Below are 72,089 nucleotides of genomic sequence, written 5' to 3'. Positions count from 1 at the left end.
CCTTTTCCGTTAAGGAGTCTGAAAAGGAACGAAAGGGATTGCTCTGGAGATCTAGGTAGAGGGAGTACCAAACCAATCGTAAAACTACAGAATACTTTTTACGGTACGGTAGTCAATCTTCCCGAATGCTGTGTTCGGTGCATTACGATCAGTAGGGCGGCCGACACGGCTTCCTATGGATAAAAGGTTTTAAGCCTATAGGGGTCTCCCAATATATACTCGACGCTATGTGGGAGCACAAGTCCGTACTAGCACTTATCATCTCACAGTGGAGGAATCACCCAACCATCAGTGAGGACAACAGTTACCAGGCTTTACGACGCCAGAATATGTCTCTAGCCTAGACCTCTATGTTGTGCGTTAAGTTCCAATGCGTTGTTAGATTCATTCAATTTATTTTAAGTTGATCTTTCTTATGAAGTTTGCCTTTTGGGTTCACCACGAGATGTAGATGTAATTCCTAAATGCAATCTAAAGATGATAAGCAAATCTTTTATCTCTTTTCAACAATGAAAATCCTAGCTACAAGGGGAAAAGAAAGACACAATCTTTTCGCAAAGAGCAAAGAGCACACTGTAAATGCACTTTTCCTAAATCAAGCCAAATAGACTGTCAATATGAAAATGCACATGTGCATGTATTTGTTTTTCACTTTCTTAATATTGATGCCTAAAAAGAAAGTTGATGTACAAATATGAATTTTCTTTCAAATGACAAACACAAACAAGCTTCTTTTCGAAATCAAAAGGTAGAGACGATTACGACACTTTATGATTTTGAAATAAACACTCGTTTCGACACTAGAAAGTCACAAATTCAAACCAAAGGCAAAAGTAGAAGCATAATCGACTGCCAACAGCAAATAAACTTTCTCCTGTGACCAAAATCGACAGTTACGACAGATCGAAATCAAAGGACGACAGTATGACTATTCTACTTTTGCAATGGAAAACTGTAAATGATGCCACAAACACAAAAAAATACCTACAGTCTTTTTGTACAAAGGAGGCAGAATTAAGGCAAAGAAAAGGGGTTTTTAAACAGGCACATACACTGATCACAGGCTACAAAAATCAGAGACAAAACTGGAAAGAATGAAGCAAAGAACCTCAGCTGCACAGGGCTAGGCTGATCAGCGCACCTGTTACACAGAGAAACTGGATTGCAGCGCAGGCAGCCCTCTCGGGACCTGCGTTGAAATGCAGAACCTCTTCACAGAGCCTGCGCTGGGGCAGAAACGAGAATTCTATCCGGGTTCTGGGTCACGGTTTGCAGTTTAATCTATGGCTTTTGGCCGAGTAAAAGCAATCAATAATGCACAATCAGAGGGTTGATTTAAAGGAGGTCTAAGAGCTATCACAAAGGGCAATCAGATCATTTGTGAATCAGCTGTTCAAATCATAAACAGATCCATTGAATGGATTGAAGTATTAGATGTCTACTTTGCATTTGTAAATGGCAAATGCAGTTCGGTTGCTACTTCTAAGTTTATGAAACAAACAACAAGAGAAACACAAATAAACCAATTAGACACGATCCCCAGCGGAGTCGCCATTTTTTTGTGAAGAAAAGTGTCTATTCAGAACGACCCTATCCCACTAAGGTGTGACAGTGCCGTAGCAACAAACAGAGAAAACTACTTTTGTATTCTTCTTTATGAACTATAAACGAAGAGGAATACGATGAACCAACCTGTGTCTTGCGCTAGTCCTTTGATCCAATCTCTCTCCTCTTTGATAGCTTCCAACGCTCCCTTACTTGCCCAGCTTCACCAAGTTCTTGTAAGATCACAGAAGAAGAAAACTACACAAAGACATGGATTTATATTCATAAATAGCTTAGGATCAGATTTAAGCTAAACATACAAATGTAACAAACATCAATGATACACAAGCATGTAGGAGAAACTCAAATAGTTTTATTGATATAACAAGAAGATCCAGGAGGAGTTACAACCGATGATTCCTGATCCAGCATCAACCTCCCAGCAAAGGAATCCCCTCTTCACCTCCAACAAAGCATAAATCACCCAATACTCTGATATCAATCTCAAAACCAACAACGATTCTCTGCAATGTACAAAATTCCAGCCTCCTGGATCTCTGGGATGAGGGATCCATATATAGATGTATGCAAAGAAGATGAGTCAGCTTGTCATTTGACTAGTGTCTTCTCTCTGTCAGTTCTTATTTCCACTTGAAGACTGAGAGCCTCTTACTCATCCTTGGTCGAACTCAGTGAGGCAAGTGTCATTGGAGAAGATTCTGGAAGCTTCCATTGTCTTTCCACCTCGCGGAATGGCACTGCCATTTGTCATTTCCCGCTCAACGCACCCTGGTAGTGCATTTAGGTCCGTTGCAACGCACCTAGCTAGTGTACTTGGGTGCTATGCAATGCAGGTAGCTAGTGGAGCAGCTGAAATGATCCCGATTTGACTGATTCTGAGCAGTTTCTGGTGGAGAACTTCTGGGAGAAGCTGTAATTTGTTGACCTTCTTCCTCTAGGGGTCGGAACAACACTTTTAGGGACTTAGGATCCCTTGGTTTATGGACATTTCATGCTCAGAGCTGTAAGGCACAAAAATGTCTATAACACTTGTGCCCTCAATATATACCGTTACACCATATAAGTACCCCATCAGAATAATATTCTGTTGATTTTCCATGCGCAGTTGAATAGGAGACCACTGGAGTGTAGGCCTCCCCATTCTCTCCCATGACTACCTAGGCAAGACATTTTCATCAAATCCTAGATCCAAGATTACTTGGTCCAGTTCATATTCTCCTATTTGCACGCTCAGCCTCATCTAGTGCCCCGTTCGCTTCTTATGCTTACCAATTTTTCTCATGGTGCATTGTTTAGCAGAGGTTTTTTCTTTATTCACACATTTTTTTATTAGCTCTTGTAGCCCTTCTAGTTCTTTCTTATTGCATAGCAACTTCATATAAGTCTTTAGAAAAGTAGCTAACACCGAAGGATCTACCTCTTGTGTTGTACTAGTTTCTGGCATTTTCTCTTGGCTTCCTGAGGTGGAGGCCTCAACGAAGTTCTTCTTTTCTTCCATGAAGGTCTCTTTAGCTCAGTTAAGAGCAAAGTCTATTTATTTCTCGGCAGTCTTGCGCACCCACCCATCAGTCTTAGGTTGCTTGCCCTTATTTGCACCAGTGGCCATACCACTTCTTGTTACTCTATTTATGCTCTAATCTCCTTCGCGGGGCTCCACCCTCATCATATGGATGTTCTGGGTAGGTTCCTGGGGTTGCATCTTCTTTTCTTGTGTCTTTTCCATAAGGATCAGACATTCCTATCACATGGTCGAATTGTCTACAGTACTAACATGACAGATGTGTGGGGTTTGGGAAATCTCATGTGAAGTGTCCTGCTTTGCCACAGTTATAGCAAATTATCTGCCCACGTCCTCTCCTAGCTCCACCCCCTCTTCCTCGTCCTCGGCCTTGGAATCCTTTGTGTGCTGCTCCTGCGCCCTGATCCCGAGGCTGATTTTCTGCCTGCATTCGGTAGGTAGGGGTTATATCCATCATTAGCTCATAACTCCTACAATGACGTTTGTCATGACCTAAATATTTACAAAAATTTAAAAACAACTGCTGGGGGGTCTATACAAACTTCTGTAGTAAATGGCACTTATCAATTGCATATTGTCTTGTAAGCTGATAGATAGTGCACCATGGCGCAGCTCCCACGCTCAGCCCAACAATATTCTCTAGTTTTAGGGGAACAAGCCCTCCCCCAATAAGATAGTTCTTATAAATCGTGAAATGGTCCTTATTGTGCCCATGGCCCTTGCATTTCAAGAACTAGACTTCAGCGCCCACCTCCGGTCGGGCTTCCTTTCCTTTCTTCAATCTTTGCAAATCCAGGTGCAGACTTTCCAGCTGTGAATGGATCTCTTACACTCCAAGGTTTGTATCTTGTATGGGTGAGGCTTCCAGCCTCATCACGATTTCTAAGGCTTCTTCTTGCGTTGCTATCTTTTGTTGTGACAACGGAAACCTTAAGTGTAGCAAGAGCGAGCGATATACCAATCTCGATGCTAGGAATTTGTAATCACCATATTTCCCTGCTTGATCAAGAATTTTAACATTTGATCGAAATCTATCTTTTGTCCAAGTTCTTTAAACTTAGTCACCGACTGTGCCTCTGACTTAGGCTTTCTAAACTCCTTGTTCAGAGTTTGTCGGGTCTCTGCCAACATCACATTGGGGTTACTAGTGCAGTACTTGATGTACCATGTCAATGCTCAATCTTGTAAAGATGTGACCAGATGTGCTTTTTTGATGTTATCATCTATGACCTGTTGTGTTGTCCATACAACTCCTACAACTAACTAGAACTGTTCGGGGTCTTCGCTCCTGATCCCTCTAAAAACCAACATTTTCATTGCATTTTCCATGTTGAATGGTGGAAGTGGAGGTGGAGGTGGAGGTGAAGGTGTAGGCATATGGCATGGAGGTGGAGGTGCAGGTGAAGGTGTAGGAATATGGTGTGGAGGTGGAGATGGAGTGGACAGATGAGGTATCCTCGGGATACCTTGCTTAATCAACTGTAATGCACTTCGCGGTGTAGTCAGCATCATCTCTTCGTATTCACTTGAAGGGGCTTCAATGAGAGTACTGTACTCTGAGCTTGACCCTTCGTTTCTTCTACATAATTTCTCGCTTTGCATAGCCCCAAACATTTCAATTCTTTTCTTCTACATAATTTCCCGCTTTGCATAGCCCCAAACATTTCAATTCTTTTCTTCTACATAATTTCCCGCTTTCCTGCTTTTCAATGATTTCAAATACTTATATTGCGGTCCCTTGAAGAGCCTATGTTCTGCTTCGCTATAGTTGATATTTCTATTGATTGCAAACTCAATCACCAAAATTCCAAGTGTGTGATCAATCCAATGATCTACGACCCACGTGATCACATCAGTTTCAGAGTCCACACTATAGGGTCGTTAAGCCTCCATGTCCCTTGACTATCGGCCAATTTAGACAACCATTCGTGTAGTTCGTCAAGGAAGAAACAGAAGAAAGCATCGGTCTCGTCTGTGTATAAATATCTCTGTAACTACTAGTCTTTGGACAATTTAGGGCTTCTGTTCGCTTGAGCCACAAACGCGTGCACGTTTCAATCAATCCACTTCTCAATCTCTTTCTTCGTAGGGAACCACTTATTCGACATCACACATCTCTTAGATAGATCCCGGTCTTGGCAAAAGAACCATTTGTGGGCTTGAGGGGGCCTGACCCAGGTTCAAAGTTATTCGTGCCAACCAACAAAACCCTAACTGTTGGCCCTTTTGGAAACAACCTACATAGTGTAGGCTACAGTCTCACCTGAAGCAGTATTGGGGGATGCTAGAACCAGGTTTCTACATCCAGAGACCATGTGATGTGTATTATGAAGCCCTTATTGCTCAAATCTGCCTTTATGCAGATCTATACCTTCCTTCTGTCTGCTACTGCAACTCTATCCCATTGATCTCTAGGTCTTCGCGAAGGGACGCGATCGTACTTATCAGACATAAAGGAGGTAGATTCACAACTTTCACCCAATAAAGAGTAACCCTAGATCTGCCTTCACACAGATCTACCCAATTCGAATAGTTACAACAATAGATCTACTTAATATCTTTGCAGAAACAGTTCATTATACTTTTCATGCATAGATATTAATGTTTTAATAGATTCGCGTAGAGAATACACTTTATTTCATAGGAAATTGATCATTAAGTAATGATGCATAAACTTAAACAGAAATAAGAACAAGGCACAAGGAAATAGATTCGGTCCTAAACAGTCTTTATTAGATTCAACATTCAACTTACAAACTCTTCTGCCCTGCGCACCTAGCTGCAGGGGCCTGCGCACTCAGCTGCAGACTTGCCAATGTCTCCGCACACTCAGCTACAAGAGCCTTCCCCTTTCACCTAAGTACAAGAAAACAAAGCTTTCCTACCTTAGCACTTTCCCTTACCCTTGTTCTTCTTCAAAAGTTCTCTCCTAGACTCGCTATGACTCAAATATTTATAGCCTTTCTATTACAATACCATGGCGCGCGACCTATGGGTGGATCTCAAAACTATCCTATCACTTACCCATACAAGGAGCTAAATCCCCTTTGACTCTTACTTCGCTGCGCACTCCGCTTCCACATTTCGCAGAGACTTTACATTCTTTACAAAATTCTACTCAAAAATTGATTAAACTAACCCAAAATTGACCCTAGGGACCCTATCACAACACTTACAACCCTTAGTATGACAATGATTGTAAAATGATTAGAGAACTTTGGAAAAATAATTTTTTACAAAGCTCTTATCAAAAGGATGAAAAGGTCTAATAATAAATAAGGGGTATGAGCATCTTCTTCACCTTTCTAAAGTTGAGCCTAGAAAGTTTTGGAGGAAGAAAAGAATTTGATCCCCTTAAAGAACCGAGATATTTATCTTAAGGATATTTATGACTCCCTAGACACGATGGGAAACATCTTAAATACTCATTTAGAGGAGAATATCTTTTCTTTGGAAGATGTGGAGTTGGAAATTAAGAAACTGGCTAATGTGTAATATTGTTTTTTCTAGATATGGTGAAATGGACGGAATATACCCATGGTATTTACTGTGGTATTTTCCCATGGTATCTTCCCATCATATTTCCCTTCATTTTTTGAGGGAAAATATTAAAATAAGGTTTCTAGAGAGTCCATCATGCCTATAAAAGGAGACAAGAGCTAGGCATTAGGATCATATTGAGTCTATCTATCTTATTGTGTTTTTCTTGAGAACTTGGCGTGGCCAGTTCTATTTTGATCCTAGGGATGAAAAACTTGTGAATGTGACTTTTCCAGTAGATCCATCTAGGGTCCACAATTGTGTTTCAGTGTCTTTGTTTTCTCTTTGATGAGTAGTCATGCATGTCATTACACGAGCTTCGATATTATTGTATGGGAATGTATTATTTTCTTCAATTAAAAATATAAATAAGGGCTGCATTTCTTTTAGATCCTTTGTGTTATGTGTTTAGCTTGTTAATATTCCAATTAGAACACTAAAATATCACATATATGTTGATTATTTATCCATTTGGGATCTTACAGTGGTATCAAAGCTGGTTTTCCTTCCATCCTGAGGGTTTCTAAATTGCAGCAAAAGAGAACTAATTTTGATTATTCTCCTGGGTCACCCTAACTAACTATCTTTCAATTTCAGTGGTTCTCCATAACCGCCATAGTTGACCATCGTGGAATCTGTTATTCAGTTCAATTTGACGAATCAAATCTTTAGATTTTCCTCATCCAATTTAATTTTCATATTATTAAGGATTAACCTTACCTGCCGAGGGCATCGAATTAAAAATTCAAGCTTCTCTTCAAATATTGGTTATAGCTTCATTGTTACGGGACCATTGTTTGTAGCTGAGAAGCATCACACCAGTATTTGAGGGGGTGTGCAGAGGCTGAGTGATCAATCAAACTCTGTCACAGTTATTTGAGGGACACGTAGGCAGAACGAGTGGGAGTCTCAAGGCCATATGCAAACATTTCTGCATTGTTATTCCATTACTGAATATTTGCAAACCTAAAGAGGTCCTAGTTCTAACCAATACCGTTGAGATCTATTGGTAGGGAATACGTACCAAGTTTACCAGTTATTGTGCCACACAAGAACAATGTAGGGGTCACCAAGGCTTTGCGACCATCTAACTGAAACTGTATTAGTTCAGTAGTTCGAAGATCTTAGTTGAAGTCAACAAGAAAACATCGCAGAACTGGACATTGTTAGCATGTGGGCATCAATTGCATATCAACTACCAGGGAATGAAGGCGCATCAACAATCTGTGCGCATGCAGGATCGCTATCATGGATCAATTGGAAGCAATTACTGGGGGCCACTAAGCTCGATTGGATGAAAAGATCAGCGTGGAAGCTTTGTGAAGGGTCAGTCATCGAAGGCAAGTGCCGAGAGGAGGTAAACGACAAAATTCAACCAGACTTCTGTATCCTCAACCAAAGTCAATACCTATATTTGGTGAAATCAGATTGGAAGCATCATTGAGCCCTTGGATCTAGTGGGGCCAATAATTATATTAACTATTCATTCATTGGCTGGTGCAGTCATAAGTCAAGAATGGTAGAGATAATTATTTCACCGTTCTTTATGTGCCATCCCAGAGTCGGCACCGCCTTAGCCTCTTCAGAGTTGAAGTATCAACATTGCCTCCCACCGAACATTGCCTTAACTTATCTAGAATTGAAAGGGGAACACCGTCTGGAAAATTCAATAATCAAATGAATGTAACTGACTCAAATTTTAATATAAATAAGGATGGTCAACAAGAGTCGGACATACCACTACCACTCTCTGTTTGAGATTTCTTTGTTTAATTTAGCAGTCTCAGTTACATTTTGGTCTGTGTTGTTTCCTTTCAAGTGCTATTGGAGCATTGTGCTCGGTCCAACCCTTCATTCGATGGCGTGCTAAGCTAGTGGTTTGGAGCGGAGGTAGTTTGGACTGATTGCATTGATCCCAGGTGGAGTTTTTGTGTGCGGAATTTCGGAAGATGATCTAGATCAAAACCACAAGGAGCGCAATAAAAAGGAGAGTTGGATCGTTGATGAGAGGGAGTTATCACCATCGCAACACCAGGAGGCCAAGAGGTCGTATTCGAGCATTTCCAAGGAGTGTGGTCATGTCAGGAGATTAGAGGCTGATAGTCCATATATTGCCAAGGAGCATGGAGTAGTTGTGGAAGCGAGATGACCAAGATCCATGCCCAACACCACATCGGTCGAGGGCTTTTAAATTTTCTGGTAGTTGGTTGGAAGTCGTAAACCTCACCAGATGGAGCGACAATTTTGGAGCTAACAACACCCTTATTTCGCAGGTCAGTCGCTTAGTGCACATGGAGGGGTCAAAGACGAGGAGCCATTGGGTCGAAACCAACAAACATTACAGAGAGGCCACAAATACATTCAAGCATCCAATACATTCCAAAGAGGCCCAAATACCATCGAGAGGAAGTATATCAAGGCCTCAAGAGGGAAAGTCATGTGCAACCATAACTTCCCATCACTGAAGTCAGGGTGTGAATGCTGCCACATAGTCACCAAGGAATAGTGGCATATTAACCACAGGAGGATGTGAATGGTAAAGCCAGTTTCTCAAGTCTCATAATAAGGGAGGAATTATTATTTTTCATATAATAGTGACAACGATATTCAAACGGGTAAGAGTAATGACATGTTAAAGGATGCAAGAGCCCAGATTATTTGTGAATACTCCATTATGTGTAGAAAGTGAAAGGTGTTTGGAATAAAGGTAAGCCATAATCATTAAAAAAAAATTGGGCACATGGTTCATTGAATTCTTAGGCATTAGAGTATTAGTATTATGTGAGCACATGATGGAGATATTAGCATCATTAATAAAGGTTAACCATATTTCAAGGGGAGAATACCAAGTTTTGACTTGGCAATCATATTTGTATGGTGGAGTGAACTACCATTAGAGGGTGAACATCTTTTAGGTGGGGTATACATAGGAACTAAATTGAAGGAGTTTAATATAAAGGACATAAAAAACATATAAAATGGGTTATAAGTAATATTAAACCAAAAAAAAGGAGAAGGGAAGGAAGTCGAGGAGAGAGAAGGAAGGCTAAGCCATAATGTCATCACTTTACTTTTGGAAACACCTCAGGAATCAAGATGGTAATACATCAGTTAGTTCTCTGGGCTACAATACTTCTATGGATAAAAAAATGGCAATAACTTATAGATCAGAACCAAGAATAGAATAATAGGCCTTTCTCTGGGAAGGTCCATGTTATCTTCCAACTATCAAAGGATATATGGAAGGAAGATATAAAAATCAAGTGCCTCTTCGCACTTGGATATGAATTACAATGGAAAAATTTATTCATAGACCTTCATGAATTGGAGGAACTTGACACATGTCTATCCAAGGTGGGACAACTAGAATGGAAGAAACTCAGTTGGGCTCTCAAGCCATCCTTGCTTACATTGATGCAACCCAAACTCTTGGATCATCCTTGTGAAGAGTTTAGGTTCACAGATGCCTCTTGTCTCAACGGGATCCTAGCTTTAACATCACCTCTACCACCTTACAATAATGGCACCATGAGGGAGATATTGCAGCTGATAGTTGAATCCCTTCAAGGGTTGAACAAAATAATGCTTCCTACCTTTCAAAAGCGATGCAAAATATTAGAACTCATGGAAGAGTTCAAGTTTGGCACATTCATGCTGAATCTGGAATGTGAAGACTTAATATTTCAGGTGTTCTAGAACTTTTACATGAACATTACATCAGCTCATCCAGATTGTGTTAAAAAAAACATGCAAAATATTATGTCCTTGTTTTTAGAAGGAGATGCCAACATCTGTAAGATACTAAGATCCAAATTTTTGACCATTTGGAGAAAGGAACTAATTATATCACCAACATCCTATGATCTAGTCGAGATGTTGGTCATGCAAAACATAAACTTGCCCATAAGGTTGCTGACTAAGAAGGAGCTTAAAAGGATTGGTGGAGGAAGCAAGAACAAAGGTAGTAAAACTTGTAACAAGAATGAACTAAGAAGGAGAGGACTATGCTTTATCTACAAGGGACCTTGGGCACTTGACCATTCATGTCCATGTGATAGGAAGGAGGCAACAAGGAAAGAACAAGAGGAGATTGCTTCAGATCAATGGAGTATTCTATAGTTGTGTCTATTTTATGATGGTGAGCAACAACACAACGTTTTTCAAAGAGAATTGGAGGACATGTCGATGATAATCATCCAACTTGACAAAGTACATGTGTAAAGGAAGGAGGTAATTCTTCCTAATGTTGTGGTAGACTCTTCTAGAACAGAGTCCATATATCTCGAGGAGTACATCCATGAATAGTAAGATAAACCAAGTGTAAATAGGAGTCCACTAGTGCATCCATGTTTTACAACCAGAGAGGATGGACAACAAGTTTTCCCCATGGGTGGAGAAGGCCAATAAAAAGACATTCAAGGAGACTTAAGTGAGGAGCTAGTAGTGGTAAAATGACATGATGAGAATTATCATAAGGAGGAGCATGAAAAATGTAGTCTGCAGGATAAGCCATTTCTAGAGAGTCGGTCAAAGTCTCAAGTTGAGCCTGTGGTCATGGGGAATCTAGTGCAAATAGGTACAAATACATTCAGCACAACACTAGAATCGCCAGTAGAGGACTTTCGAGGAAATATCACTCATTTAAAGGCATCTTATAATGTTGAAGCAGAGAGTTCAAACATATTGATACATTATCTTACAGGAGAACAAAAAAATTGAGGAGCTCGTAGGGGTATTTGTTGAGTCAACGACCAAACTATCTAGTGTAGAGGAACATCTCAAGTTCCTCGCAAGGCAACAAGAGGAATACAATTGTGAGTTCCAGAGCATCCCTCTACAAGATTACATAGATATGAATTGTGACATTACCAAACCATCTTTATACATTAGGGAGAGCAGTGCAGAGTTCTACAAATGGATCATGTTGGGTGATCACATGGAGTGATGAGCCCCAAAAATGGATAATTATTTGGGCTCATTCAACCTCTTAATTTGACTTAATCCACCATTCTCATTAGTTTATTGCATGTTTTTTATTATATTTATGCTAATAGAGTGAATTTGGTTAGCCATTATGCCAACAAGTCTAATGGGTGCTTTGTGTAGCCTTTTTGGTCAACTTGGAGACAAAATTGAAGGTCTTAATGAGCACTTGGCAGCCAAATTCGTGGGAGAACAAGGGAGAGGATTTGTAGGAAGGTGTCCCCTTCATTTATGGGCCCTTACCTCGAATTCTCCACCATCAGCTCGGAGTTCAAAGGCCACCAAATCAATTAGCACAAGGGCAGCCAAGCAAGTCAAGTAGGACTGCTGTTGACTACAAGTTTTGGGCAGCCAAGTCCCTAAATTTTAGGAGGACTGTTGGGGTCCTCAATTTGTATAAATAAGAAGGCTTAGGGCCTCATTTGGGTTAGCTGGTAGCTAGTCATTTCATAGTCTTGTTGTAGTCATTTTTTAGTTCGGCTTTTAGGCAATAGATTAGTTTTGTTGTCAGCTCATTTTCGAGTTCTCCTTGTGGACAGTTTTGATGTAGCTCTTCTTTTCTTGCTGAATAAAGATGAATCCAGCTTTGCACCAGCTCTAAATCTCTCTTAGGAGGCTGTAGCTCTTGGGGTTGGGCCCATCTCAAGCGCCCAGTACCTCCTTTGTTTAGTTTTATGTGTCTTTGCTGCATTCTTAGAGTAAAATCTGCTATTTAGATTTAAAACTTGTTGTGTTATTTAGGTTGTTTTTTTATGATTAAAGTAGATTTTCATGTTCAGATTGATTTGGATAGATTAATAACATAAAGGATCCTTGGAAAAAGGGGCTCAAGCACCTCTGATCTTACCTCTCCCTCAGTGGGATCGTGAGCTGGGACAAAGGTGACCTTGCTGCCCACAAAAACATTGTTTTGCTTCACCATGCAAGTATTAGTGTTGGATTCTTAGTTGACAAACTTGATATCAGTTTTGACTGAATGCTTAGGGTTATGGTTGCTTAGCTGCATAGTTAGTTCATCTGATTTTGTGCAAATAAACTTATGTGCCAATTCTTTTGCTATTTTCTAGGTCAGATTAGGTCAAGGTAATTAGGCTCTTGATTTTCCAAGTCGTCATTTGTTAAACTCGAAAAATAACTTTTAGAGCACCTGTTATCCTTCTCTATCTACCCATAATCCATCAGATGATCTGCTCCAACCCTTAGTCCATGATTCGTACCCTTCATTTGCCATACTTTCCCCACCTTGCCCTAATTCCTACATTCTTGTGCATCATCGCTTCCTCCATCCTTGAACAAATCCAATCGCTCCTTAGCCTCATCCACCAAGTCCTAGACCTCTTCACACCCCTATTTCACCTCCATACTCATTCCTCCATCTTTATCCCTCCATCCATGCTCCAAAATCCCATTTCGAAACATCCTGTAGAAGAATTACAGAACATCCTGTAGAAATCCTGAACATCCTGTAGAACCCCTGTAGACTTCCTGTAGAATCTCATAAACACGGTTTCTTGGCAGCCAAACTTTGTGAGACTCTCTGGAAAGGTGTTAGGGACCCCTTAGACCCTCTCTGAACCTTCCCAACATTTCCCAAACATTTCTCCTCCTTGATCCACCTCTGCACAGTCAAAAATAGTTAAAAGCACATGCAAGATAATTCCAACAACTTAATCAAAAAATACAAAAAGATGTTTTCTTCAGGTAGAGGTAGTCTAGACACATGTATTTTACCTTCATAGAAGTAATGGCATCTCTTTTAGTAGTTTGCATGCTCTCCTTTACGTCAGTAGGACTAGCTGGTAGAATTAGGGTTTGCTAGGGTTTTCGTTTCTTTTTGGCTCTCAGTTTCTTTTTGCAATTAGATTAAATTCCTTCGAGTTAGCTTTCATCCATCAATTAAAAAGCTTCTTCTAAGAGCTCATAGAAGTTGGCTTAATCTCCTAGTGGACTTGTGCCAGCTGACCAAGTGACAGCTGCGGCAAGAGCTAGTACTTGTGCATACAGCACCGTCGCTTCCAAGGTTGTTACGAACTACCGGGTTGATAAAATTAAAGAAGGGAGTTCCAGGAGTGGTAGCATTATTGCTACAATACTGGGGCTCACCATATTTTTGGCATCGTTGCCGGGGAAGCGTCAGAGTATTGGTGATTGTCGCTTTTCTTCTATTTTCCACTACAATCTTCTGCTAAGTAGTTTATTTCATTTCCATTATGCAATTTCGTTTATGCAAAAGTAGATTAGCATTTCCCGCTTTCATAGATTAGCATTTCAATTCCGCAATTTCATTTCTGCAAGCGTAGATTAGCATTTCAATTCTGCAAGCGTAGACTAGCATTTCATTCTTGTAATTTCATTTGAGAAAAATAGATTAGTCCTTTCCTGCTTTCATTTCAATTCCGCATTTTCATTTCAGCAAGATAGTTAGTTGCAGTTCAATCTATTCTAGTTTTGCAGGTACAAGAGGAAAAAAGAAAAAAATCAACCAAAAAGATTTCATTTCATGCCTTGTAGGAGTAGAGATAAGTTAGAAAAATGATTGCACAACCCCCCCACTTCTTCACACAGCCAACATTCTCTCTTCTTCGATGGTTGTGATTAAAGAACCCTTAGGTGGACAACAAGATATATTTGAAGAACCTCTAGGGGAGAAGAAGAAGAAACCATTCCTCTGGAGCAAATGGCTACAAGCAGAAATGTTGGGAGTAGCACCTTGTCCAAAGACGAATTTGAAAATCAGATCGAAGGTTTCAAGAGTGATATGAGGCAGTTTCTTGCCATGCAACTGGATACCTTGTGGATCCAAAAGAAGCAAGAAGAAGCCAAGAGGGCTTTGGCCATTTTTTGTCCTAGGTGCACTAGAAAGCATCCTAGGAACAAATGTCCATTGCACTCCATAGAAGTGTGCTTTGTATGTGAAGAATACCATCCTACAGATCAGTGCCCTTCCTTGCGCAGAATCAAAGCTGCATATCAAAGAGCCAAGGGAGCCACTGAATCACTCTATTATATGAACCAAAGGAGGCCACATGGACCTAGATCTTACCATCAGGAACTGCAAGGGACATCCGAGACCTATTATGACCCCTATCAAGCCAATTTCATGCCTTCTTGGGGTCCCCCTGCTCATCCTTCCTGGTTCACACCTCCTCCTTGTTCCTTCATAGATCCATATTATGCCCAACCAGTTGCTCATTCGTTTCACTCTTATGCTCAGCCACAACCTCAGTGGAATGCACCTCATCAGGGGTGGAGGCCCCAGTACAACACTCCTCCCACTTCGTTTCCTCCACCACCTGCTCATCCACAACCATCACCTCCTCCTCCACCAAGGCAACCCCAAATGTCTACCCAACCACAACCCCATCCACATCCATCTCAAATATACACCCCCACTGAGCTACCCATACCACCATTTCCAAACTTATCCATTGGAGTAGCTCAACAAAATTGCAATGCTGAGACACAACATGTCCAAATGACTCCTCTTGAGCTCGATGATCTTCACCATAGCTCAGGAAGAGTGTTGCAAAGTAGAGATTATCTTGAAAGCATTGAAGGACCACATCCGGCAAAAGAAGATTCAAAAGAGGAGATCAAAGAACCATGGGCTGCACTTGATGAAGAGAAGACATCAGAAGCAGAGATAAAGAAAGATCCCTCATGGTTACCATCAAATATTCCATGGATTCAAGAGAAAGATCAGCAAAAAGAGGAAGATGAGAAAGTCATGTTAGAAGATGACATGAAACATGATCCAGATCAGCAAAAGAACCAGGGATATCAAAGCTATATTGAGATATGGTTTCAGACGGTCACTAAGTTGCAGTGATACTCTCTTCCTCAGCTATGTTTGATCCCTTCAAAGTCAGATCATTTGGTCTCTAAAATCCAGATAGCTGTCCAAGCATGCATTTCGAGCCTCCACATCATCTTGTCTCTAATCTCGATGTGCACATGGCTCCAGTGGAAGTATTCTTATACTTGAAAGGAATTTTGTTTTTCAAGTAGGGTAGGGTAGGAAAAAAAAATGAAAATAAGAAGAAAAAAAATAAAAATCTAAGGTGAAAACCTCCTCGGATGCGCCTTAGATTGGCTCATTGATTGAAAACCTCCATGAGGCGGTCAATGGGTTGGGAAAAAAAGAGAAAAGAGAATAAGATCTCTGGGTGAAAACCTCCCTTGGAGGCGCCCAGGGCAGGGAATTAGGGTGAAAACCTCCCTGAGGCGCCCTAGTTGTTTTTCAAAAAAAAAAAAGAGAAAAAGAAAAAGAAAAATAAAGCTAATTTCCATTGAATAATTTCATGTTGCAGCAATGACATTGCAGGTCAGGAGGATCACTCAAAACAAAGACAAAGGAGTTTTTGTGCCTTCTAGAGGAGGTTCTATATTTCTACAGGAAACATCCTGTAGAACCTTCAAGCGAGCCCGATTCAATTTTGGAAGGGGATCTAAAGCTTGGAATCCATTTGTTATGCCTGCAAGCATCCATGTTCCCATTCCTCACCCTTTTCCATCATCTTTTCCACCTCATTGTGCTTCTTCATTGTGCTTCTACAGGAAGTTCCTGTAGAAATTGTAGGGAGCTAGAAATGGATTTCAAAAAGGTGGTTTGGCGAACATGGTAGCTTCCTCAAGGGTTCAGAAGTCCTCCTGCAATCTTCAAACTCCTCCTCCATCATCTCCATACTTGCATCACAGCCCAATCTCAGTTTTTCTTTCCATGCAAAAACTTGCAAAATGCTTTGAAGAGAAAACACATAGAACAGAATTTGTTTCTTCCATAACTTGAAAACCATGCATCCATTTGAAAAACCGTTTTATGGGGAATTGTACAGGTGTGATGGCAACATTCCTGAGCAGTTTCAGCCAATTCTGGTGCACGGTTTCCAAGAAACTAGCCTCCATCACCATCAGCCATTTTTGCATTTTCTCCCTATCCGTGCATCTATTTCAAAACTTTTTTCATGGGGAGATGCACATAGGTGATAGTAGCCTACCCAAGCAGTTTCAGCCAATTCCGATGCACGGTTTCCGAGAAATTGATCTCTGAAATCTTCAGCCATTTTCCATTTTTCTCGAAATATGTGCATCCATTGACCGCAATTTTGCTATGGGAGATGCATAATGATGATAGGAACGTGCTCAACAAGTTTCAGATCGATCCGGTTTACCGTTTGGGAGCAATGGCGAAAATAAGTTCTGGTCTTGTGAAAATTCAGCAGTAGCAGCTTGAATGTGCAGATTTGAACGTGGAAACAAATGCCTGGAGCTTAGATCTGGCCAGAGGACACCTGCACAAGAAAAAACAACCAAAAAATCAGCAGCCAAGCCACATGCAATCACAAAAACAAATGCATGCAGCAAATGAAAGATCTCAGCACTTCACAGCAACCACACACGACTTGCAGGTACGTGACTAAACTAGTTCCTCTATTTGCATGAATGTAATTCGTAAACAGCATGAGAAATGAGATGGTTGGGATTAAAAAAAAATCTGTGGCCAGCTAACTGGCCACCCTCGTCCAGTTTGAACAACGCTCGGTGGGTGAAATCAACACGTGTGCTCATCCATCTCAAGAAGAAAATTGAAAACAGGTAGTGGTGGTTGTTTAAAATCCAACGTAATTGATGGAAGTGAATACAGGAAGAGAACTACAGTTCATAATTACACTACAGTCAGGACCAATGGTTTGCATGGGGCCAATGTGCACTTAGCCAGCTCACCCTCCATTAGTGGAAGCCTCCATAAACAACCAATTGAACTCATCCTTGAAATGCTCTCACCATTCGCTGATTAATTTGCATTTGCAACATTCTTAGCTGAGATTGCAGTTCAAGTCTTCCTGTCCGGCATGAATATCATTACCAGAGTTGCTCTGGACGAAGGAATGAGTCATTTTGTTTTCGTAGCTTACACCCTGGCTGTTGCTACAGTAGTTATTTCTCCTTTTGTTTTTTTCTTGAAAGAAACCAACGCCCTGCAAAGACCTGTGCCATCTTCTGGCAGATCTTTGTGCTTGCACTGGCTGGGTAAGACCACTCTATTTCAGAATTTCTACTTTGCTGGCCTAGATTACACCTCCGCTACATTTGCTTCTGCAATGTCAAACCTGGTTCTTGTTGTCACATTTGGGATGGCCACAGCTTTTAGACTGGAGAAAGTTGATATCAGGAGTAAATATGGCCAAGCCAAAGTTGTAGGAACCATTATATGTGTGGGTGGTGCAATGATTATGGCCTTCTACAAGGGCCCTGTTCTCATTAGGCTCAATAGGGTTCTTCATAACACATGGCTGCTTGGAGCACTAATGCTGTTTGCCGGCTGTTTATTTTGATCTGGATGGCTTACCTTTCAGGCTCCAGTTGTTAAGAAATATCCAGCAGAAATTTCATTAACTCTCACGATGCTGCAAGGAACTCTACAGTGCACTGTGGTGGCTTTAATTTTTGAGCCAAAGGCCTCTGCTTGAAGGCTAAAGTGGGACATTTAGCTTCTCAACATCATATACTCTGTGAGCACCGCATCTTCGTTTTAATAATGTGCAGAAATTCTTAACATCGTCATTGATCATATTGTGTCACACGGAATCAGTCAAGGGTGCGGACACAGCTGACCTTCCTAGAAGTCTAAGACATTCTAATGACAAACAAAACAAACTGGAGCTATCCTTCTCTAAACATACGTTATGATATGAGAAATCAAGTGTTTCGTTCTTACCTTTGTCCAAACGCTGTTGTAGAAGTCCAAGCTTTGTTGATCTGGATGAGCTCCTCCGTTTCTCCAAAACCTGTAATCACCAACAGTCAAACAATTAAATAGCACCTGATTATAACATAAAACAAAGCATATTCAACACATAGACCAAGGAGTACATGAAATAACCCATTAACAACAAGCTATTGAGAAGAATGGACCAATTTGCATTAAAGGTAATCAAAAGGAACCATTACAACCTGAGCCTTGGTGTTGTGCAAGCTCCTTCCAGGGTCCACAAGAGTCTTCCTCTACTTTGACAAAGCTCACCCACTTCCAAATAGAACAAGTAAAGATGACAATCTCTCCTCACAAGCTTCTAAATGGGAGTCCTAATTCCTGCAGCATTTACCCTTAGAAATCTATAGCTTTCAACCTTCCTCCTTCTGGCCCAATGCCTGTATTTATAATGTTCAAGAGGAAGTTAATCAGGTCCACCATCAATGGGATAGTCCCCTCTTTGGATGGGATCACTCCCTTATTGATGGGATAAGTTCCTCTTTGATAGGAGTGCATGAACCATCTGGAGGCGCTCAATACACATCAAACAACCTTCTAGAATGCTCTAGAAATGACCACAAGTAAGTTTTTGAAGATAAAACTTGCGCACTTTAACCTTTTCAGAGGGACACACCTGCCCCTTTAGATACAGAGTGTCCTTGGACGCAGACCTTATGAACAAAAGGTGCGTACCCACAGGCAAGGCTTGAGAGAACCTGCGTACCCAGAGATAAACATGTTTTATAAGGACTTTCTCTCTTTCTTGGAGTTTGACATGAATAGCTGAGGCATAAGACTTGCTCAAGAGGGTAGTATGACTGTTGATAGAGCCATACTGACTGTAAATAGCCATGGTGACATTTTTTAGTGTAACAGATTGCCCCCTAAAGTGCGAAGCCTGGAATAGATTAGGGTTTTGTATTATCTAGGAAGGGTGAAGCGCTTTATCATTTCGAGGATTATCTCGTGGAGAACCTGGTTGGAATCTGCAATTTTCAACACAAAATACATGGATAAGATTATGTCATCACTGAGGTAGGCATTCTCATACTCAAATAAAAATTTTAACTAACAGACTAACTACTCTGATACAGAAATGATTTTGTAGTACATCATAATCATAGACTTTTGTAGACACAGTATGGGCGCAGCCATCTGTTTATGATTAGTCTACTTAGATAATGAATACAAAACTCCTCGCAACCTGGACGGTAAAGATTTGATCCAGGGTCTTCATTCCTACTTCTCGAATTGGTACGATTCTAGCCATGCGAATAAATGAGTCGATGTCGAACATGGTAGAAACCACTTGATTACCAGTCGATAATGTGAACTGTTAACAAGCGTGAGAGAGACCACCAGTAATGTCAATGGTTCTCAAAGTACCCAGTACAATCCATGAGATGTGAATGAATGAGTTGATGTCGAACATTTCACGGAATCCTTCGATCGAAAGTCAATGATGTAAACTGACGTCAAAGGCGAGAAACCTGCCATTGATGCATGCGGACTTCAAGGTACTGACGATTTCTAAGTCATCTCTCTAGATAATGTGCTGATGTCGATAGAAAGAGACCCGTTGTGGGCAAGCCCACAACACGAAATCATTGTTCAAGTTGAAGAAATGTTGCTGTAAGGACTGACTCAGGGATGGTCAAATGGATGACAAGTATTTTGCAGATGAAAGTTTTGTTTGCAGACCTCTTGGACACATAACGACATGACAGATGGTTTGGTGCTAAATAACTCAAAGTTAATCCCCGGAACCCGGTTGAAGACTTTCAAAAGTGGTTTGATCAACTGTGAGGTAAAGGATTTCCCAACCCAGGTGAATGAAAAGTGTCGTGTCCAAGAGTGGTAATAAAGTTTCTTCTGAGACAAAAGGTAACAAATAGGCTCATTCTTCTCTCTTTTCCCCCACCATTTCTGGCAAGTACCTCTTTATTTTTAACAAGCTTGAGGAGGATAACATATGCTTGATTATAAGCTCATCCTTCGGATGAGTCCAACCCAGTTTTGATTCGAACCCTAGGAAGGAGTGGTTCGTTCCTGTTTGTAATTGAACAGGTCCTTTACTGTGAAATGTTTAACGAGCCCAGTATAGGAGAAACTCGGCGTTTTTCAATTTTAGAGAGTTTGAAAAACTTAAGGAGACTCCAAGTTGAACTTTTTCGTAAATTTGTGTCCCTCAAGCCCGAAAAAGTATAAAATAGTACCTGGGGGAACCGCTTGATCTTGCGACCAAGGAGTACTTTCATAATTAGTGTCACTGACCTGAAAAGTAAAAAGCGATCAAGGACACGTCGTTTTATTTCCGTATCGAGTTTGAAACGACAAAAACCCGGCGATCTTTTCCTGATTTTACGGTCAGAAAAGAGCTATAAGGGGACCGTCTTTTAGATCCGTTTTAATGAGTGTAAAAGAAACGCTCGGCAATCTTTTCATGTTTTAGGAGTCAGAAAAGGGCTTAAAAGATGACTCTAAGGTTTCACTTTTTCGTAAGTTTTAACGAGTTCGAAAAAGGGATAAAAATGTACTCATGGTTTTCACTTTTTCGTAAGTTTTAATGAGTTCGAAAAAGGGATAAAAATATACTCATATGGCCGACTTTCAATTGAATTTACGAGTAGGAAAAGACGGAAAGAACTCGGCATTTTCATTTGTTTTACGAGAATGAAAGATAGCAAAATAATCTCGGTATTTTCATGAGTTTGACGAGTCTTGAAAATAACTGAAATTGACTCGAGATAGGTTTCATTTTTACAAAAGCTTGAAACAGACAAAAACTATGCTTCAAAGTAGTTTCATTTTTTCACAAGCTTGAAACAGAGAGAAAACTGTGCTTGATGCCCCCTAAGCGTAACTGCTAGAGCGCATGCCCCCCAGCTTCATTTCATTCAACTAAGTCCCATCTGGATGGAATGAAGGTTCATGAACGAGATCGTTTGAAAGACTCGACCTAAAACTGTAAGAAAATTACGCAAAAACTTAAATAACTAACCTAAATATACAACCTAACATCTATGAGGTCTAGTCAATCTCTCGACTCAAGTAGAGGAGGATTTGTTTCATTTTTTAACGAGCTTGACACAGGAAAAGAACTATGCTTGGATTCGGGTTTCATGTTTACGCAAGCTTGAAACGAAAAACTATGCTTGTTATACATTCTCATGCCCCCAGCATAATGACGCAAAACGAGATACATGCCCCCCAAGCTTCATTGCATTCAATAAGGTGGATGGAATGAAGCTTTACTTTCAAGATCTTAGAAAGACTTGTGGGAGTTGTTTCATTTTTTAGTGAGCTTGACACAAGACAAGGAACTATGCTCATAACTACTCTCTACAATCTACCTAACAAAAAACTTTACTCTAAAAATCTTGATTCATTTTTTAACGAGCTTGACACAAGACAAGGAACTATGCTCTAAAATCCTTGATTCATTTTTTAGTGAGCTTGACACAAGACAAGGAACTATGCTCATGACTACTCTCTATAATCTATCTACTTAACCTACCCTTGTTTCATTTTTTAACGAGCTTGACACAAGACAAGGAACTATGCTCAAAAAGTTCGCATGCCCCCAGTATAATGATGCAAAGCGAGGTACATGCCCCCCAGGCTTCATTGCATTCAACCGGCTGGATGAAATGAAGGTTTACTTTCAATATTTAACTTGAAAAGGGAGTTGTTTCATTTTTAAGGAGGTTGACACAAGAAAAGAACTATCCTCATACCTAATTCATTTTTTAACGAGGTTGACTCAGTAACAGGAACTATCCTCTGACCTGATTCATTTTTTTAACGAGGTTGACTCAGTAACAGGAACTATCCTCAAACCCTACTTGCTACAATCTACCTACATATCCTAAAATCTACCTGATTCATTTTTTAATGAGGTTGACTCAGTAAAAGAACTATCCTCATGCTAGCCTGTTTCATTTTTTAATGAGGTTGATACAGGAAAAAAACTATCCTCGCACACACTGATTCATTTTTTAACGAGGTTGACACAGTAAAATGAACTTTCCTCATACTCACTGATTCATTTTTTAACGAGGTTGACACAGTAAAAGGAACTTTCCTCATCATCCAATTTCATTTTTTAACGAGGTTGAGAGAGGAACAAACTATCCTCGTACTCCTTGTTTCATTTTTTAACGAGGTTGATACAAGAAAAAACTATCCTCGCACTCCTTGTTTCATTTTTTAACGAGGTTGATACAAGAAAAAACTATCCTCGCAACATTGATCATGGCTCCCAACTGGAAGAAAGACATGTCAATGGACACACCTTGATCATGGCTTCCAAGAGGTCTTCATCAGAAGGAAGAATAGTTCTTTGGAAGGGACACATGTCAAGGGACTCAAAAGGGATAAGAACATCGTGTTCAAGTAATCCCATAGAGTTTTCCATGTCAATTACCGGATCTAAATCAAAAGAGGATGAGCAAACAGTGAGAGGCTCACTTACATCGGTAACTGAAAACATGGGACCAGTTGCCACATAATTAACCCGTGGCAGGGTAGATACCACCTTAGAATCAGGAACATTTAGGGGTGACATATTATTGGTAGTCGAAACAAGACTAGGGAATGAAAGCTGGTCTACAGTCACAATACTGCCATTGTGAGGGAAAGACATCACGCGAAAGAGTGTCGATACGACAGCTTTCATTGCATAAACATAGTCTCGCCCAAGGAGTAAATTGAAATCCAAGGGACCTCGAACTACCATAAGATCAATACAGACAGTTTTACCTTCCAAGGTGATAGAAAACTTAGGAAGGATCCCTAAAGTTTCACTAATGGTTCTGTTAAAAGCTTTCAGATTTTGCGTAATAGGCGCAAGCTGAGGGGAACCCAAAGCTTTCCAAACAGTTGAGGATAAAATACTAACAGAAGCACCCTCATCTACCTGAGTACGATGTATGTCCCTACCACCAGCCTTGACAATGATTTGGAAAGGGATGGAGGAAGGAAGACGAGGTTCTGTCAGTCTATTCCAATCAAAGGAAAAGACCTCAGTGCTTGGAGGGGGTTTTATAGAAACAGGTGAAATGCCCCCCGGCATAGAAGAATCTGATGTAACAAGAAGAACCTGAGCGGTATGAAATTCACTCTCTAGATGGAAAGTGGGATCGACCGGATGTGAAATTGAATCGACCACTTGATCAACTAATTGATCATCAACCTGAGTGACATGAGTTTCATTCTCCAAAGGGAGAGTGTGATCGACTGTACTTGAATTTAGATCAATCACTCCGTCAGTTGACGGCAGGTTGGGAGAAAGTTTACGGTAACCAGTTGGAAATTCTTGCTGTGGAATAGTAAGTTTTTCCAACAATGTTGAGGCTTCATCCATGTGAGGGCAAATGTGAGTTTGATGACTCCCTTTGCATAACCTACAAGGAAACCTAACTTTACCCTTTTTCCCAGGAACCTGACTATCACTGGTTGATAGATCAACGGAAAGTTGATGAGATTTTTCTGACCATACTTCCAAGACCTTTGGAATTCCAGGACAATTGACAAGGAAGTGGTCACCCTTACAAAGCCTGCAAGGGTGTTTGGGTTTACGGTGCATGTTGGAATTTTCCTCAACACAACGAACACTTACAGCCATGGTTGGTTGGTTGACTTCTTTCTTATCTTGCTTCTTCTTCTTCTTCTTCTTCTTCCCTTTCTTCTTCTTCTTAGCCTCCTGGTTACTAGCATCAAGGCTTTTACCAGGCGAAGAGGAAGAAATGGAGGAAGAAAAATTAGGCGAAGAAGGTAAAGGGTCAACAGAAGGTTGTTGATGTTGAGATGGTGAACTCTGTTGAGGTGAAGCATCCGGTTGAGATGGAACAATTGGAGTACTTTGGGCCAATGAAGTTGAAAATAACCATATCGGTAATCCTATTGTAAATCCAGGTAATGACAAAGTAGCCATATAAGGAGGACCAACATTTCCAAAGTAAGGAAAAGTACTAGGATTCTCATTAGGAGGGGTTCCTAGGTTGATAAATTCTGGAACATTTGCCATTATATTCAACTTCAGTGAATTTTATTAACAATTTAAAACTAAAATTAACAATTCACAATTCACACTTAACAACTAAAATTCACAATTCACACCTATGGTCTCTAAAAGTAAAAACAAACAAATTAACACGCACTATCAAATCTAGGAGTCAAACCACACACAAACAGTAAGCTCTCCGGACCGAAAACACTAGTTGGTGATGAAGCCCAACCTCGCAGAATCCAGTACAGAAATAGTGGGTGGAACAGTTACCCCGGCAACCTGCTTAATGAATAGACCGGCACAAGTTCCTCCACTTTAACCATCTCGAAGTGAAGTGAACCCCCCGGAAAATCCAAGTGAGTATAACCGACGTCTGCTCCATGTACAGTGGAATCTTCCCTCCACTGTCACCTTGGGTAGAATCCTAAAGATTATGGTCACTAAGGTTACCAACGGCAACAAGTACACCTGGGGGAACAGTCTAAACTCCGACAGCACGCAAGGGCAGAGTAGCAAGCTCAATCCCCTTACCGGCTCCTTGACAGTAATCCAAGGTTTACCGATAAGTGACCCCTGGCTCCTCGACAATGGTTAATCCGAGGTTTACCGTTTGTAATACGTACTGTCTGGCATCGTTCCCAACGAGGGAGGATGGATCCCCTCACTGGTTCGGACACGAGCTCGTGCTTCTCCTTTAAGAGGAGCTTTCCCAGAGTGTAATTGTAATAATTGGATTTGATTCTATCACAAGATCAGCTACTTGTTTGGTTTTACTGTCTTGGAGAGTTAAGTACTCACCTACTCCAAGACACTAGCCTAAGCTATGTTGGTGTTTCAGAGCCTTAGAAATGTAAAAATTACTAGATGAATTTTAATTAAACGCTGTGTTATTAAGGTTGTTTTTACTCAAATGGGTAAATGGAGATGAAACCAATGGTGTTATGACCCGACTCAACTGAATGCAATCGAATATGATAATGTAATCTTTTCAATTCGATGAATCCTAACTAAAGTAAGGAGAGAGTTTCCATTCACTTCCAACAATGCAAAAATTGATCACTAAGAGAAAAATAACAAATTCTCTAGTGCACTAATTTTATCAAGAAAAACTAATGCAAATCAATTCCAAACCATTTTTTATTTTTATTTTTTGTGTAAATTCAAATCAAAGAAAACTGATCTAAATCTACGATTGATTTTTCAGAATGTAAGCTATGCAATTGTAATCTATGCACAATTCACTTGAAAAGTATGCAAATGTAATCTATGCACGTTTTTCATTAATATTCTGAAAATGAGAATTCTAACTATGCAAATGTGATCTATGCAAGAGAATTCTCAAACACAAGATGATTCTAATGTGATCTAAGAACCAATCAAGTGCAAGTCGAGAAAATTGGGTGAGAGTTCCAAAGATCAAAAAATAAAAACACTCAAAGGCGATTAACACTCATACACAATTTAGCCCCCCCCCCCCCCCCCCCCCGGCGAATGAGGGGGAAATTTTTTTTGCAAAAACAGAAGCAAAAAGATGCAAAATTGTGAAAAGACTGAGCCAAACCTCCAAGTAATGACCAAAGGAAATCAAATTAAGAATTTCTCAAAAAAGAGACTCAAAACACCCAATTGATGAAAGCTTAAAGCAGGAATGCCAATGAAACAAGCTTAGGTGAAGATTTATGGCAGGTAACTAGTGGATCTGGGCAGTAAAAACTAAGAAAAAGCAAAATCTAAGAGCAAAAATGCAAAAAATGGAATTTTCTCAAATTTTAGCAGGGGACGCAGGCAACCCGTTAAGACAGGTGCGGGCCCGCACTGTGCACACAGCGACAGTGCGTCCAGGGACGCACTGTGCAATACTCAGAGGGTGCGTCCTACTGGAAAATTCAAGAAAAACTAAAATGAAACTAACCCTAAGCTAACCCACCCAAAAACAAAGTCACAGAGCCAAAAACCAGAAAAATAAACCAATTTTCTCAGAGCAAAGTTCACACAAAGGAAAAGACTTTTCTCATCAATGGAATCCCCAGCGGAGTCGCCAATTTGTCACACGGAATCAGTCAAGGGTGCGGACACAGCTGACCTTCCTAGAAGTCTAAGACATTCTAATGACAAACAAAACAAACTGGAGCTATCCTTCTCTAAACATACGTTATGATATGAGAAATAAAGTGTTTCGTTCTTACCTTTGTCCAAACGTTGTTGTAGAAGTCCAAGCTTTGTTGATCTGGATGAGCTCCTCCGTTTCTCCAAAACCTGTAATCACCAACAGTCAAACAATTAAATAGCACCTGATTATAACATAAAACAAAGCATATTCAACACATAGACCAAGGAGTACATGAAATAACCCATTAACAACAAGCTATTGAGAAGAATGGACCAATTTGCATTAAAGGTAATCAAAAGGAACCATTACAACCTGAGCCTTGGTGTTGTGCAAGCTCCTTCCAGGGTCCACAAGAGTCTTCCTCTACTTTGACAAAGCTCACCCACTTCCAAATAGAACAAGTAAAGATGACAATCTCTCCTCACAAGCTTCTAAATGGGAGTCCTAATTCCTGCAGCATTTACCCTTAGAAATCTATAGCTTTCAACCTTCCTCCTTCTGGCCCAATGCCTGTATTTATAATGTTCAAGAGGAAGTTAATCAGGTCCACCATCAATGGGATAGTCCCCTCTTTGGATGGGATCACTCCCTTATTGATGGGATAAGTTCCTCTTTGATAGGAGTGCATGAACCATCTGGAGGCGCTCAATACACATCAAACAACCTTCTAGAATGCTCTAGAAATGACCACAAGTAAGTTTTTGAAGATAAAACTTGCGCATTTTAACCTTTTCAGAGGGACGCACCTGCCCCTTTAGATACAGAGCGTCCTTGGATGCAGACCTTATGAACAAAAGGTGCGTACCCGCAGGCAAGGCTTGAGAGAGCCTGCGTACCCAGAGATAAACATGTTTTATAAGGACTTTCTCTCTTTCTTGGAGTTTGACATGAATAGCTGAGGCATAAGACTTGCTCAAGAGGGTAGTATGACTGTTGATAGAGCCATACTGACTGTAAATGGCCATGGTGACATTTTTTAGTGTAACATATTGGCCCATAATATGCAGGGAGTATTATGCTTTGCATTTTCCTTCTTTGTACAGACTTACTATATCCGTCTAAAGGGACCTGTCTTTGCTGCAATTTTCAATCCAACTTCAACCATAATTGTTGCAGTGTTGGAACAGCTAATCCTTCATGTGAAATATTATCTGGGAAGTCTGCTGGGAGCAATTCTAGTAATAGCAGGACTGTATATTGTACTATGGGGCAAGGAAAATGATGACAAGTTGGTGACAAGCCCAGAAATCACAACCCTGCAGATGTATCCAACAACATCAGTGATTGGAACATTGGCATTAAACCAAGCTGCCAAAACAGAGGGGGACAAAACCACACTAACACCCAGGGAGAAAAGACTACAGAGTAGAATGGAAAGGACTGAAAAAGTCCACGTCAGTGAGGGAACCTCTAAGGTAGCCACAGCCAAGCAGGATACAGTGGTGCTGTCTATTTCTACAGGAAGCCAGAACTCAACTACAGGACTTTCTACAGGAAGTTCTGTATTTTTACCAGAAACATCCTGTAGAAGCCTTTGGGTAGGCTATAATCAATTATGGAGAGGGATTTGAAGCTTGAAGACTGTTGAGGAGACATGCAACCACTCTTTTCTTCCATCCTCCACTGGTTTCATCTCCTTTCGCCACCATTGCTGCCATCAAATTGAATATACTTGCACAATCATACCAAAGCTGAGAATTCTTTAGGAAAAGGAGCAAGTAGTGGGAAGAAGCAAAGAAGAATGGTTTCATGACAGAGAAGGGGACATCACTTCAGAAGCTTGGCATGACAAGGAGGCCACCAGGGCCATCAAAGATGAGGAGAGATATTGGTTGCTCAGAGGACGAGCAACACTTTCAGTAGGGGGGTGATGATGAGCCCCAAAAATGGATAATTATTTGGGCTCATTCAACCTCCTAATTTGACTTAATCCACCATTCTCATTAGTTTATTGCATGTTTTTGATTATATTTATGCTAATAGAGTGAATTTGGTTATCCATTATGCCAACAAGTCTAATGGGTGCTTTGTGTAGCCTTTTTGGTCAACTTGGAGACAAAATTGAAGGTCTTAATGAACACTTGGCAGCCAAATTCGTGGGAGAACAAGGGAGAGGATTTGTAGGAAGGTGTCCCCTTCATTTATGGGCCCTTACCTCGAACTCTCCACCATCAGCTCGGAGTTCAAAGGCCACCAAATCAATTAGCACAAGGGCAGCCAAGCAAGTCAAGTAGGACTGTTGTTGACTACAAGTTTTGGGCAGCCGAGTCCCTGAATTTTAGGAGGACTGTTGGGGTCCTCAATTTGTATAAATAAGAAGGCTTAGGGCCTCATTTGGGTTAGCTGGTAGCTAGTCATTTCATAGTCTTGTTGTAGTCATTTTGTAGTTCGGTTTTTAGGCAATAGATTAGTTTTGCTATCAGCTCATTTTCGAGTTCTCCTTGTGGACAGTTTTGATGTAACTCTTCTTTTCTTGCTCAATAAAGTTGAATCCAGCTTTGCACCAGCTCTAAATCTCTCTTAGGAGGCTGTAGCTCTTGGGGTTGGGCCCATCTCAAGCGCCCAGTACCTCCTTTGTTTAGTTTTATGTGTCTTTGCTGCATTCTTAGAGTAAAATCTGCTATTTAGATTTAAAACTTGCTGTGTTATTTAGGTTGCTTTTTGATGATTAAAGTAGATTTTCATGTTCAGATTGATTTGGATAGATTAATAACATAAAGGATCCATGGAAAAAGGGGCTCAAGCACCTCTGATCTTACCTCTCCATCAGTGGGATCGTGAGTTGGGACAAAGGTGACCTTGCTACCCACAAAAATGTTGTTTTGCTTCACCATGCAAGTATTAGTGTTGGATTCTTAGTTGAAAAACTTGATATCAGTTTTGACTGAATGCTTAGGGTTATGATTGCTTAGCTGCATAGTTAGTTCATCTGATTTTGTGCAAATAAACTTATGTGCCAATCCTTTTGCTATTTTCTAGGTCAGATTAGGGCAAGGTAATTAGGCTCTTGATTTTCCAAGTCTTCATTTGTTAAACTCGAAAATAACTTGCAGAGCACCTGTTATCCTTCTCTATCTACCCATAATCCATCAGATGATCTGATCCAACCCTTAGTCCATGATTCATACCCTTCATTTGCCATACTTTCCCCACCTTGCCCTAATTCCTACATTCTTGTGCATCATCGCTTCCTCCATCCTTGAACAAATCCAATCGCTCCTTAGCCTCATCCACCAAGTCCTAGACCTCTTCACACCCCTATTTCACCTCCATACTCATTCCTCCATCTTTATCCCTCCATCCATGGTCCAAAATCCCATTTCGAAACATCCTGTAGAAGAATTACAGAACATCCTGTAGAAATCCTGAACATCCTGTAGAACCCCTGCAGACTTCCTGTAGAAGCTCATAAACACAGTTTCTTGGCAGATAAACTTTGTGAGACTCTCTGGAAGGGTGTTAGGGACCCCTTAGACCCTCTCTGAACCTTCCCAACATTTCCCAAGCATTTCTCCTTCTTGATCCACCTCTGCACAGTCAAAAATAGTTAAAAGCACATGCATGATAATTCCAACAACTTAATCAAAAAATACAAAAAGATGTTTTCTTCAGGTAGAGGTAGTCTAGACACATGTATTTTACCTTCGTAGAAGTAATGGCATCTCTTTCAGTAGTTTGCATGCTCTCCTTTGCGTCAGTAGGACTAGCTGGTAGAATTAGGGTTTGCTAGGGTTTGCGTTTCTTTTTGGCTCTCAGTTTCTTTTTGCAATTAGATTAACTTCCTTCGAGTTAGCTTTCATCCATCAATTAAAAATCTTCTTCTAAGAGCTCATAGAAGTTGGCTTAAGCTCCTAGTGGACTTGTGCCAGCTGACCAAGTGACAGCTGCGGCAAGAGCTAGTACTTGTGCATACAGCACCGTCGCTTCCAAGTTTTTTACGAACTACCGGGTTGATAAAATTAAAGAAGGGAGTTCCAGGAGTGGTAGCATTATTGCTACAATACTGGGGCTCACCATGGAGTAACATGAGTTAAGCATCTAGCATCATCAATATGGTAGACTTATTCCATGTGCATGCATTCATGCATTATATCCTTACCATGACATGGATTGGTCGGAGATTATGAGTTGGAACTCTACCGATGGGATACTCTTAGCAAAGGGCATGTTGTAGTTTGGGACCTTAAGCATGGGTAATGATGGAGGGTTGAGATGGTATCATAACCCACAGGTTCCATGATTTAGGTGGCATTAGGATCCAGGAGAATCCATTGGGGGCAGGATTGGTTGGAGGATTGTTGGGATCTAGGTGACTCTATCGAGGGAAGGGTTGGGTAGAGGATTGTTTGGGATTCAGGTATGAAAGGATCCATTCAAGATCATTTAGAATGGAGGAATGGAATAACACACTAGGTTGTATGGGATCCCGGTATCAATGTACAGATGCTTCTATTGTGGATAATAGTTGATTGCTTGATGGAAAGTAAAGTTTGGGAAGGAGCATTTGTAATATTTCATTTTCTATATATGGTCAAAATAGACAAAATCTACCCATGGTATTTACCGTGGTATTTTCCCATGGTATCTTCCCATGGTATTTTCCTTCATTTTTTGAGGGAAAATAATAAAGTAAGGTTTCAAGAGAGTTTGTCAAGCCTATAAAAGGGGATAGGAGCTGGGAATTGGGATAATCTTGATTCTATCTATCTTATTGTGTTTTTCTTGAGAACTTGGCATGGCCAGTTCCAGTTTGATCCTAGGGATGAAAACCCCGTGGGTGTGATTTCTTTGGTGGATCCATCCAGGGTCCACGATTGTGCTTCAATGTCTTTGTTTTCTCTTTGATGATAAGTTTTACATGTCATTGCAAGGGCTTCGATATTATTATATGGGCATGTACTATTTTCTTCAGTTAATAATATAAATAAGGGTTGGATTTCTTTTAGATCCCTTGTGTTTTGCATTTGGCTTGTCAGTATTTTAGTTAGAACACTAAAATATCCCAGATGTGTTGATTATTTAGCCATTTTGGATCTTACATAATGGGAAAGCTAGTGATATTGAAGGAAATCAAGCTAAAAATTTCAAAATGGTAAGGTTGATCCTCATCTGTCATATACACAAACTCCTCAAATTGAAAGTGAAACATGTCTTCCCCAGGACTTGGATGAAAAGCCTTATTGTGCCTATCTTTAAAAGTGGAGATAAAAACATCCCCTCTAACTGCAAGACCATTATGATTAGCCGCATTTTAGCCAAGGTGTATGGGATCATTTTGGAAAAGAATATTAGCCTCTGGCTTGAAATCCATGGTAAAAGAGCTAAAGAGCAAGCTGGTTTTAGAAGAAATCACCCAACTATTGACCATCTAGTTACTCTTAGGATCATTGTCAAAAAATGTCGCAATAACAAAACTAATCCCTTTTGTTGCTTTGTTGACTTTAGAAAATCTTTCGACACAGTTCCTCAGGATAAACTATGGCAGAGACCTGAAGAGGTAATAGTTCCTATCGAGTATAGGGTTGTTGTGAGTAGGGTATTTGAGAATGTTATAGCTAATATTAAGACCACTAAGGGTTGGTCTAAAGAAATTAAATGCAATATTAGATTTAAGAGAGGTTGTCCCCTATGCCCTACCCTTGTTGGCATTTACATTTATAAGCTAGAAGAGTGTTTGGAAGCTACAAGGTGCGATGGCCCCAAGCTCACTGGTATGGTCATTACTCTTCTCCTTTATTTTGACGATATCATTCTTCTAGCCCGAAGTCATGACAATATCGACAATTAGCTTAGAATTCTCCATGATTACTGCTCCAAGATGGGTATAATTGTTAATATTGACAAGAATAAAATCATGATCAATAAATCTAAAATAATCAACTATGAAAATCTCATTTATGATAAAAATTACTTGGAAAATGTTTCTTCATACAAATATTTAGGTATTGGCATTCATCATAAGCTCAACTGGAATTATAACATTGAGAAAAGGATAATAGGAGGATGAAAATCTTATTATGAGCTTGAAAATAATTGTTGGTCAATAGATTGTTGTGTGTGGTGTAAAACAAAGTTCCTTTTTGACACTCTTGTCACCCCTATTATTTTATATCGATGTGAGGTTTGGGGTTGTAGTATATATAGAGAAGCATGGATGAAGAGCGAGTTGATTCAAAAACAATTTATAACCTACAACATCAAGATTAAAGGAAATACCCCCTACCCTATCCCCTTGATTGAAGCTAGCCTTTCCCACATTGAAAGCATGGCTAAGTTTAGGCATTTGATGCATAAGAAGAAGATTTACAACATGGAAGCCAAGAGGTTCCCCAAAATTCTTTCTAACTATAGCCAAAACCCCCACCTACGGCTCATGTGAGGTTGGTATAAGAATGCCCAATCTTGGCTCGATCATTAGGGGATAAAGGAGGAGATCATCTTGGAGAACAAGGATAATATTAAAATTATTATTACTTCCAAATTTAATAAAATGTTGTGGGATGATAAGGAGTTAGGGGAAAAGAGGAAACCAAGTTATTATAAGGAGGTGATCAACCCCAATGTTGGTAACCAAAATTATATTTATGTCTTGACGAGTGTGAAGAAGAAAATGAACATTGTGAAGATAAGAACTAATTGGCATGAGCATTGAAGTGAAACCAAGTGTTGGTCAATTCCCAAAACACCTTGAGACAAAAAAGTCTGTCACCTTTGCGATACTAAGAGGGTTGAAGATGAAAAACACTTTATCTTGGATTTTGCATCTCTTACTCATATACATTCTCATTTCCAAAACCTTTGCCACACTACAAACCTTCTTGACTTGTTAAGTCAACAAAACTATAGTGATCTAGGAATGCTTCTCTCATTATTTTTTATCATAGAAATAAAATATTAAAGAGTCTCAATTAACCTCTTACTTTCTTTAAGTCTCATAGACCATATTTGATCCGGATTTAAACAGGAACGCAACAAATTACAGAGATAACCATATACACAAAGATGCAGCAGAAATAATACTTCATTTCATTAATGGAAAATACTGAAATATGCTTACAAACAGAAATGGCAATAAACTAGCTAGGGCGATGGTAGCTTATCTCTGAGAAGAGATGTGATGGCTACATGCCTCTGAACTGTGTTACAATGAGGCGCGAAGGCCTATTTATTGTTGAGAAACAATGGAAAAACCCTTAACATTCCAAAACCTAACCCTAGGAGATGAAACGCCAAACTGTGGGCCCCGTTTGGGGGTAAGTTGGTACATCAACTTCCCGGGGTCGTAACTTTGGCATATGATCTCCGTTTGACGCGTACAATAGCTCATTAGAAAGATCTATCCGAGCACTATCATTGTTGGAACGGGCAACACCAGTCCATTCCATGGACTCGTGTTGCCCCTGGATTCCCCAAAAAACGTCGTTTAGGGCCTCAAAACGGCTCCGGAAGTTCAGGACCCGAAAAAATGCTAAAAATAGTAAGTTGTGCTACAATTAAGGAAACTGAAAATGCTAAGGAAGACAATGGTGGGGGTCCAGGTGGACTTGGCAGGTGGCCACCAATATCCACCTGGATCATTCCTCCCCCCTTAGGAAGCAATGGTCCCCATTGCGTTGAGCTCCTCCATGAGATGAGGAAACTTCTGCTGAACTTGTTCCCTGGTGAGCCACTTGCCCTGCTGAAGGAGTTGGCCCGCTTTGACAACTCGATACAGTTGGATATTCTGTTGGCGAGTGTTCTTGATCTGTGTGTCCATGATCCGATCAGTTGCAGCTTGTTCCATGCAATCTGGATTTAATTCTGTGGGTTTGAGCTGTTCTGCAATGTCGGATGTGTCTAGCAATGGTGGAAAGTATGGCCGAAGGCGGTCCACATTAAATACTGGGTGCAGGCCAAGGAATGGGGGAATGCTGAGCTCAAATGCATTGTCTCCCATAGCCTTAGTAATGGTGTAAGGACCATATCGGAGTGGTCTCAATTTCCGATAGGCTCCAGTAAGGCGTTCCTTTTGCAAATGCAACCAGACTTTGTCGCCCACCTGAAACTTGTGTGGCACCCGATGTTGATCATGTCGCTGCTTGTACTTGGCATTTGATTTCTCAAGAATGTCATGGACCTGCTGGCGAATATGTTGGATGCGCTCAATGAAGCTGGTGGCCTTATCTGTTTCGGACTGGACATGAGCTGAATTCATGTGAGTAGCTGCAAGTGGCATGGCCACATCAATGGGGCATAGTGGCTGGAATCCCAAACCCACCTGAAAAGGGCTATGGCCAGTGGAGCTGTGAAGAGCTCGGTTGTAGCTGTGCTGAACGTAGGGGAGGCTCTCGTCCCATGTGCGTGGATGCTTTGAGTTATACATGCGCAGAATGTGCACAATCATCCTATTGACAACCTCTGTCTGGCCATCAGTTTGAGGATGGAAGGCTGTGGACTTCGTGAGTTTGGTGTCCAGCATTGACCAGAGACTGGACCAAAAGGTGCTGAGAAACCGACTGTCCCGATCTGAGATGATAGACTGTGGGATCCCAAAGTGCACCCACACTCGTTCAAAGAAGAGTTTAGCAGTGGCTTCTGCTGTGATATTCTTCTTGCAGGCCATCATAATGGCCATCTTTGAGAACCTGTCGACGACCACAAAAACACAGTCATTTCCATGCTTAGTGGAAGGAAGGCCTGACATGTAATCCATGGAGATGGATTCCCAAGGTCGACTAGGGGTAGGCAACGGGGTATAGAGGCCTTGCTTCTTAATGGTCGGTTTGGCAATGGCACAGGCAGTACATGATCGGATGTACTTCCCAACATCCTGTCGAAGATTCGGCCAATAGAAATAGTTTTGCAGTACTGCCACTGTTTTCTCGACCCCGAAATGCCCAGCAGCCCGACTGTAGTGTGCTTCCCAAATCATCTTGGCACGCTCGCTTGAAGGAACACAAAGGTGACCGAGGTGGCATAATAGGGCATCCTGGAGGTGAAAATCTGCAACCTGCCGACCCTCCAAGAGTGTCTGGTATGTGTGGCCGAATTCTGGGTCGCTTTTGTAGAGAAGTGGCCAATCAGAAGTCTCGTGCCCGCAAGAGTTGAGCACGGTGGTTAGCGCCATGATCGGTGGTCGACTGAGGCAATCTGCAACATTATTGGTGCTGCCCTTTTTATACTTGATATTCAAGTGAAACTGTTGCAGGTATGTAGACCACTTCTGATGGCGATCATTCTGCAATTTCCCTTGGGTCTGTATGAACTGCAGAGGTCGGTGGTCTGTGTGGATGACCGTTTCCTTCCCCAAAATGTAATGCTTCCATTGTCGGCAGGCCTGTACAATGGAATACATCTCTTTATCATAAGTGGGGTACTTCCGGACTGTGTCTGAAAGTGTTTCACTGTGATATGCCACTGGATGTCCATGTTGAGTAAGGACTGCCCCAATAGCATAGTCAGAGGCATCTGTCTCGACCTCAAATGGTTGTTGTAAATCTGGTAACGCGAGCACTGGTGCCGTGCAGAGGCGATCCTTCAACTCCCTGAATGCCTTCTGTTGAGATTCAGACCAAAGGAATTTTGCTTTCGCCCCGCCCTTGGTGACTTGACTCAAGGGCCAAGAAATATGAGAAAATCCCAACACAAACCTGCGGTAGAAGTTGGCAAGACCTAGAAAGCTGCGGAGCTCTGTTAGAGTGGTTGGAGAGGGCCAATCCCGAATGACTTGGACCTTGGCTGGATCGACATGCACCCCCTGTTCATCAATGATGTATCCCAGATACTGAACCTCGGTCATGCCAAAAGTGCATTTCTCCAAATTTGCACATAGCTTGTGTTGCCGCAGTGTTTGGAGAACCTGTCGGATGTGGTGGAGGTGCTCTTCCCAACTCTGGCTGAAGATCAGAATGTCATCCAAGTATACTACTACAAAGGAGTTGGTGAATGGCCGCAAGATGTCATCCATTAGCCTCATAAAGGTTGCAGGAGCATTCGTCAATCCGAAAGGCATGACCAACCATTCGAAGAGGCCCTCCTTGGATTTGAAGGCAGTCTTCCACACATCTGAGGGTTCAATTGGTACCTGGTGATATCCTGACTTCAGATCGATCTTGCTGAAATATTTCGCCCCCTTTAGTTGGTCTAGGAGGTCATCAATCCGCGGGATCGGGTACCTATTACGGACAGTGATCTTGTTCAGCGCCCGATAGTCAATACAGAGTCTCCACGTCCCATCCTTCTTCTGTACCAACACTATCGGGCTCCCACAGGGCGAAGAACTCGGACGGATGTGACCTTTCTGCAGGAGCTCCTGAATCTGCCTCTTGATTTCATTGTTCTCCAGAACGGAGCGCCGATAAATTGGTCCATTGGGTAGCGGCGCACCTGGGGTCAGATCGATGGAGTGCTTGACTTGACAGTGCAGAGGAACCCCTGCCGGGGAGGTGAAGATGTCTTCGTACTCCTCCACAATCTTGTCCATTTGTAGCTGCCGTGCAGAGGGACCCCGTTTGGAGGCCGCGGCCACTGTCTTCTTCTTCCCTTGAGGGCGTATCATCAGGAAAACAAATTTCCTGGTTTTGGAAATGATCTTACTGCATTGTTTTGCAGTAATCAAAGAGATGGCGGCAGGTGGTGCTACCTCTGGTATCCTGAACAACTTATTTCCCAATGTAATAATAACAGCACGAGGCCTTGATTCATACACAGCATGTCGCTTCCACAAGTATGGTTGTCCTAGTAATACATCACAAACTTCAAGGGGAGCAATGTCACACAATACCTCATCCGTGAAGGGCTTGATGTTGTATGGAAGGCGACACTGCTGGCTCACGCAAAGATCTCGCCCTTGGTGAAGCCACCCAATGGTGTATGGTTGTGGATGTGCTGTGGTCGGTAAGCCCAACCGCTTCACGACCTCTGCCGAAATGAGGTTCTTTTGACTCCCGCTATCAACAATGAACTGTATCGGGGAGCCCTTTACCCACATCTGGGAGTGGAAGAGACGCTCCTCCTCCTCTGGATCTTCGGGTTCATTTTTCTGGATCTTTGCGGTAGCAACAGTGGCGCTGGGATCCGCATCAATGATCTGCTTCCCTTTTTCATACCCCTTATCGGGTTCTGACTCAGAGTCGGAACATGCATCTGATTCTGAAACCTTTAGCTCAGCCACCAGTGACTGCTTGGCCCGACACTCACTTGTGTTGTGAGTGGAGCTCTTATGGAACTCGCACCATTTTCCAGTGTCCTTTCTCGGCTTCGCGGCGTTGCTCTTTGCTTGCAGCTTCGGCTGGTTGTCTTGGGCTGTCCCGCCTTGGCTTTGTCCTTTGTTCTGTGGTTTAGGGGCACCTTTCCCCTGCTTTGGATTCGCAGATCCAAAGTCTCGCTTCTTTTGTTTAAACTTCTGCTCGACCTTGACGGCATACCGGTATGCTGCGCCGAGCGAGGGGATGTTTAGGAACTGTATTTCTTCCTGGATGTACTTGTGCAGGCAGCCACGGTATTTGAGTATCAAATGTTGCTCTGAATCCTTGATACCCAACTTTGTGGAAGGGTATGGAAAAGATTGGTGAACTCCGGCACGTCTTGGTCCCTTCCCTGCCGCAGCGTGGTCCACTTTATGTATTCATCCTCATAGCTTCCGACAGGGTAGTACTGCTCCTTGATGGCATCCCGGAACGAATCCCAGGTGGGTGCGGCTGAAAATAGTGAGCCAGTACTTTCATCCTTCTGCTCGCAGTAGGTTTCCCACCAGTCCTTGACGTGGGGGGCTGCTTTGAGAAGAGCAAAAACAATCTTTTCCCGACTCGAAAATTCATGAACAGAAAAATAACCCTCTAGCAGATTTAACCATTTATCTACGACATCGGCGTCTATCTGACCCTCGAATATGAGGATTTCAAAATTAACTTGTACCTTAAAGGGTGTGGCATTTCCAAAGGAGCTGCTGGAAGCCAATGCGCCGCTTCTGGGTAGCCGCTGAAGGATCTGCGCAAAGCTGTCCATCATCGCGTTCCGTTGTCGCTCGAGCGCTTCTTCGAGCAAGATTTTGATGGGATCTCCTGCCCCCTCGTCTTTCTTCTCATCCGCCATGGGAGGTCGTCGGGATTTGCGAGGCTGGTCTTGCAAAGGTTCAACCAGTTCAAGCCCTAACTCCTTATATCCCGACCTTGTTGGGGACATGCAAAGAAAAACAGAGAAAAAGCAGACCGCTCTGATACCACTGATCTGGATTTAAACAGGAACGCAACAAATTACAGAGATAACCATATACACAAAGATGCAGCGGAAATAATACTTCATTTCATTAATGGAAAATACTGAAATATGCTTACAAACAGAAATGGCAATAAACTAGCTAGGGCGATGGTAGCTTATCTCTGAGAAGAGATGTGATGGCTACATGCCTCTGAACTGTGTTACAATGAGGCGCGAAGGCCTATTTATTGTTGAGAAACAATGGAAAAACCCTTAACATTCCAAAACCTAACCCTAGGAGATGAAACGCCAAACTGTGGGCCCCGTTTGGGGGTAAGTTGGTATATCAACTTCCCGGGGTCGTAACTTTGGCATATGATCTCCGTTTGACGCGTACAATAGCTCATTAGAAAGATCTATCCGAGCACTATCATTTTTGGAACGGGCAACACCAGTTCATTCCATGGACTCGTGTTGCCCCTGGATTCCCCAAAAAACGTCGTTTAGGGCCTCAAAACGACTCCGGAAGTTCAGGACCCGAAAAATTGCTAAAAATAGTAAGTTGTGCTACAATTAAGGAAACTGAAAATGCTGAGAAAGACAATGGTGGGGGTCCAGGTGGACTTGGCAGGTGGCCACCAATATCCACCTGGATCAATATTGGTCTTAGTGGTTGTTAATCACGTCACAGACACACAAACTCCTTAATTAGTCATTAATTAATCAATAACTATTTATGACCTTTCTCTCTTGGTTCTTTCCCAACCTTATTTATAATTTATAATTTTATTATTAATTCCTTTTTCCAATTTATTTGAATGCTCAAACTTTCATCTTATTTAAAATTAAATTATTTATGAATAAACACTTGAAACTCTCTTTTAATTAATTAATTAACTTTTCCTCCAATAACTAATTAACCCTAGCCCTCTTAAAATTAAGAGATATATCCTCTTAAAATTAATTGATATATTTCTCTCTCTTTAACATGAATATTTAAACTTACGCTCCTTGAATATGGTTAAAGTATTCATCCGAAAAGGCAAACATTGCATTGTGTCCAAAGAGTTTTTGTGGAAATTTTTTCTCCAACATGAATTCTAACTATGAAAATTCGCATTCTAGGAAGATATATTTATTCTTTCTTTTGCTAATGGGAAAATTTCATGGTGAGAAAAGCCTTACTTTCAAGTATCCATGAAGAAAGAGAGCTTTGAACATTGATCAAATTTGAACGGAAGGGTTACATTTGAATTTGAAGGGTTAACCTCTCTTTAGTTTTTTCATATTGACAATTTACAATAAACTATTATTTTAATAAAAGATGATAGATAATTTTGAATTTCATGCATATTTCACACATCACACCTTTTAATGTGTCAAATCATGCATATCTAAGAATATTCTCTAGAAATTGGACCTCTAGGTATACACATGGATGACACTTTTTTGGCGCTAGTTCACTAGTATTACAATTCATGTAGTAATCATATGGAGGAAATTTAATAGGTTTTCTTGCTTAAACTCTATATATGAATCAAATGGAGGTAATTCAATAAGACCATTTACTTATAATCTATATGAGAATTATATGAAGGAAATTCAATAGGACCATTTACTCTTTGATTTGATGGACATCATTCCTCAAACCTAATGAAATTACTTTACAATGAAGTTGTTTTTCCTTTAATAGTTCAAAAAATTATAATGAGTTTTTTAAAAGAAATCAAAATGCAATATTAATTTATGAATATCATTCTAACTATTTAAAGCCTCTACATATAAAACTTTCAATAAAAAAAATATAACTTATAGGAATATTTTTCATATAAATTATAGCCTTAATGACTACTACGGATGTATTTTACAATTTAAGAAATCCTTCGCAAAAGAATATATAACTCACATTACTTTTAATCAACAAAAAAATAATGAATATTACTCAATTAGCTTTGAATTCCTAATAATAAGGAACCATACCTACAATCAATTTAGATCCCCAGTGTGTATTATCATGACTTCATATTTTGAATTCCTAATAATAAGGAACCATACCTACAATCAATTTAGATCCCCAGTGTGTATTATCATGACTTCATATTAAAGAAACATAAAGAAGACAAGGAGGTAATATTGATGAATGCAACCAAGGGAAGCAAGGAGTAAAAAGTGAGGTTTGTAAATGGAAGTAGTAGGAGGATGGGAAGCTCATTCAAATTGAACTTGTTTGTCTTCTAAGTTCTAATCTCAAATACCTACTATTAAAATGTAATACTAATAAATATGCGATATATTATTTTAATATATAGAAATATGACATCCATAATAATAATATTTTAATATATAAAAATAATAACATTTTTTATTTTAAATAATAATGATATATAATAAAATAATTAATTATATTAAAAAATATAATAAATAATAATAAATAAAACATGTAATCAAATTTTTTAGTCAGTTAAAAAGCACCATTTTGTAATTTCAATTTAATAAGCAATATTTCATTTTAATTTTCATTCCATTCTATTATAAACTAAAGAGTTATTCTTTAACAATGAAGACTTCCTTGACTCGGAGCAATGCATAATTAAAGCCACAAAAAGTGGTATGGTTCTGCATTTTCTATTTTCTTGTAGCTCTCAGTAGGGTTTTGCTTAGGTCTGGATTGAATTGACAAACGCGCTTTATTAAAGGAATTTGGATTGACCAGCGGCTACTTTATTAAAGAAAGTCTGAAATGACAAGCGGCTACTTTATTAAAGAAAGTTTGAAATGAAAAAATAAAAATAAATAAAACATGTAATCAAATTTTTTTTAATCAGTTAAAAAGCACCATTTTGTATTTTCAATTTGATAAGCAATATTTCATTTTAATTTTCATTCCTTTCTATTATAAACTAAAGAGTTATTCTTTAACAATGAAGACTTCATTGACTCGGAGCAATGCATAATTAAAGACACAAAAAGTAGTATGGTTCTGCGTTTTCTATTTTCTTGGAGCTCTCATTAGGGTTTTGTTTAGGTGTGGATTGAATTGACAAACGCGCTTTATTAAAGGAAACTTGAATTGACCAGCGGCTACTTTATTAAGGAAAGTTTGAAATGACAAGGGACTATTTTATTAAAGTTTGAAATGAAAAGCTGCTACTTTAGTAAGGAGTTAGTAAGGAGTTGGTGAGTAGAAAAAATTGACGTTAAATCTTGATTTGTATTATTTAAAATGGTTTTTTAACTGTAACCTGAAAAATCTTTGGGACACTTTGTTTGTGCAGAAATTAGCTATCAAACTTGGAATTCAATAAATTGCTGCCAGATTTTAACCGGAAAAACCCACCAAAAAACTTCCAAAAAATCTCTTTAAAAACAACTACCTTTAGTAATAAAAATGCCCGACTAAAGTCTTGGCCGAAGCAATTTGAAAAATGTATACAAACCGAAGAAATGACGATGGAGTTGACCTGCTATACCAGTGAACGTAATTAGTTGAATGATTATCATTGCGTTTATATTCTTCATCTTGCTTCGGAGAGACGTTGGAACTCTCGTCAACCGGTGGCTCATATAGTTATGGAAATTTTAATTATATTAAGAGAATTTGTTTGCAAATCTAAGTTATAGTGGTTAAATTTCAAAATTTTAGATATTTTAAATGTCTTTGATTGTGCTGAATCTATTTCCACCCTCAAAAATATCATTCAAACACTACCTTTACAATTTTTTTAACTTTTTTTTACCTAAATTCAGACCACTTCTAACTTTCCAATCAATTCTTACTACTCAACTCCTATGGTCATTCTCTCCGGTTTGAAGGCCTCTTTTATTTCATCGACTACATCGCTTAACCTTTTCCTTAACCCAGGCTCACGGCGATTTCAAAACCCTCAACGACAAGTGGTCATCTATGGACTGCTCACAACGACGGCGGTTGTGGCCCTCTCATAACTCGACTTCGAATCTTTTATCAAATTCTTTTTATCTTCGCTCTATTAACGCGGCCTTGTCTGATGATGCGTTGTGTGCAAACGCTATCCACGATATAGAAAGACCGCGGCTCAATGCTAAGCCCACGAGAATGTTAACGCCCTGAATACTATCGTACTGTACGGTGTGTACGGTTCGTTATAGTTCAGAAGTTGATTTTTTTTTCACAGATTATTGCTGATCTGCTTTCTCTGGCTTTGTGTAACTTTGTTTTGATACTATTTTGTTGGGAGTAGAAGAAACAAAATAGAAAGTTACATACAAAATATGAGCTGTTGCTTTTTTATTAGTCACACAGAATATGATGTGTCACTCTTTTATTGATCACACAAAATATGATTTTTACAATGAGTGAAAAATATTTAAATTTTTTCACTAATTACTTGTCTAAAATATATTGACATTCATCCACATACAATAACACACTAAAAATCATCTATCACTTAACTTAACTCCACAAAACACTCAACTGCTCACACACTCTCAAACTGACCCTCTATATTTAGCATAATTGCTCACACTCTCAAACTGACCCTCTATATTTAGCATAATTACAATTTCTGACCATTCTCAAGTTCGATGGCCTCTTTTATTTCATCGACTACATCGCTTATGCTGGGCCTAAAATCCGGAATATCATCAACACATTTCAGCGCTAGTTTCGCAACACAAGCTATTGATTCCATGTTGCAGTTTCCACCTATCCCCCCGTCTATGATTTCTGCGTTTAAATGTTCGACATCCACAAACTTTCTTACCTGCAAAGGCGTCCAAATATAAGTATTATTAGTCACATGAGCTTTACTATGACGCATGCTCAGTCTTTGGCAGAAAATGAAATTGAATGCTTATTTGGATTACCCATTTAACGAGCTCTTTCTCCTTGGAATCTGCGTTTGTGGCTTCTCTGCCGAATATGATTTCCAGCAAAACGACTCCAAAACTATACACATCACTCTTATCAGTCACCTTCAGAGTGCGGCCATACCTGTAAAACATCCCCAAACAAAATTAAAATTGCCTCCGCTCTCAGCAAGTAATTGAACACCTTAATCACGAAGAAGAATATTTTAAAGAAAGTAGAAGTCATATGTGTGATATACTCTGGATCGATATAGCCAGGCGTTCCCTTTGCCATGGATGTTGCCGCATATGAAGATTCCCCACTCTTTGTTACCCTTGAAATGCCAAAATCGGCCAGTTTTGCATTCATATTGTTGTCTAGAAGGATGTTAGCGGTCTTAACGTCCCTGTGAATTATCTTTGAGGAACAATCCGCGTGCAAACAATCCAGTCCTTTGGACAGAGAGAGAGATGGATCATGATACGTATGGTTAGGGATGACATATCCTTTGTAATAGCCTTTAAATCACAAACAAATACTGTGCGTCAAATCAATGAAAGAGTTACCCTGCGCTGCAGCTAATGCTATTTTGAGCCTCGTTTTCCAGTCCAGGTTCGAATGGTCTTTTTCAGAACCTGGAAAATAAATTTCAAATAAGATATAAGGTTTATTGTATTTTTAAGTACTTGAAATTAATCTTCAGCAACTCAAGCAAACATCTTGCTCAGCAAGATAACTACCATGAAGCCTGTCCCACAGGGATCCCCCTGACATGTGCTCGTAGATAAGCATAGGTTTTTTCGATTTAATACAGTAACCGAGTAAAGGCATCAAGTTCTCATGCTGAGCTTTAGAAAGAACATCGACCTGTTAATCAAAGGAAGCCACCGTCATGAATTTTACTATCCATATTATGGGTGCAACCAAAGTGCCAATATAATGAGGCAAATGCAGAATTTGTGTGATGTACCTCATTGATAAAAAGTTCAAGTGATGAGAACTCTTTCACTGCTATATCCTTGTCTTCCGGCAGTTTACCTAAGTACACCGTTCCAGAGCCCCCTTGCCCAATAGGCTGACTAAACCTTTTTGTGGCATCCCTAATCTCCTTTCTCGTAAAGGCTCGGCAATTTGTTAGCTTTCCCAGGATCATAGCGTAGCCTGCAATCCAGATAAATTTACAGAGTATAAAAGCAACGTCCCAGGTAATTTCCTATAGTAAACTCCCGTGATGTGTCACAGTAAAATGTTCGTTACATTCAAGCTACTTCCTGACCTTTATTGACACGCTGCTTTTTTCTCCAATACAGAGCGATACCCACCACCAACGCCAACGCAATTACTAAACATCCACTTATAGTTATTCCGAAAACGACATTCTTTGAGCCATTTGTGGTACTACATTGCCCCTCCTTCATCACACAGAGGTTTTTGTTCCCCCCGTATCTGCAACATATTACATGAAAAGGTAATCAAATAAAAAATATCAATAAATAGAAAATAAATTAAAAACCATAATCATCAATAATGATTATAGTATTTATTACTTGAAGTTCAATGTCAGGTTGTCCAGAAGTTGCTCAGGAATTACCCCGCTGAAATTATTGTTCTGTATGAACCTGTGATGATTTGCAAAAAGGAATGCTGTACTATGTTAGAATTAAATTTTTTCCTTAAATTTGAATAGGAGCTCCCAAAAGAAGCAGGATAAAGAAACGTACAACTCTTTCAGGTTTTTGAGTTTAAATAACCATTCTGGAACACCACCATTCAAGCTGTTATTTTGTAAATGCCTGCACAACGAGCACAACAGGCGAGTAATACGACAATTCATCTTGAATAAGAATAAAAAAGCTACAAAGGAAAGGTTTCGGTTGAGAAGAAATACTTACAACACCTCCAAAGTGGTTAAAATGGAGAAGTTTGGCAACGGTCCTATCATGTGGTTATTCTCAAGTGAACTGCAAATTTCAACACCAATGGATGGAAGTCGGATTATTATATTACAATATAAAATCAGATTCCTTTTAATTTTGAACAAGAGCTGGCAAGGGAACTAGGAGAGAGCCATACAGCTCTTTAAGATTTTTGAGTTGAAATAACCAGTCTGGAATACTGCCATTCAAGTCGTTGTTTTGTAGATATCTGCAGAACGAGCGAACCATCGATTAGTTGCAGTTTCCTCTATAAAATGACAGTTTATCCGAATTAAGAAACAAACGACCGGCATGAGAGGGGAGGGTTTATGTTTCCAAGAAAGTACTTACAATCTCTCCAACATGATTAAGCTGGAGAAATTTGGCAAGGGTCCGTTCAGATGACTATTGTCAAGTGACCTGCTAATTCCAAAGATGATAGATGAAATCCACTAGTAATGTAATACTGAAATATTAACAAATTTTCCTTCATAAGCCTCAAAACCAAACTCTATTTTAAATAGTTGCAGGTACTTGGGAGAATTATGAACGACCAAAACTTTTAATACAATATGAAGAATGCTGGCTTACAACCATTGCCTAGAATTTATTTCGAAGCCAGATATTTCGTCTATGTTATCAGACAAAATAGACATGGATATGTAATATAATGGTCATGCGTATCTGATGTATTCTACAACTTTTCACGAGGGGATCCCATAGGGTATACACAGAGAAAATGGATTTCCTTACAGGTTCACCAATGAAGTCAATTGTCCAATATACTCAGGTACCGGTCCTGTAAGATTCATCCCCGATAAATCTCTGGCAAGAAGAGGATGAGGTAAGTGCTTATAGTTTTACTCAGTTTCGTTAGTTTTTCAATTTCAGCCATTAGTAAACAAATAGGAGCATTAAACTTACATTTCCGAAATTCTTAAGGACGAAAAGGTGTTAATACACCCAATTCCTTTCCATGGTATCAAATAGCAGGGATCCGAAATCCAATCTTTTACGTCATACGCATTCTTCAGATCTTCGAGTGTTGTCACTGCAGTCCAACAACTAGTTAGTCAGACATGGAATTAAGAAACGAGTAATTTTAGGCAATCTAGCCCTCACACTTACCATCTTGTGAATACGTTGCTGGATCCGTATGAACTAACGAATAATACTCATATGCATTGATTATAGGAAGACCGTTTGAGTCGGTGGCCTTCACCAGGTCAAATGTGAAATCTCCTGTTGCATATGTTGCTTTGGATAGGAACGTTAGCTCTAGGGCGGAGTAATTGGACACCATCATAATCATGTCTGACCGTTTTTCCCCATTTATCCAGACGTAAAAAGATATCGGTCCAGATATATTTAGCGTCGGGATCTCTGCAAGATACAGCAGCAGTAATGTTGCGTAACCTTCCGGCATCAATCCCAGTTGGATAACAATACTGTCCGCACTCCACGCCGTTTGCATGACAGCAGTTGGAGGAAAGTTCTTCGTATCGTTCGATGAAATGGGCTGCAGTGTACTTATTTTGTGTACACTAGAAGTAAAATCCTGTTCCCAAATGCGATCGAAGTTGTCTTCAGGATACCTGCTTGATTTACCATACAAAACTATTATGTCAATCAATAAATTTAGGGGATACCTGAGAGTAAAATGGTTTGCGGTGCGAGTTCATTATTTGCTTACACTTCCATAGGCAAAACAGATAAAGTTAAAAATGCATACCTAACCCACGAATTGCCCCCGACATCTCGTCGTATTGATAAATACAAGGCCATTCCTGGCTTAGCCTGTCCATACATTCCATCTTTAAGGGTTCTCAACTCTATAGCATTGATAAGGGGATCATCACTGTCCGAGGTTCTTATCAGGCAAATATACAGCACTCTCCCAGAACTAACCAATATATTTTCAACATACACTACATGTTGCTTTGTTAGTGTCACGTCTCCATAGATCAACGTACCCTGTGTCTCCATAGAGTAACGGAAGCTGTTCATGTTATTTGGGAATCGAGTGTAATTTCCGACCGCAAACCATAATCTGCAGATGAAAGGAACATTGGGGAGCACAGGTAACTGATAGCAGGACTTGTTAAGGGGCTTCGGGAAGAAGCGTAGGGTGTGCAAGTGTGAACCGAAGGCTCTTTGAGAGTCGGCCCCTGTTTCTGCTGTCTTGCCGACGTTCATGAAATTAGCATCACTGACCCAACTTATGTTGTTTTGGCCAGTGTAATTCATTTCCCCTCCACAAGCAATACTCAGAAATTCTGATACCCAAAATTCAATTACTTAGTGAGAGAATATAATTTGTAAACCAAAGAATAATACGAAGGCTAAATAAGGAATGAGTGATTAAAACGCCAACTTTCAGTTATATCTTAGAAGTTAAGAAAATCGAAACACTCAAAATTGCTATTAAGAGCGTCTTGATCACCTGGCCGTTGAGAAATAACAACAGCAGCAAATAAACCCAGCTGCACGCAGACGGCCATCCAAAGAGCCCATTTACCATAGCCGATTTTCCCCATCGTTGCGCCAAGTTTTAATAGATCCCTCCTTATTTTAACACTGATAGGAGCAGATTGCAAGCAGCATCCGGACATGTGACATTCGGATAGCTTGTCCTATGAAATTATATAGAACTTGAATGTGTTTAAAGCGTCTGTGATGATATAATAATCACAACAATTTAGGTTTAAACTTATTGTGAATTCAGAGAATAAATTGGTGTATAGTACTTTATGTAATTTAGTATTATATATATAACTTGTAGATTTTTAAAGGAAAACTGAATGCTCTTAGCCTTTAAATCTATTTAATTTTTAATTTTTGTTTAAGGTAGTATACCACCATTTACCAAATATATTATTTACTTTATAATGAATTTTGTTTAAAAATTTTAAAATAATAATTGGCGTGGAGGGGTTCTATACTTTCATTAAAAGAATGAAGATGCTGTAATGTTTTATTATATTATATTATATTATATAAATATTTTTATTCCATCAAATGAGATGAAATAAAAATAAATAAAATAAAACTATAGATGAGATGTTTTAATGTTATTTTATGTAAAAATAAATAAAAATAATTAATATATATCTATATTTATATATATATATATATATATATATATATATATATATATTTTTTAAAAAATTTAAATGATTAAATAATTGTAATATTTATAAGTAGTATAATTATATAAATTAAATAGTTTATAGATAGGCATCAATCCATGATAAGCAATAAAATATTACTGAATGATATATTTCATTTCAGATTTTATGTTTATGTGATTCATGATATAATGTTCATATTTTCAAGAAAATATAGTAAAAATCAATTAAGTTACAAGCTTTATCAATTATTAGAAGAATCTATATTTAAGTTAAACATATATACATTTCGAAAAACATGTAACAAAATTTTTAACCATTTCTACTCACCTCCACTTTATCATGGAGATTCTTTGTAAAAAGAGTATCATTAGCCAATACCATGCCTTATCAATACCACATACCCAAAAAAATCGTAACCCATTTCATATGACAGGTGTTCATATGACATTTTTTTTAATTAATGAATTTAATTAAAAAAGGAAAAAAGGGCATCGCTATGTTGGAGATAAATCTCAACATTTGATTTTTATATACTACTAAGAATATTCTAAAATATTTCATGGAGGTTAAATTCCCACTATCCACATGTTGTGCCCACAAACCCCCCTCCCAAATTACAATTTTTGTGGGGTCCCTCTGTAGTTATCTTCTTATTGATCTAAAACCTCCAACAATGGACCTTCTATGAAGCGTACCCTCTTTTAAGACCCGTAAGCCTTAAAGCTACCATATCAGAGATATTTTCCCCCTTACTTATACCCTTTTGTATTATAGACCATAAATCAAGAATATTTTCATCCTTTGAAGAAATCATCCTCTTTGATTTCCCGACATTGATGATGCATCAAAAATTTTCCCCCATTATCCCCAAATTACCCTATATCAAAGGTGAATAGTCATAAATAAATATGGTGATGACAAAGATTAGTTTGATAATTTCCCAATATTCCAATGTTGAGGACATATTAGGGGAAATCTTCTCGCATCCATAGACACCCCCATATTGGAGGTCGAAGGTCAAAATAAAGTGTTGCGAAAAACTTTAATACATGTTCGCTCTTTTTTATTTCCTAATGTCGATCCCATAGGGGAAGGGTTTAGACTCAAAGAACTATGTTACACTATTTTATCTTATTTGTTAATAATCCTCGTCCTTGTCAACAAATGGACTATGTGCCTCAAAGCTTTTCCTTTAAACTTTTCTGCAAAGGGAATATATTGTCTTTTGTCACAATACCTTTCCACTTTATCCTATCTAATATATCACTTTTAGCCATAATTTCTTAGTGCAACCTTACAACATTAATGCTAGGATCTTCTAATTCTGCCTCAGCGATCCTTGCACAGATATAAAACTGAGACATGATTTCGTGTTGAGTTGCCTGAGTGGCATTAATGACTAACCCATAACACATTAGAAACTTGCCTTGATCACCCCAATGTCTTCCTTTTTGCAAGAACACCCCTAAGGATAGAATTAAAGTCTCCATTTAACTATTATGTCGTCAAGAATTTCTATAAAGTATTCATCTAAGCCAACCCATTTAATCTCGTGGCACTGCATAATTGCATTCTTATTCAGTTCAATACTCTCCTAGCAATAAGGTTATGCCCACTTCTCGAAGGATCTCTTGTACCCAATATGATTATGATCCAAGTAAGTAATTATATTTGAAATTTAAATTCAATTTTTTTATGAACTATAAATCTTGAAGCACTAGTAGTTATTGCATGCAGGCGCTGAAGATACTAAATTGAGAAGATGTCCAGAAGATGGAAGGGAAATGGGAAAAAGCCTAATATCATGGATCCCATAGTGTTATATCTTATTGAGAATGAAGTATTCTATGGTGATACTGTGTATTTTGATGGAAGTGATATACATCGTGATTGGGGTGAAATCTATCACATCTCTGCCCATTCCTTGTTTGATACACAGGATGAGTGTTATAGACAATTTTGTGCCTGGCAGCATCGGGCATGAATTGTCAATAATCCAAGGGATCCAAAGTCCCTAAACATGATGTTCCTACCCCTAGAAGAACAAGGTCAGCAAACCAACAGCTCTCAGATCAGTTCTCCACCTGAAAACACTAAAAAAAAGCAATCCTGAAATCAAAGCAGGTGCTCCACTAGGCTTCTGCGCTGAAACTCAACTCCTCCATGGTGTACCTGCGTTGCAAAGCAGGTAGAACAAAGGCCACCTGCGCTGAGCGAGATGGGACAAGTGGCACATTGAGTCATTGCTCTGGAATCTTCCAAAAATGACACTTGGATCAGGGATTTCGCCTTGTGATGAGTCAGAGGCTCTGTTTCTCCAAGTGGAAGCAAGGTTCTCCAAGTGGACTCAAGAACTGAAGATCAACTGAAGAGAGAGAGGACACAAGGCAGCTACACATCAGTTGCAAGCTGACTCATCCTTTCTCAATTCATCTATATATTGAGCTCTCTCCTATGAGCTCAGGAGGCTGGAATTTTGTGCAAAGTAATGATATGCTGTTGGTTTCACTATAGAACTATTGGGTGATTGCTTGAAGGAGGTGAAGAGGAGAAATTCTTTCTGCTGGGAGGTGTTGCTGGATTGGGGCCTTCAATGGTTGTAACACTCTCAGAGCTTTACTTCTTCCATTAATAAAATCTATTGAGGTTCTTCTATATGCACTTGTTTCAATGATGTATTGTGATAATTGTATATTTGATTTATGCTAATCCTTGAATCAGTTATGATTGCATGCTTCTTGTAGTTTCCTTCTTTGTTATTTTGCAGGGTCTCATTGTAGCTGGACCAGCAAAAGAGCAAGGAACTGGGAGAAAGTAGCAAAGAGAAGAGTTTGGATTCGACATTAAGCGCAAGGCAACGGTTAGTGCATTTCTTCATTCTCTCTTGCTTTCGTAAAGAAGTAAACCTTAAGTAGTTTTCTTTACAGTTGTTGCTGAGGTACTATCACCCTTAGAGTGGGATAGGGTCATCCGAGTCGGATACTTTTCCCTACAAAAAACTGGCGACTCCGCTGGGGATCGTATCTGTTTGATTGTTTGTAGTATTTTGCTATTCATTTCCTGAACAAAAGAGTACCAAATCGAAAAGATTTTGACTATATCAAAAGCGAAGTAGAGGGCAGCTACTCTAGCTCATTTCTGAGCATGTTCATGATTTGAAGAGCTGATCTACAAGGATCCTTGTAAGCTCTTAGTGATAGCTTTTCATCTTCCTTGTCATCCCTTAGTGTGTGCTTGACTGATAGCTTCTGATTTGAGCAAAAACTGTGAATTTTTGAGAAAATTGTGACCCGGAAACTGAGAAAATGCAACTTTCGTTTTCCAAAGCAGGTAGTACACAGGCTACCTGCTTTGCAACGCAGGTCCCGAAGGGGATACCTGCGCTGAGAGCCAGGCTGGCTGTGCAGCACCTGCGTTGGCCCAATTTTGCCTTGTGCATTTGGGGTTTCCTCCCTTTTTCTTGCCTGTTTTCACTATAGATTTTGCAGCCAGTTACCAGTCTTGTACCTGTTCTGAAACCAACCTTACTTGCCATCATTCCGCCTCTGTTATATAACGAAATTGTACTTGTTCTTTTGTATTTCTTACATCATTTACAATTTCCCATAACGAAAGTGAACTAGTCTTGCTTTGGCCTCTTAGATCTGAACCTGTGTTAGGCATTTTGCTGGTCTAAAGAGTTAGCTTGTTTGCTGTCCATAGCTGATTAGTCTTTTTACTTTCGTCATTATGGTTTGATTTCATGTATTTCCAGTGATTAAACAAGTAAATCTTAAGGTGTATTTTGATTTTGGACAAACTTGTTTGTTTTCGCTTTAAATCGAAATCAAAGTTAAATAACAACTTTCTTTTTGTAATACATCAACATTAAGAAAGGGAAAAGAAAATACATACATTGTGCATTTTGCATTTGAAAAAGTTTGCATGATGATTTAGGAGAAAGTGCATTAGTTTGTGCTGTATGAACTGTGTGAAAAGATATGCCTTTCTTCTCCCTCAGTAGTTAAGATTTTCATCAGTCAAAAAGATTTGAAAAAGCTTGCTTCTCATCTTAGGCTGCATTTAGGAATTTTTCATATACATCTCGTGGTGAACCTTGAAAGGCAAACTTTAAAAAGATCAACTTAAAATATACTGAATGAACCTAACAACGCATTGAAACATAACGCAAACACATAGAGGTCTAAGCTAGAGACGTGTTCCGGCGTCGTTAAACGTAGTGACTGTCGATCTCTACGAAGGTGGGTGATTCCTCCCGAGGGACGATAGCACTAATACGGACGTGTGCTCCCACGTACCGTCGCGTATATATTGGGAGACCCCTATAGGCATTTATCCTTTATCCTTAGGAAGCCGTGTCGGCCGCCCTACTGATCGCGATGCAGTGAGCACAGCATTCACGAAGATCGACCACCCGTACTGTAAAACGTATTCTGTGGTTTCGCGAAAGGTTTGGCACACCCTCTGCCTAGATCTCCAGAGCAGTTTCTTTTGGCCCTTTTCAAACTCTATAACTGAAAAGGTCCAACCGAGCATTTGTCACTTCGGGCTCGTTAATACATCGAAGGAGACTAGAGTCATCTTTAGCTTTTTCTCGACTCTTAAAACATGAAAAATCAAAGTTATGTCTAAAGGCGTCTAATAAAATTCATTCAAATCGGAAACACAAATTTTCCCCTTTATATTTTAGTTGATCGAGTAATCCGCAATCGTGGAAGAAAGTCAATTGAATATCCGTCGTTCGCGGAGGCTTGTGAGTCAACCGTCTTTGTCTCCGGAGTCGAAAATAGTCCGGGCAAAGCGAGCTCGTCGAACCAGTTCAAAATCTCCTTTAAAAGTTAGAACAAGTGTTCCAACAACATCTGAGATTCTGGTTACTCCAAACATTTCCGGAAACCCTGCCTCTATAGAAGAAGTTCAACCGCCACAGAAGGACAGTAATACTGATCCTAGTCTGGGGGCAAATACTTGTATAACTGAACCAGTTCCATCTGTAACCGGTCCAGAGAGTTTTGTTCCTCAAACATCTGTCGCTGTCGATACAACCCCTTCTTCGGCACCGGAAATCTTTTACGGACCTGACGGTCTTCCTCTTCCACCTGGTCTGATTGCGATAGAGGAAATTATAGAGGAACCGCAAGTATCCACTCCAACTCATTTTGGAGTAGGGGTCACTCTATTTCCTGCTACAACAGAAGTTTGTCCATCACCAGTGGAAGTTCCTGTAGAATCACTAGGCAATCAATTGGATAGACTCAAAATGTCTGAACAACCGTCGACATCTAAGACTGTGTCAAATGACACGGCGACGGCAGAATTACCTGCTGCAAATCCAACAATGTTCGCCGACATACCATCCGTCCCAACTAGCTCTCAATCGCTAGAAGGAGTCCACCAAGGGACTATCTCGGCAGTATGGTCTGTTCCTGTTTGTTCCGGAGTAATGTCTGGTAACTCTTATGGTGAGACTCATCAAATTGACCCTTTTGGGAATCAATTTAGGCCATCCAGTCCTCCAGGACAATCAATTGCCTTGAGTTCTGGATTACCACCGTATGGGGGGCAGTATGCCCTTTCATTACCCCCTCCGGGAGGGTACCCATATGGGAGTTCTCAACCTTATTCAAGTTATGGTGGAATTGCAACGAGTAGTTGGGTACCTATGCTATCCTAGCCACCAAGAGTTGTATATTCTATGCAACAGTGTGTACCTGTGACGAACATCCCAACTACACCGGCTATCGTAACCGTGTCGCAAGTTCAAACGATGCCTGTTGTATGTCAACCTCAGATTTCTCAGGTTCTCATGCAACAGCCCCTTGACCCTGCAACCCAACCACAATCGCCTACTGGTCGGGCGACACAAGTACAATCGGGTACAATTACCCCACATCTTGGTCCAATGGTTAGTGTAGCGCAACAACCCATGGTATCGCAACCGTGGATAGTGCAATACCAACAGCCACAATTCCAACAAGTGTACCAAGGTTCTGAACAGCAAATCTTTGCGAATACTGGACAACCATATATCCAAAATGGCCAAAATCAACCACTTTATAGTGGTCAAGTCCATCAACCGTATCAATCATACCAACATCAACTCCATTATGCTGGTATGCAAAGACCAACTGTTCAGGCAATTCCATCGTACCCTGGTTACGCTTCCCCTAACTTGAATCAACAGTTACCATTCGTGGCGACTTTAGAGTTGCCTGATTTACATCGGTTAACCAATGATCCAATTGCTTACGCCCCATGGTGGCCAGTGATCCCGCACAAACTTCCATCAGACATTCCTAAATTCAATGGAAATCCAGGTGAAGACCCGTCGAATCATGTGATGACATTTCATCTATGGTGTTCGTCGAACACTTTAAATGATGATTCGATAAGGTTTCGCCTCTTTCAGAGGACATTGACATGTCCAGCGGTGAAATGGTATATAGAATTGCCAAGAGCTTCGTTCGACAATTTTAGCTCCCTTGCCACGACATTCTTAACCCACTTTCAATTACCAATAAGGTATGAAACGGGAACAAAGATATTGACCAACTTCAAGCAGACAACCACCACTCATATATCAGATCATATACATGAGTGGCGACGTCGACGAAGAATGGTTAAAACATACGTTCCTGATCAGCTTTTAGCTGAGTGGTTTATAAAGTCGTTACTTCCGGCCATAACGGAAGATGTGGCAAAGGGGGGAGTCGTAACAGAAGAGCAGGTTATTGCTCGTGCGCAATATTTGGACTTAGTATATACTCAATCCGGCACGCTCTATGACAAAATACCAGACGCCCCTAGACCAGAGTTTTCAATCCCTCCTCCTCCTAAATCAAATAGTGACTCTCATGCCGGCGATGGCGTGATTGGCACGGCAAACACAAATCCAAAAAGGGCCAATCAAAAGAAGGCCCGTAAATATTCGAATCAAAATGCGCATGAGGAAATTCTTGCTTCGGAAGTAAATGCCGTATCGACAGATAAAGGCAAAGAAACCAATCAACCAGGAAGCAAGAAGAAGCATAACAAAGGGAAGAAGAATAAACAAGGTGAGTCATCCCCTAAGAAAAATTCTTCGAACCCTCCTGGGAATAGGAAACCGAATCCATGTCAAATATGCGATGACAAGGATCATAACACTAAGAATTGCCCATTCAAAGCTGAGCTAAAGAGGTTCTTTAAGAGTCCGCATACCTCAGCTGTGTCAAGTGATCCATTTCCTGACCCAGGTCAAAATCTGGTTGATAGTGGAAACGCTTCCCCGTCCCAAGTACTTATGTTGTCGATTTCGAAACAGCAAAATGATGCTTTGATTTCGACAAGGAACAAAGATTACGGGAATCCACAGGTGTCGAACGATAAAGGTAAAGATCAACCTAGCAGTTCGACAACAACTTCGGCAGAAGTTGTACCCCCCATCACGCATGAATTAACGATAAAACCGCCAAAGGGAGTAGTACACAAGTCGACATTTAATCCTCGTGCCAGAGCGGCACATCATTATAACATATTGGAAGATTTGGCGCAATCACCATCTGCTATGTCGACTCTTGAGGTACTACAACATTGCCCATCCCAAAGGCAGGCATTGTTATCAGCAATTGGTGGGGTGGATCCTAAAGATTCCAATCTGGTATCCTTTGATCACAAAGGGTATGATCCTCAGTTACCAGCTCAACTAGCTTTCCTCGTCCAAGTGAAAGCCCTCAACAAAACAGTTCATCGAACGATTATTGATGAGGGAGCATCGACATGTATTATGTCGATGAGTTGCTGGAAAACTTTAGGATCTCCAACCTTGTCGCGATCATCGACAACATTAAAAGCATTCGACGGAAGGATATATACCCCTTACGGTATCCTTAGTAACCTGGAAGTTGAACTAGGGGGCAAAACAGTAGAAATAGATGTTGAAGTCATCGATGGCAATCTTGACTATAACATCCTACTGGGAAGGCCATGGATTTATGCCATGCAAGCTGTTGTGTCGACTTATTTTAGGAAGATCGCATTCCCCTTTGAAGGAGGGATTACGGTCGTCGATCAACAAAACTTCCTCCCTAATGGTTCACAAGTTACAGGAAGCGTTCCTATGATCCATGGCAGTGACCGATCGATTCAGGATATTGGAGTAGGTCTGTTGAAAGATCCCACCATGATGGGAACTTTCGCGCTACCACCTCCTATTTACATAGGAAATGTACCGTTTGTAGCAACATGCAATATGGTATCCACCTTGAAAGTCACAGAAGGCAGAGCCGCTATGGATCATGTAATGGTTTTGCCACCAAGCCCCATTGAAATATTGTAGCAATCAATGTTTCAAGCTTGGGAGGCGAACCCAAATCAACGCTCGTCGAGCGTTTGGGTAGATAGGTCTAGAGAATATGGTACCTCATTAGATCCTTGGTCGAAAGTGCATGGGACTGACGAAGGAATCTTACAATCAATGTTGATTGAGGGGGCACCATGGAATGATCACCACCATCGTTCCCTTCTTCCGGAATATGAAGAAGATACTCGACACGACCTATACCACCCTTCAGTATTTGAATTCCTAACAAATACTGTAAATACGGTGGATTCCGAGCGAAACCTATCCAATATTGAAGAGACTATAGCCATAAATATCTCGACAAAACCTGATGTTGTAGAGAATATTCATGTCGGCAAAAGTTGTTCCCCTTCAGAACTGGAAATATATGACGCTCTCTTTCGCGAATTTAGAGATGTCTTTGCTTGGTCGTATGATGAAATGCCAGGCATCGACTCGAGTATCGTTGAACATGAAATTAAAATGTATCCTGATGTCAAACCAGTAAGACAACGGCTTCGACAGGTTCATCCTAAGAAAGCCGCTGCCATTAAGGCAGAGGTTGAGAAACTTCTCCATGCTGGATTCATCTACCCGGTTCCTCTAACCGATTGGGTATCGAATATTGTCCCTGTTATGAAAAAACAAGGGACGATAAGAGTGTGCGTCGATTATAGGGATGTAAACCAAGCTTGTCCGAAGGACAACTACCCTACGCCCTTCATCGACCAGATAATTGATGAATGCGCCGGATGTGAAATCTTTTCCTTTATGGATGGATTTTCCGGGTATAATCAAATAAATATCCGCCCACAGGACCAGTCAAAGACTGCATTTATTTGTCCGTGGGGCACATTCGCTTATCGGAAATTACCCTTTGGTTTAAAGAACGCAGGGGCGACGTTTCAGAGGGCAATGAATTATGCCTTCCATGACATCAAGAACATCGTTCAACCATATCTCGACGACCTTCCGGCTCATTCGCGAAAGCGGACTGATCATCCGCAGCATTTGAGAGCAATATTTCTACGTTGCCGACACTACAAGATAAGACTCAATCCACACAAATGTGTGTTTTGTGTCGGTTCTGGTCGTTTACTTGGCTTTGTAGTCTCTAAAGATGGGATTCGTCTCGACCCCTGTAAGGTTCAGGCAATCATCAATTTGCCTCCACCTTCGAATTTGCTTCAGATTCAGAAACTCCAAGGGAAAGCAAACTTTCTGAGAAGGTTCATTCCAAATTACGCAGAACTTGCTAAAGGTTATACACGTCTTTTGAAAAAAGATGTACCCTTCGACTGGGACCAGGTTGCGCAAGCTTCCTTTGACGCTTTGAAAGAGTCTCTAGTAAAAGCATCATTAATGTACGCCCCAGATTATCTTAGGGATTTTAACCTATATCTAGCTGCAGCAGATACAACCATTGCGATGGTTTTAGTTCAAGAAGTCGATGGAGTTGAACATCCTGTATATTATTTAAGTAAAAACTTAAATGATACAGAAAGTAAATATTCTTACGTTGAAAAGCTAGCGCTTGCTGCTGTTCAAGCGGTACAGAGATTTCGACATTATATCCTCTTTAGGAAAACTACCATTCTGTCAGATTGCAACCCCATGACTTATATACTGTCGCGACAGTTGCTGGGGGGCAAGTATTCCAAATGGATAGCGATCCTTCAAGAGTTTGATCTGGAATTTGTGAAATCCAAGTCAAAGAAAGCTCTGGTATTCGCAGAATTATTATGCGATCTCCCATCGTCGTCCAACGACGAAACTTCCAGGGAATCAATCGTGGACGAGACTTTATTTCTGATATCTGCAAGCGATGAATGGTATGGAGATATAATTATCTATCTCCAAACCCAAAAGTTTCGGCCAGACACCTCACACTCTGAACAGAAACGTATACGATACCAAGCAAAAGACTACGTGATCGTCGGTGATACCCTTTACCGTCGTGGTATCGATACAGTTCTGAGGAGGTGTCTCACCCATGAAGAGGATGAAAAAGCCCTGAATGAGTGTCATTCAGGCGCGTGTGGAGGGCATCAATCCGGTTTCGCTACAGCCCAAAAGATATTAAGAGCAGGATATTTCTGGCCAACCATGTTTAAAGATTGCATAATCGCAGTCCGAAGTTGTCATTCCTGCCAAATCTTTGATAGCAAAACCAGAAGACCACCCGCACCGCTGCAACCAATAGTTGCGGTTGGGCCTTTCGCCAAATGGGGCATCGATTTCATGCAATGTAACCCCACCTCGACCGGGGGGCATGGGTATATTATAGTCGCAGTTGACTATTTTACCAAATGGGCCGAGGCGATGCCTACATTGGACAATACTGGTGAAACAACTGCCCTATTCTTTTTCAATCATGTAGTCGCCAGGTTCGGCGTACCCCAGGCTATAGTTACAGATCATGGATCGCATTTCCGCAATCACATGATGGTCGAATTAGCTGCCAAACTAGGGCTATCTCACGACAGCTCTACTCCGTATTATCCACAAGCCAACGGACAAGTTGAAGCAATCAACAAGGTCCTGAAGCGTATGTTGCAGAGGATGATCGGAGTTCATAAAAGAAGATGGCAACTAATCCTGTATGCAGCCTTGTGGGCCTACCGAACTTCGGTAAGAAACGCAACCGGATTCACACCTTTCCAATTGGTGTACGGTCTAGAAGCAGTCTTACCGATCCAGTGTGAAATTTCGTCGCTTAAACTCGCAATTGATCTCCTCCCCGGAACTTCGGAAGAAGAGGCTCGTTTCTTGGAATTAATCTACTTGGATGAAACCCGTCGTGATGCCACTTTGGCTAACGAAGCCCATAAGAAACGAGTCAAGGCTCAGTTCGACAAAAATGTCAAACCCTGTGTCTTCTCAGAAGGTGATTTGGTCTTGCTTTATGACCAAGAATCCGATAAATTAGGAGCAGGTAAATTCAATTCCTTGTGGATGGGCCCCTATATTGTTAAAAGAGTGTTAGCGAAAGGAGCCTACGAGTTAATAGATTACGACGGAATTACACTGGCGCAGCCCCGGAACGGGCTGTACCTCAAGCGTTACTATGCTTAAATAGTAACCTGCATGCTTTTGTTGTATTTTGTTTTCGCCAAAGTTCTTGTTCTGGTTGAGTGATTCCCCTTCTTCATTCGTTGCAGATGTCAAACCTTATGGAGACATGTGTCGGATATGCCGACGGAGCGAGTCGTAGTTCGCGGAACCTATCCTCCGCAGCCTGGGCCATTTTTGATCCAAGCGGCGAGTTAGTAAGTTTCAGAGGTGTATGTATTGGGCAATCAACGAATAACATCGCTGAGTATAGCGCGTTGATAGAACTACTCTCTGATGCCATCACACGTGGCATATGCCGACTAATTGTCAGGCTAGACTCACAGCTCGTAATACGACAACTCAATGGTATATATTCTGTTCGCAATCCAGCTATTTATCGCATGTTCCTAAGAGTAAAAATCTTGGAAAGACGATTTGATTCAATTCAATATCAACATATTTCAAGAAATTTAAACACATTAACTGACTCATTAGCAAACTATGTGTTAGATAGACATTTGCAACATTTATAAAAAGGAAACATCATAAAAGAGTGTACATATGAATCATCCAAATCAACCAGAATGAAACTCGAAAATCAAAATATATATATAAGCTGTTTGTAAAGTTCATACATAATGTTCTGTAACCAAGACAAAAATTGGTCATGTGACCTAAAAAACTCAAAAATGCTAGGGGGCACCCTAGCCTAGTGATGCTCCTGATAGTAGGCCACAGTCTGTGCTATCATGCGCAGAAGACGGGTCCATCGTCTAGGTACACCGATAGTATGCTGCTGCATCGGTAAAGGTAACTCGTCAATCTGTACATCCGGAAGAACACGGGTAAGGTTCTCGACCTGCCCCTGCACAGATGTAAGGGTCTCAGTATCGCCAAGATCACGAATAATAGCTCTCCTAGCAGGCTCCTCTGCCGGAGCAGCAACAGGTGGTCTCAGACGAACTGCCAGACGAACAGGACCGACATCTGCAAGAACACATGAGTTCAATTAAAGTCTTGATAGAATAAAGCACAAGAACATTATAAATGAAAACAATGAACAATAATATGGTTGAAATTCTTACCAGTAGCATCCCACTGAGCACCGTCTGGCAGTACGATATCCGAATCACCCCGGAAATCCATACCGACATATGGGTACTCGGAAAAAGCCATCTCCTGGCGATCGAACCACCTGAAGAAAGCAGCATTGAAAGAAATCTGGGATTCACCAGCATGTCTAGACATGTGACCGACCCATCGCTGCATACGTGGCTCGGTAGGAGAAGGCACTCCGAGATCAATATACTGAGGTTGCATCAGAGGGATTTTCTCCAAGGCGAAGGCAGTCAGAATCGAACCAAAACCAAAGTTCTTCAGCTTCCCGTCCTTCACCTTGTTCAATTGATTTTTCATCTGAGTAAGCACCGCATCACTCCAGTTGAAGATCTTCGGTTGGAGACATTCCAAGGCGTGCTGCATATGAGACCTGTTGGCAACATGTAAAGATGCGCTACCGGCCATCCTACCAAGAGTATACAGAATGGACCTGAGAGGCCTGCTAGTAACATCACGGATAACCACCTTGCCGTCTCTGCTCGGCTGGGACCCCTCCCTGCAGTACTGGCGGACATAATCTCTCACGGAATCATTCCCCCGAACTGTACCTGATAAAGAAATGGGGGCACCCTGCCTTGACAAGCCAGTCAAGAAATAAATATCTGTCACGGTCAATGGAATAGGTTTGTTCCTGATCTGGAATACTTGGTTAATAGGATCCCAAGCATCAAGCATATACTGCAGTAGAGAAATCTGTGCTCTCATGCTAGAGATACGGAAAAACTTCAGCAAACCACAGTCTCGTAATGCGCCCACCGTAACAGGATCATGAAGGGCAATCATATCTTCTTCTTCATGTTCTCGTTCTCGCCATGTTAGGGCCATCTTGATCAAGAATCCCTACAAAACAAACAAGAGAATGAGTCAGCTCCTGAAATTGATGAAAAACTGGCGAAAATTTCATCAAAATCTGTGAAAAATTGTTGTTTTTATGCCCCAACGCAGGTGCCCAGTGTACTACCTGCGTTGGGGGACAAGCTGCCTTCAAACAGCTTGAATCCCAACGCAGTTTTCGAATGGGGAACCTGCGCTGATCAGAGGGCGCCCTGGCAAAACCCCAGAGGCTCAATAGAACAGCAAAACAGGCATAAAACAGGAAAATGAAACCATGAAAATGAAGAGCTAAGGTTTAGCTCCTACCTGGTCCAAACGGCGCCGAAAATCGTCCGCAGAATCTCCCGGAATCAGCTGGTGAAAATCAAGGGGAAAGAGGCTCCTCCAAAGCTCCAACAAGCAAAATGCAAATGAAATGGTAAAGTGAGAGGTAAAAACCCTTTTTATTTGCTTTTTTACGTAGTTCAAGGTAAATATTAATGTGTTAATCTCATTTTCAAGTAAATATTACTCATTTCTAACTATTTTGTTACAGCAATTTGAAAATGCAGTGCTATCAGTGAAAAAGAGAAGCTAGTTATGGTAAAAAATCAAAAGTAAACCATATAATCGAGCAGTTTTAGCAATTTTCATGCTCGTTAAAAAATAAACGCAAGATTCAAGCAGTTTTAGCACACAGTTCATGCTCGTTAAAAAATAAACGCAAGATCCGAGCAGTTTTAGCACATAGTTCATGCTCGTTAAAAAATAAACATAAGTTGTGAGCAATCTTCCCCTAGAGTTCAAGCTCACCCAGAAAAAATGAACCGGTAAATAACCTTGGTAAATGTAACCTTTGACAGCCATATTAAAGCCCTTGGTCGTGTTCTTGCAGTCTCACCTCCATCCGTTCATTTGGCCAATCGTTCATCTCCATATGTTTGTTTACCCATTTTGAGGAACAGCTGCGAAGAGTGATTTCACTTAGCCATCCTTGTGACACTGCCGTGATTGGAAAATTCCAACCTGTACCTGGAATCTGCTGCTATCCCTGTTTATCACTCGTTCCTCAAAAGACGAGTCTTCTTTGAGCTCTTTTCTCCTGACTCGTAAAATATGAAAAGTTTGCCGAGTTTTGGCCTTCCAGCTCGTTAAACGACCGGAAGAGTTATCCCTCCTCTAGATTTTAATCTTTTTGGACCTGAGGGATTATTGCACAAAAAGATCGAGCGCTTGTTTTGTTCGGCTCGTTAAAGCAATCGAAAATTCATCCCTTCTGTATTGTTTTATACTTTTTCGGACTTAAGGGATTAGATGACGAAAAGGAATTCTGGAGTTGACTTTATGTACCTTTTCAGACTCTCTAAAAATGAAAAGGACCGAGTTATCCTTGTCGTTAGACTCGTTAAATTCATTAAATAGTGACAAACTTGTCTTTAGATGAGAACGAGTTTCCCTATCGCTAGGCTCATTAAAACATAGCGATGGGCTTGCCCGAAGGGAAGGTTATAGAACAAGCATATGTTATCCTCCTCAAGCTTGATAAAAATAAAGAGGTACTGGTCAGCAATGACTGGGGAAAAATTGGGAGAACCTCACAGCTTTAATGGTAGCAAGTCGCTCTTGAACATGACACTTTGTCCTCCGTATCACATCGGGTTGGGTTGTTTCATTCACCGGTCTCATCACCATGGTCCTCGCCACACCATCCACATTTGGGGTAATGCTACCAATCCATCACATCAGTGCCGTTATATGTTCAAGAGATGTTGTTCTGCAAAGAGTCAACCGTGTCCCATCCACTGCCATACATTGTCCTTCATCCATTTCATGACCGCCACCCTGAATCATACATCACAGTTTGTTTTCACCTCATCACAATCACTAGCTCCGTTCCGTGTCACTGATGTGGGATTCATTAAGGCCCTCCTTTGATGGATCGCTCCTTGTCGACATCAGCTCATTATCCAAGGAGTTGATCTAGGAACAACCCCTTCAGTACTTTGAAGCTTGCATGCCTCAATGGCAAGTTTCTCACTTCCGGCGACAGGTATACATCAATGACCTTCGACCAGAAGATTTTGCATGGTGGTCGACGCCAAGTCCTTTATTCCCACCATGTGAATTGTACTGCCGTACCTTGAGGGTCATCATCCTTATCGGTGATTCCTCTCGCGCTTGTTAACGGTTTACATCATTGACCGGTAATCAAGCGATGTCTTTCCATGTTCGACTTCAAGAAATTCTCACATGGATCGACTTGTACATCGAGTGAAGATCGGAAGAGATTGAAGACCCCGGATCTAGTTTCATCCATCCGGGCTGCGATATATATTCAGGATATAAAGACATTTGATATGTACATCATTGCAGCAGATGATCATCCTTCTCAAAGGATGATAATTTCAGCAGAGAATTATCAGTCTATCATCAGGCGATCGTCTGTGCTATGTACCAAAATGAATTTATAAAGCTGAGCATGGGAATGCCCGCCTCAGCTAGATCATGAAAAAGAATGAAAAATAATGTATTGTATTGTATCTTTTTTAATTAATGAATTTAATGAAAGAAGGAAAAAAGGGCATTACTATGTTGGAGATAACTCTCAACATTTGATTTTTATATACTACTAAGAATATTCTAAAATATTTCATGGAGGTTAAATTCCCACTATCCACATGTTGTGCCCACAAACCCCCCTCCCAAATTAAAATTTTTGTGGGGTCCCTCTGTAGTTATCTTCTTATTGATCTAAAACCTCCAACAATGGACCTTCTATGAAGCATACCCTCTTTTCAGACCCGTAAGCCTTAAAGCTAGCATATGAGAGATATTTCCCCACTTACTTATACCCTTTTGTATTGTAGACCATAAATCAAGAACATTTTCATCCTTTGAAGAAACCATCCTCTTTGATTTCCCGACATTGACGATGCATCAAAATTTTTCTCCCATTATTCCCAAATTACCCTATATCAAAGGTCAATAGTCATAAATAAATATGGTGATGACAATGATTAGTTTGATAATTTCCCAATATTCCAATGTTGAGGACATATTAGGGGAAATCTGTTGGCATTATGATACAAGTGTTGTCCTTGATGGCAACTCACTCAGAGACAGGTACAGGTGATGACAACTTAATCAGAGGACGAATCTTAGTACAACAGGCCAAGAAAGTTCATACACGCAGGTTCATTAAGCCCAAGTCGCGTATACACGCTAGTTCACTATATACCAAGTCGCGTGTACGCAGGTTCGCTATATACCAAGTAGGGTATACACGCAGTTTCATAAATGGAAAAGAGCGTACATGTCGGAAAGCTTACTTTTGGTCCGTGGTAGTTAGTCCTTGGAACTTGTGCCTATGGTTTTGGACCATGGAGTCTCGACAGACGTGTTGATCCCTAGTATTGAGTTGATGGTATTGGGTTACTATGGTTTTGGACCGTGGTATTGTGAAGGGCCTAAAGCTATATAAGGAGAAAGATCATTAGGCCAAAGAGTGAGTGCGTGAGTAATGAAGATCTGAGGAAGTGTGAGATCCAAGTGCTGGTTATGGGTTGGTGATCTGAACCAAGGTTTCACTCATGTGGAGGATGATGAATGATGGAACGAGATCTCAAGGCTTGGAATGATTATCTTCATATGGTTTGACTGTGGATAGACTAGATCTACTGACGCATGTTTATTATTATGATCTGGGTATGTTTTGATGTCTGATATAGCTGCAGAGTTTTAAGGTTGAATTTACAGATCTATACGCGGGTTGTCTTTTGTAAAAGAGCGTATACACGCAGGTTGGGCTCGTCAAAGTAGCGTATACAATGTGAAGTATGAATATGGAGTTGGATCTGGTTGTTGTTATGTTGTCTGTGTTCTTGACAGGGTTTCAGTGATTCAGTATTGGGTGATTCAGAGATTGATGATGCAGGTTGTACTACAATGGTGATTGTTTCATGGATCCAGTCTGAAAATTGATGAAACGTGGTCCCGGGAAGATCGTAGGCCGGCACCTACGTACTGGTAAACATATCAGCCAGTACAAGAGCCAGGGGGTTGTAGCTCCCTTCCAGGAGCAGCTGGAAAACGAGTGAAGGTTGGAGCCTTCTGTAGGCAGGCACCTACGTACTAGTAAATGGATCGGCTAGTACAAGAGCTATGAGGGTTGTAGCCTACGTGCTGGTAAATGACTACACCAGTACATTGTAAAAGAAGTTTCTTATTAAAGAAGAAAGAGAGGAATTGCAGTAGGTGGTTTTCACCCACATTGGGTTTCCACCTTATATCATGGTGTTCATGTGTGTGGCTTTTGTGTGATGATTTGTTCTGTTATACTGCACCTGTTTACTATTAATATGGTTAATAATGTTCTGATGCATTTACTGAAGATAAGCTAACTAAATCATAAGATCTCTGGATATACGCTAGTTGCTTTAGACACAACAGCGTGTACACGCGGGTTCACTTAACTGAAGTAGCGTATATGTTTCTGAGTATGAAATTGGAAAGGTTTTACTGATCTGATAATACTGATTCACCCCCCCCCCTCTCAGTATTATTTCCAACAATTGGTATCAGAGCAGGTCCTTCAGAGAAGCTTGATCTCTTGAAGGAGATTCGTAGAACAATGGGGAAGAAAGCACGTCAGAAGAAGAAGATAGCTCAAAGGAACAATGACAACCTACCGTTGAGTGGAAGCAAGAATTCAGATCCTGAATCACCTCAGATTGAAGATGGACAAACAAATGAGGCATCAGATCAAACCATAGATCAGCAAGATCTACCTAGCAAAAAGGAGAATGCCCTCAAAGAAGAAATCATCAGATTAGAAGATCGGTTGGAATGTGCCTCCAGAATTCGACAAATGCTACTAGCACTGAATAAAGAGCAAGAAAACGAGATCCTCAAACTATGGCATCAGCTGGATGAAGGAAGGAAAGCTGAAGAGACCTTGAAGAAGCAATGTCTAGAAAAAGAAGAACAACATCAAGTTGAGGTAAATATCTTGAAAAGTAAATTAGAAGAAAAAGATAAACTATTACGATTTCAAGATAGTACTAAGATCTTGGATGATATTCTTAGTAGTCAAAGGTCCCCTGCTATCAAAACTGGTCTTGGTTTTCATGAGTCTATTGAAGGTGAATCTGGTTCACAAAGTAAGACAAGAATCTCTAATGCAAAATCTGAAAGGCTCTACAAGGAGATGAAAGGACAACCCCATCAACAATCAAGGAAAGAGACCCCTCAAAGAAAATCTTTTACTCCTCCCATGAATAATGTTAAATGTTATGTATGTCATAATCTTGGACATGTTGCAGCCATATGTAGAAGAAGAAGGTTTCAAGACCATCATGCAGAAAGATCATCACATTCAAGGTACTTTAATGGATATTGCTTTTCTTGCAATATGCTTAGTCACAAAGCTGCCGATTGCTATAGGAGGAATATGAAACATGTAAGATGCTATCCATGTAAAAAGTTTGGACATAAAGCAAAACATTGCAGGAACAAAGCTCATGATAAAAGGAAATCATCAACATGCTTGAAGATATGGAAGAAGAAGGAAGTTCAGTCAAAAAGATGTGGCACAGCACAGGGTACTCAGCACAGCACAGACATAACAGACTCGGGGGGAGATGAAAGTGTAAAACTTCAGTGTTCTAATTCTCATACGCAAGTTTCATGAAGGGAAGCCGCGTATATACGCGAGTTTCACACTGCAAAGTCGTGTATATGTCAGTTTGTGAAAAATAAGTGGGGACAGACTCAGAAAAGGGGTCTGATATGATCCAGTCCAGTATATTCTCTATTGGTTAATAGTTCCAAGGATGTCTGGAAATGTCTTGATACTTATGGCTCACACTTAGGGGGAGCATATATTTCAAATAATGCATTGTTGGCATTATGGTTAGAAGTTGTTGATAAAGTCTATGAAGCTAAATGATACATCTTGCTGTTTGATCAAAGGAATGGTATTGCAGGCTGATGCTTATGGTACAGATCATGATGCTGCTGGTGGCTTTCATAAGTCTTGGTCTAGATATTTCATCACTATGTCATGTACCTCTTTTGTGATATCTCTTTTATGATGTCAAGGTCATGTAAGGGCCTATGTTGGTTTCCCCACTATGCCTGGGATGAATGATGTAGTGTTCATGTCTTATCATGAGTAAACGCTTAATGTATCTCCACATGGTTAGGTGGATGAGTCAATATTGGTATATCCCCACTACGTTGGGCGATGAATGTATGTATTGAGTCTTTTGGTGATAGGAAGGTCTTCTATGATGTATAAGTTTTTGTTCTTCTTGAAGAACATCTTTTGCAGATCTTGCCTACAGTCAAGGGAAGCATGAACAGCACAATTCAGCAAGAGCAGGATGGATAGTTTGGTACACTTTGGCATACACAAAGGGGGAGCACATTTGGAGATTTCAGCAGGTACTCACGGGGAGTATGGACAGCAGAAGGTATAACAAAGAAGAGAATATCTTGGTCTGCCCTTTGCCCTTGATGTGAAAGGGGGAGAGTGACTTGGTGTGGTGGTTGCCATCAAGTCCAAAGGGGGAGATTGTTGGCATTATGATACAAGTGTTGTCCTTGATGGCAACTCACTCAGAGATAGGTACAGGTGATGGCAACTTAATCAGAGGACAGATCTTAGTACAGCAGGCCAAGAAAGTTCATACACGCAGGTTCATTAAGCCCAAGTCTCTTATACAAGCTAGTTCACTATATACCAAGTCGCGTGTATGCAGGTTCGCTATATACCAAGTAGGGTATACACGCAGTTTCATAAATGGAAAAGAGCGTACATGTCGGAAAGCTTACTTTTGGTCCGTGGTAGTTAGTCCTTGGAACTTGTGCCTATGGTTTTGGACCATGGAGTCTCGACAGACGTGTTGATCGCTAGTATTGAGTTGATGGTATTGGGTTACTATGGTTTTGGACCGTGGTATTGTGAAGGGCCTAAAGCTATATAAGGAGAAAGATCATTAGGCCAAAGAGTGAGTGCGTGAGTAATGAAGATCTGAGGAAGTGTGAGATCCAAGTGCTGGTTATGGGTTGGTGATCTGAACCAAGGTTTCACTCATGTGGAGGATGATGAATGATGGAACGAGATCTCAAGGCTTGGAATGATTATCTTCATATGGTTTGACTGTGGATAGACTAGATCTACTGACGCATGTTTATTATTATGATCTGGGTATGTTTTGATGTCTGATATAGCTGCAGAGTTTTAAGGTTGAATTTACAGATCTATACGCGGGTTGTCTTTGGTAAAAGAGCGTATACACGCAGGTTGGGCTCGTCAAAGTAGCGTATACAATGTGAAGTATGAATATGGAGTTGGATCTGGTTGTTGTTATGTTGTCTGTGTTCTTGACAGGGTTTCAGTGATTCAGTATTGGGTGATTCAGAGATTGATGATGCAGGTTGTACTACAATGGTGATTGTTTCATGGATCCAGTCTGAAAATTGATGAAACGTGGTCCCGGGAAGATCGTAGGCCGACACCTACGTACTGGTAAACATATCAGCCAGTAAAAGAGCCAGGGGGTTGTAGCTCCCTTCCAGGAGCAGCTGGAAAACGAGTGAAGGTTGGAGCCTTCTGTAGGCAGGCACCTACGTACTAGTAAATGGATCGGCTAGTACAAGAGCTATGAGGGTTGTAGCCCTCTGCAGGTTGTAGTCTGCGTGCTGGTAAATGACTGCACCAGTACATTGTAAAAGAAGTTTCTTATTAAAGAAGGAAGAGAGGAATTGCAGCAGGTGGTTTTCACCCACATTGGGTTTCCACCTTATATCATGGTGTTCATGTGTGTGGCTTTTGTGTGATGATCTGTTCTGTTATACTGCACCTGTTTACTATTAATATGGTTAATAATGTTCTGATGCATTTACTGAAGATAAGCTAACTAAATCATAAGATCTCTGGATATACGCTAGTTGCTTTAGACACAGCAGCGTGTACACGCGGGTTCACTTAACTGAAGTAGCGTATATGTTTCTGAGTATGAAATTGGAAAGGTTTTACTGATCTGATAATACTGATTCACCCCCCCCTCTTAGTATTATTTCCAACAATTGGTATCAGAGCAGGTCCTTCAGAGAAGCTTGATCGCTTGAAGGAGATTCGTAGAACAATGGGGAAGAAAGCACGTCAGAAGAAGAAGACAGCTCAAAGGAACAATGACAACCTACCGTTGAGCGTAAGCAAGAATTCAAATCCTGAATCACCTCAGATTGAAGATGGACAAACAAATGAGGCATCAGATCAAACCATAGATCAGCAAGATCTACCTAGAAAAAAGGAGAATGCCCTCAAAGAAGAAATCATCAGATTAGAAGATCTGTTGGAATGTGCCTCCAGAATTCGACAAATGCTGCTAGCACTGAATAAAGAGCAAGAAAAAGAGATCCTCAAACTAAGGCATCAGCTGGATGAAGGAAGGAAAGTTGAAGAGACCTTGAAGAAGCAATGTCTAGAAAAAGAAGAACAACATCAAGTTGAGGTAAATATCTTGAAAAGTAAATTAGAAGAAAAAGATAAACTATTACGATTTCAAGATAGTACTAAGATCTTGGATGATATTCTTAGTAGTCAAACGTCCCCTGCTATCAAAATTGGTCTTGGTTTTCATGAGTCTATTGAAGGTGAATCTGGTTCACAAAGTAAGACAAGAATCTCTAATGCAAAATCTGAAAGGCTCTACAAGGAGATGAAAGGACAACCCCATCAACAATCAAGGAAAGAGACCCCTCAAAGAAAATCTTTTACTCCTCCCATGAATAATGTTAAATGTTATGTATGTCATAATCTTGGACATGTTGCAGCCATATGTAGAAGAAGAAGGTTTCAAGACCATCATGCAGAAAGATCATCACATTCAAGGTACTTTAATGGATATTGCTTTTCTTGCAATATGTTTGGTCACAAAGCTGCCGATTGCTATAGGAGGAATATGAAACATGTAAGATGCTATGCATGTAACAAGTTTGGACATAAAGCAAAAGATTGCAGGAACAAAGCTCATGATAAAAGGAAATCATCAACATGCTTGAAGATATGGAAGAAGAAGGAAGTTCAGTCAGAAAGATGTGGCACAGCACAGGGTACTCAGCACAGCACAGGCATAACAGACTCAGGGGGAGCTGAAAGTGTAAAACTTCAATGTTCTAATTCTCATACGCAAGTTTCATGAAGGGAAGCTGCGTATATACGTGAGTTTCACACTGCAAAGTCGCGTATATGTCAGTTTGTGAAAAAGCAGTGGGGACAGACTCAGAAAAGGGGTCTGATATGATCCAGTCCAGTATATGCTCTATTGGTTAACAGTTACAAGGATGTCTGGAAATGTCTTGATACTTATGGCTCACACTCAGGGGGAGCATATACTTCAAATAATGCATTGTTGGCATTATGGTTAGAAGTTGTTGATAAAGTCTATGAAGCTAAATGATACATCTTGCTGTTTGATCAAAGGAATGGTATTGCAGGCTGATGCTTATGGTACAGATCATGATGCTGCTGGTGGCTTTCATAAGTCTTGGTCTAGATATTTCATCACTATGTCATGTATCTCTTTTGTGATATCTCTTTTATGATGTCAAGGTCATGTAACGGCCTATGTTGGTTTCCCCACTATGCCTGGGATGAATGATGTAATGTTCATGTCTTATCATGAGTAAACGCTTAATGTATCTCCACATGGTTAGGTGGATGAGTCAATATTGGTATATCCCCACTAGGTTGGGTAATGAATGTATGTATTGAGTCTTTTGGTGATAGGAAGGTCTTCTATGATGTATAAGTTTTTGTTCTTCTTGAAGAACATCTTTTGTAGATCTTGCCTACAGTCAAGGGAAGCATGAACAGCACAATTCAGCAAGAGCAGGATGGATAGTTTGGTACACTTTGGCATACACAAAGGGGGAGCACATTTGGAGATTTCAGCAGGTACTCAGGGGGAGTATGGACAGCAGAAGGTATACCAAAGAAGAAAATATCTTGGTCTGCCCTTTGCCCTTGATGTCAAAGGGGGAGAGTGACTTGGTGTGGTGGTTGCCATCAAGTCCAAAGGGGGAGATTGTTGGCATTATGATACAAGTGTTGTCCTTGATGGCAACTCACTCAGAGACAGGTACAGGTGATGGCAACTTCATCAGAGGACAAATCTTAGTACAGCAGGCCAAGAAAGTTCATACACGCGGGTTCATTAAGCGCAAGTCGTGTATACACGCT

The 72,089-nt window shown here is 40.5% G+C and overlaps 2 protein-coding genes across 3 annotated transcripts; one reads left to right on the top strand and one right to left on the bottom strand.

Annotated features, from left to right (window-relative positions):
* The first annotated feature begins 17,460 nt into the window (after positions 1-17,460).
* On the top strand, positions 17,461-31,327 carry LOC149188171 (WAT1-related protein At5g07050-like). Its single transcript, XM_089409886.1, has 3 exons — positions 17,461-17,883; positions 27,490-27,714; positions 31,226-31,327. The coding sequence occupies exons 1-3, from the start codon at positions 17,461-17,463 to the stop codon at positions 31,325-31,327; spliced, it is 750 nt and encodes a 249-aa protein (XP_089266012.1).
* Positions 31,328-42,950: 11,623 nt separating this feature from the next.
* On the bottom strand, positions 42,951-48,130 carry LOC149188170 (putative LRR receptor-like serine/threonine-protein kinase At1g67720). Of its 2 annotated transcripts, XM_089412949.1 has the most exons (17): positions 47,847-48,130; positions 47,136-47,679; positions 46,532-46,998; positions 46,328-46,454; positions 46,157-46,228; positions 45,755-45,823; positions 45,561-45,632; positions 45,380-45,448; positions 45,209-45,280; positions 45,035-45,106; positions 44,764-44,933; positions 44,458-44,648; positions 44,228-44,354; positions 44,054-44,122; positions 43,747-43,939; positions 43,505-43,631; positions 42,951-43,401 (listed from the first exon to the last, which is right to left on the bottom strand). In XM_089412949.1, the coding sequence occupies exons 1-17, from the start codon at positions 48,013-48,015 to the stop codon at positions 43,195-43,197; spliced, it is 2,817 nt and encodes a 938-aa protein (XP_089269075.1). In that variant the 5' UTR covers positions 48,016-48,130; the 3' UTR covers positions 42,951-43,194. The 2 variants fall into 2 exon arrangements, with proteins under 2 accessions (XP_089269075.1, XP_089269076.1); XM_089412950.1 differs by lacking the exon at positions 45,035-45,106.
* Between the last annotated feature and the right edge of the window lie 23,959 nt (positions 48,131-72,089).

This window comes from Pinus tabuliformis, chromosome 3_1 (assembly GCF_031772625.1).
Source record: "Pinus tabuliformis cultivar Carrire ecotype Pingquan chromosome 3_1, CPIR1, whole genome shotgun sequence".
In the NCBI taxonomy this organism is placed as follows: Eukaryota; Viridiplantae; Streptophyta; class Pinopsida; order Pinales; family Pinaceae; genus Pinus; species Pinus tabuliformis.
The sequence above is the reverse complement of the archived record's forward strand: the minus strand, read 5'-3'. Positions and strand labels throughout refer to the sequence as shown.

What these genes read in the sequence shown, in the direction of transcription:
- LOC149188171 (XM_089409886.1), top strand. Translation starts at nt 17,461, where the DNA reads ATGAATATCATTACCAGAGTTGCTCTGGACGAAGGAATGAGTCATTTT. An exon ending in TTCTCATTAGGCTCAATAGG is followed by an intron (nt 17,884 to 27,489) that starts GTTCTTCATAAC and finishes CATAATATGCAG; the next exon opens with GGAGTATTATGCTTTGCATT. An exon ending in AGGAAAATGATGACAAGTTG is followed by an intron (nt 27,715 to 31,225) that starts GTGACAAGCCCA and finishes TGGCATGGCCAG; the next exon opens with TTCCAGTTTGATCCTAGGGA.
- LOC149188170 (XM_089412949.1), bottom strand. Translation starts at nt 48,015, where the DNA reads ATGTCCGGATGCTGCTTGCAATCTGCTCCTATCAGTGTTAAAATAAGG. An exon ending in CTCAAAAATCTTAAAGAGCT is followed by an intron (nt 45,449 to 45,560) that starts GTATGGCTCTCT and finishes TGAAATTTGCAG; the next exon opens with TTCACTTGAGAATAACCACA. An exon ending in CCTGTGGGACAGGCTTCATG is followed by an intron (nt 44,123 to 44,227) that starts GTAGTTATCTTG and finishes TTTATTTTCCAG; the next exon opens with GTTCTGAAAAAGACCATTCG.